At 43.9% G+C, this 72,089-nt stretch overlaps 1 protein-coding gene across 1 annotated transcript; it reads left to right on the top strand.

Annotated features, from left to right (window-relative positions):
- The first annotated feature begins 13,995 nt into the window (after positions 1 to 13,995).
- DCAF17 (DDB1 and CUL4 associated factor 17) lies at positions 13,996 to 69,262 on the top strand. The gene is made up of 15 exons (XM_040357765.1): positions 13,996 to 14,096; positions 16,647 to 16,945; positions 17,132 to 17,235; positions 20,511 to 20,601; positions 21,556 to 21,692; positions 24,440 to 24,518; positions 29,954 to 30,031; positions 35,751 to 35,858; positions 40,977 to 41,082; positions 44,827 to 44,969; positions 58,479 to 58,588; positions 59,500 to 59,587; positions 62,480 to 62,563; positions 63,251 to 63,406; positions 68,935 to 69,262. The coding sequence occupies exons 2-15, from the start codon at positions 16,757 to 16,759 to the stop codon at positions 69,046 to 69,048; spliced, it is 1,587 nt and encodes a 528-aa protein (XP_040213699.1). The 5' UTR covers positions 13,996 to 14,096; positions 16,647 to 16,756; the 3' UTR covers positions 69,049 to 69,262.
- The last annotated feature ends 2,827 nt before the right edge of the window (positions 69,263 to 72,089 follow it).

Raw genomic sequence — 72,089 nt, 5'->3', positions numbered from 1 at the left:
CTCATGGATAGCCATGCGCAACCATCTAGCCAGCGTACTTTTGGAAGCCCCATGCCCCTTGCGGGATCCTGAAAACAGAACGAAAAGCGAATTCGCCTTTCTGAACTCGCTAGAGACCTCTAGATAGCGTCTAATGCATCTCCTGACATCTAAGGAATGGAATTCCCTCTCCTTCGGACAAGAAGGAGTTGGACAAAAGGTAGGTAACACTATTTCCTGCGTCCTATGAAATAATGACACTACCTTCGGAAGAAAACTCGGATCAGTTCTTAATACTACCCTATCAGGGAAGATTGACAAAAAAGGCTCCAAAACGGAAAGCGCCTGAAGCTCGCTAACCCTCCTCGCTGAGGTGACCGCTACCAAAAGCACCAATTTTAAAGTCAGAAACTTTACAGAGGCGTCTACCAGTGGTTCGAAGGGCTTTTTAGTCAAACCCCCCAGGACCACTGATAAATCCCACTTGGGAAAAAATTTAAACGGGGAAGGCCTAGCCCTGGCTAAGGCCTTAAAAAATCTGATGACGTAGGGCTCTAGAGATAAACGTCTCTCTAGAAACACTGACAAAGCCGCCACCTGTGCTTTCAAGGTGCTGGCTGCCAGACCCTTATCCATACCGTCTTGTAAAAACTCCAAGACGGAACAAGTATTCAAAGGAGAATAATTTTTACCTTCACACCAAGAATTGAAAACCTTCCAAGTCTTGAAATAGATGGCCCTTGTGACCTCTTTCCTGCTACTAAGTAGCGTATCTACCAAACGTTTGGACAAACCCTTCCTGCTAAGAATTAGCTCTTCAGTAACCAGGCCGTGAGTCTTAACCGACTCACGTCTGGATGAAGTAGAGGACCCTGAAAAAGTAAATCTCTTCTGACTGGCAGAACCCAGGGATCTTCTACCGTCAGTTCCAACAGACTCGAAAACCAAGGCCTCTTGGGCCAGTACGGGGCTATCAGGATCAGAGTCGTCTTCTCCTCCTGAAGCTTCCGTAACACTAAGGGAATGATCTGAACTGGGGGGAAGGCATAGCACAGGCGGAAGGGCCAGCGTTGAACTAACGCATCTAGACCCTCTGCCTGGTCCATTCTGTTTAGAGAGAAATAAGCCGGAACCTTGGCATTGGACTGGGCCGCGAACAGGTCTATCTGAGGGGTTCCCCACTTGTTTACTAGCTCTTGGAAGACCTCCGGGCATAAACACCACTCCGATTCCAGAACCCTAGTCCGACTTAAAAAGTCTGCCAGCAGGTTTAGGCTGCCTTTCAGGTGTACTGCCGATAGGGAAGCCAAGTTCACCTCTGCCCAGGACAGAGTCTGTAAGGCCAGACTGAGGAGTACCTTGCTTCTCGTGCCCCCCTGTCTGGATACATACGCCACCGCTGTGGCGTTGTCTGACAGAATCTGGACATGTTGGTCCAGAATCAGCTCCTGGAAGGCCCTTAGCCCTAACCAAATGGCCCTGAGTTCCCTCCAATTGGACTCTTCCCTCGTCCAGGATCCTTGTGCCATCTGCCCGTTCAGGTGAGCACCCCATCCCCACGAACTCGCGTCCGTAGTTAGGACCCTTGTAGTGAGGAAGGACCAAGACAGACCTAGGCGCAGATTTGCCTGGCCTCTCCACCACCAAAGTTTCCTCTTCACTGAAGACGGAACTCTGAATCTCTTCTCCAGGGATTCCCCATGGGTCCAATTCTGAAGGATCACCTGTTGTAGATCCCTTGAATGGAGACGAGCCCACTGCACCGCCGGAATGGCGGCCGTGAGTAAGCCCATTGTGGACATGGCTGAGCGCACAGAAATCGGCACATTCGTCTGAATTGTCTTCACCGCAGCCTGAACTTTCTCTATCTTTTCTTCTGGTAGAAAGATTTTCCCCTGAACAGAGTCTATAACGTATCCTAGAAAGACTATCCTCTGGGAGGGCACTAGATTTGATTTTTCTTGGTTCAGGATCCAACCGAGCCCTTCCAAATGAGCCTGGGTCCTCCTCAGGTCCAGGAGAAGCTGCTCCTCCGACTTGGCGAACACCAGGAGGTCGTCCAAGTATGGAATTATAGAAATCCCCCTGAGCCTTAGGGGTGCTAAGGCCCCTGCCACCACCTTTGAAAAGACTCTGGGAGAGGAGGAAAGGCCGAATGGGAGGGCTCTGAATTGAAAATGTCTCACTCCGCTCTCTGTTCTGATGGCTAGGCGCAGATAGCGCTGGGAGGAAGTCCTGATCGGGACGTGCAAATATGCATCCCTTAAATCTATTGATGCTAGAAAGCACCCCAAGGGAAGAAGCTTTCTCACCGAGTATATAGAGTCCATGCGGAATCTCTTGTACCGGATAGCTAGATTCAGGACTTTTAGGTTTAAAATTAACCTGAATTTGCCCGACGGCTTCCTTACTAGAAAAATATGGGAGTAACAGCCCTCCCCCTGTTCTCTCTGGGGTACTGGCGTAATCACCCTCTGTTGGAGAAAATCCTCCACTAAAGTCAGCATAGCCCGAGACTTCTCTTGTTCCCTGGGCAATTGGGTCACATAAAACCGCGACGGTGGTTTTACCGAGAACTCCAGTGCGTATCCCTCTGCAATCAGTTTGAGTACATACGGACTGGACGTCGCCTCTGCCCACTGTGGAAGGAAGGCTTGGAGCCGACCACCCACAGCTGGGAGACCGTCACTGGGGCTTAGCAGGCTGGCTGGGGGAGCGAAATAACACCCCAGGCTTCCCGCGGCCCCTCTGGGACCGCCAAGGTCTACCACCCTGGCCTCTTTGTGCCTCCTTAGGACCCTTGGCTTGGAAAAAAGGACGAAAATTTTTCTTGGGCCCCGAATCTACCTTTTTTAAAGGAAGAGCCTTCTTTCTATCTGCCGTCCTATCCAGGACGGTGTCTAGTCCTGTGCCAAAAACCAAGTCTCCTTCAAAAGGTAACCCACACAGTTTCAGCTTAGAGGCTGTGTCCCCCTGCCAGGTCTTAACCCATAAGGCCCTTCTGGTTGAATTTATCAACGCCGAGGATCTGGCGGAGAGCTTCACGGATTCAGCCGAAGCATCCGCTATATAGCCTACCGCTTTCATAAGGACTGGAAAGGACTCCAAAAGCTCTCTACGAGAGGTACCAGCCTCGATGTGACCTTTAAGCTGATCCAGCCAATGCTCAAGGTTTCTGGCCACCACAGTGGATGCCATAGCTGGTTTAAGATTAATCAAGGAGGTATCCCAGGCTTTTTTGAGCAGGCTATCTGCTCTTTTATCCAGGGGATCCTTAAGGGCACCTGTATCCTCAAAAGCTAGGTCCGTATTGCGCGAAACTTTTGAGAATGCTGCATCCAGTTTAGGCCTTTTATTCCAGGCCTGCGTTGGATCCTCATCGAAAGGAAATCTCCTTTTCAGAGATTTAGAAAATAAGGGTGCCTTCTCTGGGTCCTTCCATTCTCTTTTAATTGTCTCAGACAATACTTTATGTACCGGGAAGGTACGATGTTTTACCTCATCCAAACCCTGGTACATCCTGTCATGCAAGGACAGCTGAGTCGCATCTTCTTTAATGTTTAGGGTAGAATGAATTGTCCTTAATAGGTCATCAACCTCCTCTAAGGACAGTTTATAGCGTGAGGAAGAAGTATCCCTTTCTTCTTCATCCTCCGCCTCTGATCCTGAAATAACATTTTCAGGTTCCTCCTCCTCGGACTCACTGTCTAACCTTCTAGATGTGGAGGGGGTACTGGCCCTGGCCTTAGATCCTTTAGTCGGACCCTTGTCCAGGAAGGAGCGAAAAGACTGGAAAGTCTGGTGCAACTCCTCCCTAAATGAAGAGAGCAACTCCCCCGTTCCCTTGACGGTGGGCTGCTCAGAGGCCGAACTAGTAGAGGCTTCCCCCCTGACAATCTCCGCAATACAAGTTTTGCATAAAGGTTTGGTCCAGTTCCCTTTAAGGGAAGCTTTACAAGTAGCACACCGCTTCTTGGAAGGAGGAGGTTCTACCACTTTAAGTTTTTCTTTAACTTTCTGAAACGACACAAAGGACAACAACGCTATGTTTAACCTTTGTACGCCAGCCAACAAAACACACAAGTGCACACAGCTAGTGAACAAATAAAAACCAGCACCCATCACCGCTGTACCAGAAAACTACACGCACCCACAGAAGTGACTAGGGTGAGTGAGGCAGGCTCCCCTCCCCCGAAGGGGCAGAAAAGAGGGACATAACAACACCCTGGTATATTGACCCTCGCTGGGTCTCCTACCTGGGCCGGGCTGGTGCTTGTGGCTCCTGCTCCCGCCACCTCCGCTGCGTCTTCTGGCTCCATGGTCCCAGAACGCTGCGGGCGTGCGACAGCTCTTTTAAATCTCCCGGGTTCCTCTCGCCGCTGCGAGACCCGGAAATAGCACCGCCGAGGCTCACTCCCCCTCCTGCGTTCCAGGCGGCCGGAACCGGAAGCCGCCACGCGCCGCCGGAAGTCCCGCCTCCACCCGGAAAGGACGTCACTACGCCCTCCGCTCCGGAGCCTCGTATGCCGGAAGGACGGCACCTGACCGCCCCCCCGCAAGCTACGATGCCCGGACTAAGGGAGCGGGACCTCCAGCAGCCTCTGTCCTCGCCGGACCGAAGAGGAGAAGCACCCGACCTTCACCCGCGCGTCAGGGGAGAAGTCGAGTCCGCCTCTGGAGGATCACCTCCTAATACCTAAAACACCGGTATGCTCAAACAAAATCCACCTTCCCCGCCTGGGGAGAGAACAGCACACCCCTGGTTCCCTGCAGCGCTTCCACCATGGCCGGAGGAAACACTACAACTGAGGCCATGGTGGAAGGGGGCGGAATTTATAGCATTGACTGCAGTGTTTCCTGGGAAGTGGGTGGAGCTGCGCTCTCTCCAGGTGCTGTCCAGGTGCTGTCCTGAAAGACGAGGTGAGAAAATATTAAAGAATGGACACTATATATGAAGAAAACTTTGACGGCACAGAAAAAAGATACGCTATCACCTATTTTGATGTATACAAGCCTCAAAATTAGAATATGTTTGGGGGTTGTACACTTTATATTTTAGATCTTAGATTCTACATTTTCTGTGTAGCGCCTGTGTACTTTCGTACAGGTGCTATATTCAAATTTAGTGGGAGAATGAGAGAGTTATGTTGTCGCAAAATCTGGATTGTCCTGTGGGTCAGTCTGTGCCCCAGAGATGCAGTCTCATCTCTGGGCGGCAGGTGGCACCAGAGGGGTCCAGGCGGAGCCGCTTCTTCCCTCGCGGGGTATTTCTGTGGCGGAGGCCATTGTTCGGGGTTCTCCGCGGGTTCCTGGTTCCAGGTGCGGCACCCACCTTTAGGGTGACCAGACATCCCCAGTTTCAGGGGACAGTCCCTGGATTGAGGACACTGTCCCCGGACCAAGTCTGTCCCCGGTTTTGTCCCCAGATTGGATTTGAACAGGGGCTGGGGCAATTTCAAAGACAGTCAGTGCAAAATAAAAAATAAAAAAAATCTGAATTGCACTCCCCCCGCTAGCTTAGGGGGGTGTATTTTTTCCATTATTTGTGCCCCTTTCTGATTATCATGTGCTGTTTGAAGCGGAGGGAATTTTTCTTCATTTTCGGGTGCATGCCCATTCAGCTCCGCTCGCATGTTCTTCTGCCTTGGCTCAAGTCCCGGCCAACCGCCTGCCTGCTTATCTCCTTGGCTTTCCTTTGTGATCTTCCTCCGCTCCCCACCCAGTAGTAGCCTGGACCCGGAGAGTAAGACTTGACAGGCTGTGAGGTGGTGCAGCAGTGGCGACGGGGATTGAGTCACTTATTGCCGCCATTACTAGTAAAAAAAATGTCCCCGGTTTTCATTTTAAAAATCTGGTCACCTTACTATAGGGGGTTTAATACTGAACGAGTGGAAGGGACTAGGAGTGCTTAAAGCGGGAGTTCACCCGAATTTTTTTTTTTAACATTGGATTGAGGCTAATTGTGGGAAGCACAATCGGGTGTTTTTTTTTAAATCAATGCAGTACATACCTTTTTAGAGATCGATGTTCTCCGCGGCTTCCGGGTATGATCTGCGGGACTGGGCGTTCCTATTTGATTGACAGCCTTCCGATCATCGCATACAGCGTGTCACGAGTTGCCGAAAGAAACCGAACGTCGGTGCGGCTCTATACGGCGCCTGTGCACCGACATTCGGCTACTTTCGGCAAATCGTGACGCGCTGTATGTGACGGTCGGAAGGCTGTCAATCAAATAGGAACGCCCAGTCCCGCAGCCCATACCCGGAAGCCACGGAGAACATCTATCTCTAAAAAGGTATGTACTGCATTGATTTAAAAAAAAACACCTGATTGTACTTCCCACAATTAGCCTCATTCTAATGTTAAAAAAAATTTTTTCGGGTGAACCCCCGCTTTAATGTCCGCGGGTTAGGGGCACAAATTACTTGCCTTGGGTGCTGACAACCCACGCTACGTCACTGGTGCTGCTCTGGAATTATTTCCAGGGATGGTTTTTATGCTCAGCCCGGCCCTGTCAAGCATGGTATATTTCTTCTGCAATAAAGGGACGGCATTCTTTTTTTTAATTATTATTCAGACTTTATAAGAAAGGTTATTCATTGGTTGGATCATGCTCGCATAGCTGCCCACCTCTGTGTGTCTGTAGGTACCTATCATTACATTTTATTAAAGGTTCACTTTCACAAATTAGATCATAGACAGCAGTAGAAAAGCACAAGCACCATGCTTTAGCTATGCAGTAAACTGTAATACAAATCCTGCTAGCAGAAAACAATAACTCTTCAGAAAAAGAACGTCAAAGCAAATAATAATGAATGACACAAACACATGGGAGCTCTTGTCTTTTATTGAGCAACAAAAACCACAAAAAAATAATCAGGTTTCAAAGTAATAATTTAGCCTAACTAACTTGGCATCTGCACAAATTCTAATATGGAACTCCTAATAAATAATGAAGAAACAGGCTGCTGTGTGACTTCCATTTAAATATCAGGTCAGAAATTTTGGGCACTGTTTATGTTTTTTGTATTCTTTCCATAATTTTATGGGTTTTATTTAGTACCTGCTGCAGAAGACACACAGCGGCCATGAATCTGTATTTCAAGCAGGAGAGAAGTCGGGGAATGTCCTTGAGAGATGTGGACAGAACAATGGGCAGCAGCTACTTCTGGATTCTATTTGCATCCTTTGTCTGCACTAGACATGTATTAACCATTATTTATTTTGACTAAGTAGACGTTATTCAGTGCTAGCTCAGCGCCCCTCACTAATTCCCTGTGGCTCCCTGCACTGCCTCCCATATTACAAGCACACAGCAATTTCTATTTGCAATAAAAGTGCCGTATGTTTTCCCAGGAAGGTACACAGACAGATATATTATTTTAACTGCACTGGCACATAGAGATACACGCTTCATTCTCCTGTGAATTATGCTGCAAGGGAAAAGTTCCAAACCTTAGCACACAGAATGCATTCTGGTTCTAGGCCATATATACACAAGTGATGGCTCATAGAAGACACGTCTGAAAAAATAAAAAAAGAGTGTCACAGAGTTCTTGAGCCCTCTCCTGGCAGGTGCAGAGCCATGACGCAGCATAGTTAGGCCTCTTGCGTATGGGAGTTAAAAAAAAAAAACACCACATTTTTTATTGATCTAAACACAGGTCCATTGTTGTCTATGTAACAATGAACACAGCTGCGAAAAAAGATCAGTAACACAGAGATGAGTACAGAGCCCTAAAAAAAAAAATATTTTACATTTCAGTGCAGTAATTTAAGTGCATATGCGTGTATATGGATGTGTACGTGCGTATATTACAATACTGGTAATTAGAAAAAGGACGAAGAAGAATTTTACACATGTATACACATTGACATATTTACTTGCCTTTATGCTTGTATATGTACTGAAAGTGTTGTATTTAAATCATTAAAAAAACTTTATCACACTATCCATGCCTCTCTGTGGCTTTTCATGTGGAGCATAAGTTTGCGGATAATTGGTTTGTTTGATAAAATTATGAACTTTAATTATTATTAACCACTTGCTTACTGGGCACATATACCCCTCTCCTGCCCAGGTGAAATTTCAGCTTCCGGCACTGCGTCGCTTTAACTAACAATTGCGAAGTTGTGCCACGTGGCTCCCAAACAATATGTTTTACTTGTTGCTACAATAAGTAGCCCAATTTTTTAAAAAAAAAAAAATGTTTTCCTCAGTCTAGGCCGATACGTATTCTTCTACATATTTTTGGTAAAAAAAAAAAAAAAATCGCAATAAGCAACTGGTTTGCGCAAAAGTTATAGCTTTATTTTTACAAAATATTGGACGGAATTATTATTATTTTTACTAGTAATGGTGGCGATCTGTGATTTTTATTGGGACTGCGACATTATGGCGGACACATCGGACACTTTTGTTACATTTTTGGCACCATTCACATTTATACTGCGATCAGTGCTATAAATATGCACCAATTACTGTATAAATGTGACTGGCAGGGAAGGGGTTAACACTAGGGGGTGAGGAAGGGGTTAAATGTGTACCCTGCATAGTGTTTCCAACTGTGGGGACTGTACTACACACACAGATCCACGTCCTTGTCTGTGTAACCGCGGGTGCTTGGTGGACATCGTGGCCGCCAGGCACGCGCATCGCTTCTCAGTGATGCGGCGGGCACGTGCGCACCGCCGTCGGCGGCGCTCGCGCGCCCCCAGTGGCTGGAGGCCGAAAGCCGTATATAGACTGCCTCCCGGCAATTGGCATCCACACTGCGGCCGTGCAAAGTCGTACGGCCGGCAGGAAGTGGTTAATTTACTCATATTCACATATTCGTTTTTTTTATATATACTCTGTTTTTTAGTACACTTTTGATGCGCCCTTTACTGTTTCACACTACACCCTGACCCAGATTCATAGCTCAGGCTTAACAACAAACCAATTTACATCTAGCACTCTAAAGGGTGCTACATACTGTACATGCAAAGTCTTTACAGAACATTTTACTCAGGAGATTTCTCTGAACATGATATTACATATAGGGCCAGTTAACACCAGAACGTGGTGCGAGAATCCTGCGTTTCAAGCGCCTTTCCTGCACTGCATTCAAAACGCACTGTTGTGATTTGCAGCGGGTATTAATGTTAACTTAAAGCGGGATTCCACCCGCAATTATTATTTTTTTTAAAGTCAGCAGCTACTAACAGTGTAGCTGCTGACATTTACTAAGGACACTTACCTTGTCCTACGTGCCCGCGCTGATGGCCCCCCCCGATGCCGATCCCACGATCGATGCAGGTCCCGCGCCGCCATTCACACTAGGGGAAACAGGCAGTGAAGCCTTACGGCTTCACTGCCCATTTCCTACTACGCCTGTGTGAGTCTCGTGCCGGCTTGTGAATGGGCGGCTGCTCTCTGAGAACACACACAGTTCCCAGAAAGCAGCGCGCCCCATTCACTAGGAGAAGAAGAAGAAGAAAACATTCCGCGGTGCCGAAGAGGCAGATTACGGACTTCCGCATAGCAACAGGTATTTCGGGTGAGTATAATTTTTTTTTTTTTTTCACTTTTATTTTATTTTATTTTTTTAATACTTTTGGCCAAATGTTGTTTTCCTGGGTGGAACTCCGCTTTAATGACACCCCAAACACAGGTAGCAAATGCAGTGCATTTGCCTGCACTGGATTGCACGATACAGGTGTACCATGTATCTGGATGCTGTGCGTTTTTTAAAGTAGTGCATGCACTACTTTTGGTGTGGTCTAGCGCGATTTCAGTCCATTGAAATGAATGAGCTGAAATCACACTGCACCCGGATCGCATGTGAATCACATAAGAACATAAAGCGATTTTCTGTGCGATTCATGGTGTGAACCGGCCCAGACATCAAAAAATGTTTGCATCCGTGTGCAAGAAGCCTAAACATCAGTAAATTATTAGGTCTGGCACATAATACTAACGTATGATTGCTGGATCGATCTAGCAGAAAATTCCTGACCAAAAATGAAAATATGGTCCTTATAGTTTGCACGTTTGCACAAATATATGCATTTATAAAAGTGATTATGCTCGTAAAGTTCTTCTACCTTTTACAATGCTAAATAATATAATGGAGGTGTGATTTACATGTGTATGTGCACATATTCAAATGTAAATTACTAACCAGTAATGCAGTTATTTTTTACTGACCTAAACATGGTGCCATTTTACTGATATTAGGTGCCTGTGTCTCGATCCGTTGGCTCTCTCTCCAATTACGCGGTCGTGCGACCTGGCTCCCAAACAAAATTTACGTCCTTTTTTTCCCACAAATAGAGCTTTCTTTTGGTGGTATTTGATCACCTCTGTAGTTTTTATTTTTTGCGCTATAAACAAAAATAGAGCGACAATTTAAAAAAAAATGCAATATTTTTAACTTTTTGCTATAATAAATATCCCCCAAAAATATGTAAAGAAAAGTTTTTTTCTCAGTTTAGGCTGATACGTATTGATTGGTTTGCGCGAAAGTTATAGCGTTTACAAAATAGGGGATAGTTTTATGGCATTTTTATTAATATATTTTTTTTAATACTAATGGCAGCGATCAGTGATTTTTTTCGTGACTGCGACATTATGGTGGACACATCGGACACTTTTGACACATTTTTGGGACCATTGTCATTTTCACAGCAAAAAGTGCTATAAAAATGCACTGATTACTGTGAAAATTACAGTGAAGGGGTTAACCAGGATGGGGCGCTGTAGGGGTTAAGTGTGCCATAAGGGAGTGTTCTTACTGTGGGGGGGTGTGGCTGTGCGTGTGACGTCACTGATCGTCGTCCCCTAACACAGGGAACAGACGATCAGTGACAGCCACAGTAGGAAGCATGGGGAGAGGTTTGTTTACACTTACCTCTCCCCGTTCTTCCTCTCTGTGACCCGATCGCAGGACACCGGCGGCGATCGGGTCCGCGGGTCCCGTGGGCACGGTCACGAAGGACAGGACCGTGTCGCGATGTGCTCGCGACCCACGACTGGGCATCTTAAAGGGGACATACCTGTACGTCCATATGCCCAGCTGTGCCATTCTGCCAACGTAAATAGTCGTGCGGCGGTCCTTAAGGGGTTAAACGTCAAAGCAATTACATATATATACTGTGGGTAGTCGGCAAGTTGTCGTTCAAAAATACAATACGAATACACTACAACACATTACTTCACTTCCAAAATGTTATTCTGTCGTAGGCGTAAACTCTTTATTTTTTATATGAGATTAGCATGCAAAAAAAAGACGATCGTTCTTCAGATAATCTCATCGTGTGTACCAGGCAGTGAACTGAACGCTTTGTCAGGTTGTAGTAATCTTCCATACTTTATTGCTGGTCTGTTCATAGATGCAGTCACAATGTTTTATATGGAAAACGTTTAAAACGAGAGTGACTGTCCCTGGAAAAGTGCACTCCGTGCAATCAGGTGATCACACCTGTATATAACAATCATAGGGGCAAATCCACAAAAACGTAGCCTAACTTAACTTTTACCATTTAAGTTACACTGGCGGAAAATTTCTACCTAAGTGCCCGATCCACAAAGCACTTACCTAGAAATTTTCGGCCGTGTAACTTAAATGTCTCCGGCGCAAGGCGGTCCTCTTCTGCAGGGGGCGATGACAATTTAAATGAGGCGCGCTCCCGCACCGGCCGTACTGCGCATGCTCGTGACGTCATTTTCCCGACGGGCAGCGTGCGAAATTACGTTACGCCGGGCTTTGTGGATTGCGACGGGACAATAAAGTTGCGTCGGGTAAAAAAAAAGTTACGCGCCGAAAAATAAAATTCAAAATTTTAAAAAAATAGCGGCGATCGAAAAAAAGGTCTGTTTTTACAAGGTGTAACTAGTTTACACTTTGTAAAAGCATCCCTAATTTTACGTATGCAAACGTAAACTTACGCAGAAAAAACAAAGCTGAAAAGCTTTGTGGATCTCCGTAAGTCCTCATTTGCATACGCAAAGCGGCATTTCAACGCGAGATGCCCCCAGCGGCGGATGCGGTACTGCATCCTAAGATCTGACAGTGTAAGTGTCTTACAGATGTCGGATCTTCTGCCTATCTTTGGAAAACTGCTTCTGAGGATCAGTTCCAAAGATAGGCACAGGGATACGCAGGCTGAACAGCAGTTCCGCCTGCGTATCCCTTTTGAGGATTTGGCCCATACCTCCCAACTTTTTGAGATGGGAATAAGGCTGCATTCACACCTTGGCATATTTACGCCCGACGCTCGTGCCGCTGGAGGGGTGAGTTAACATTCATGTCTATGGAGATGGTTCACATCTCCACGCCGAACGCCGAAACGCCGTACGCCTGAAGCTCAAAACAAATCCCGTACCCTTTTTTTCAGGCAGCTTTCGGCGTTCGGCATAGACAACAATGTTAAAACAATGTTTTGTAAAAAAAAAAAAAAAGGTTAAAACGACTTGTTTGCCGCGGTTCAATACGCCGCAATTTGTCGTGGCAAAATACGCTGCGTTATAGTGTGAATGCAGCCTAAGGGACACCTATCAGCAAAAGTATGCAGGCATAGGACACAACCCTTGCCACGCCCCCTTAACCACTTGAGCCCCGAGTCATTGTAAAATGACGGCTTCACGGTGGCTCTGAAAATCCAACAGGACGTCTATTGACGTCCTGGATTCCTCCGGCCACTGGGGGGCGCGCGAGCGCGCCCGACGCGTCCCCGAGATGCCGATGCGCGTGCCTGGCGGTCGCGATGTCCGCCAGGTACCCGCGATCGGTAATGACAGAGCAGGGACGTGGAGCCCTTGTACATAGGGACACAGCATCGGTCACCTCCCCCAGTCACCCCCCTCCCCCCACAGTTAGAACACAATACAGGTATATGTTTAACCCCTTCCTCACCCCCTAGTGTTAACCCCTTCAATGCCAGTCATTTATACAGTAATTAGTGCATATATATAGCACTGATCGCTGTATAAATGTGAATGGCGCCAAAAATGTGTCAAAAGTGTCCGATGTGTCCGCCATAATGTCGCAGTCCCAATAAAAAAAACGCAGATCGCCGCAATTACTAGTAAAAAAAATAAAAAATAATAATAATAATAATAATAATTCTGTCCCATATTTTGTAAGCGCTTATTGCGATTTTTTTTTTATTTTTTACCAAAAATATGTAGAAGAATACATATCGACCTAAACGGAGAAAAAAAAATTTGGGAAAAAAAATTGGGCTATTTATTATAGCAACAAGTAAAAAATATTGATTTTTTTTTCAAAATTGTTGCTTTTTTTTGTTTATAGCGCAAAAAATAAAAACCGCAGAGGTGATCAAATACCACCAAAAGAAAGCTATATTTGTGGGGGAAAAAAAGGGCATTAATTTTGTTTGGGAGCCACGTCGCACGACCGCGCAATTGTCAGTTAAAGCGACGCAGTGCCGGAAGCTGAAATTTCACCTGGGCAGGAGGGGGGTATATGTGCCCGGTAAGCAAGTGGTTAAAGGAGAATTGTACAAAAGAAAAAGATTGGTTAAACCCACAAGTGCTTTTTTTTACTACCATTCCTTTATATTGGCTTTTGGAATTTACAAATGCAGCAATTTAGAAATCAGATTAAAGGTTTATCTCTGGGAAACACTTTTTTAAGATAAAAAGTGAATTTTTTATACAACTTTATAGATCAGACCAAAATGAAGGACAAATGAGGAGGAAAGAGGGACAGAGGGACATTGCTCCAAATCAGGGACAGTCCCTCGAAATCAGGGACATTTGGGAGCAATGTAAACAATCACTTCCATAGCAGAGGCGTGAAGTACAGAGTGTATGGCTACCGTATACAGTTTATCACACTGAACCCACACTAGGAATATAGAGAGTCAACAGAACTTCGTCAAACTGACAGCAAAACAATCAAACCGGAAACGTGCTTTTCTCTAACACTCAGAGGTTAAAGTAGTCCGCAATGCATGCCGGGTGTTGTAGTTTTTCAGTCCGCTCATTCAGTGTGGGACTCTATCAGAAGACTTCATTTCCCATGAGCAGCAGGGGCTCAACCCGGAAGTGGAGGATTGTTGTGTGTTTTTAGTGCTGCTGCTGGAATCATTCACTGTGCTGTGTATAGGAGGTGAGTGAGACTGCATGAGTTCTGTGTACAGCAGGCTCTGTATTAGTATGTCTAGTGTTATTTAATACATTGTTGCAGAATGGGGCTGAGACCTCAGCCTGTTTATCCTGACATATAATACAATGTTACAGCATCATGTATCATCTGTGCAACCAGCCAGATTGTATGGTTTTCCCTATACTTCTGAATGGCTATTCCACCCTGAGCTGTACCTTCAGGCCTTTTGTTATTGCCCTCTGTTTACTTATGTCTCTTATTTACAAGGTGTCAATATTTTCTGAAATACTTTACAGAGAGTAAGGCCTCATGTACACCAGACGTTTTGCTATCTCTCCTAGACGCCTTTCCTCCTGGCAGCGGTCTTTTGGCAGAAAAAACGCCTGTTGCTTGTAAATGTGTTTAGGTGCATCAAGCGCTTGGGCGTTAATTATCTTTTTTGGCCTGAATATTAAACTGTTCTGGACATTAAAATGAATTAATGCTCAAATGCTAATTGCACCTAGCATTATTGCGTGTTTAGACATGTTTACAAGTGCATGTGTGTGTGCGCGCACGCGTCAGCGCAGGCATCTTCCCTACATGGGGCTGTAGTCTTATGGCATGCACAAAAGAGATTTCAATGGAAGCCTGCTAGGCAAAGATGCCACCCTAAGCCCAGGTTCACACTGGGCTGCGGGAATGAAGCCTTGCGTGTTCAGTCGAAATCGCACAATTTCACTCCCGCTGGCGGTCCCGATTTCTGCTGCGATTACAAAGACATCTGTGCAGGTCTCTGCACAGATGTCAATGTAAATCGCAGGCCGCAAATCGCAAAAAGTAGTACAGAAACGACTTTTTGAAATCGGTGCAGCGTCACACTAATTAGGATGGTGCCATTGCTGTCGATTTGAAATGCGATTTGACATGTCAAATCGCACCAGTGTGAACCAGGGCTAAAACGGGAAGATGGGGGCAGCAATTTTGGGACCAGCCAAAAGAAGGAGAAAATAAAGTTTTAAAGGGGTAAGAAGCAGTATGCCGTGTAAATGTAGACCTGCACTGCTTAAGTCTTTAAAAAAGAATTCATGTTTAAAATAACTTCAACCTTTCCTTAATTTTTTCCTTTCCTATACATGGCAGCATACATGTGGTTGGTGCTCTCCCCTAACTTATATGCTGCTATTAACGCAAATCTCCACCCATAAGGAGAAGCGTCGCTTGGTCGCACCCTCCACTGCCTCATTTGGCACTTTGGGGGGGGAAGAGCGTCCCTGGTTTTGAAAGGATCCCGCTCCCACTTCCGGGTAAGATCGCCACATAGCGATCTAAGACATTTCCAGCTCCTCCTCCCACTGCATTCTGGGACACACAGAGGTCCTAGAAGACGGCGGGACAATTCAGAAAGCACAACACAGCTTGCGCGTGCACAGTAGGAAACAGGCTGTGAAGCTGCAAAGCTTCACTTCCTGTTTCCCTTACTACAGATGCCACTACCTGCAACTGAAGCCGAAAGACGAATCGGCTAGGGTACCAACATCACGGCATCCCAGGACAGGTAAGTGTCTTTATATTAATATTCAGCAGCTATGGTTTTTGTAGCTGCTGTTTTTTTTTTTTATAGACTGGAACTCCTCTTTAACCAATTTTATTGGCCATTAAAATGAATAATTAACATAATTACCGCTACATGTGTGTGCGCATGTCGGCGCAGGCATTTTCCCCACATGGGGCTGTAGTCTTATGACATGCACACATGAGTGGCTCAATGGACCCCTGCTAGGCAAAGGAGCTAAGCCTGGGGGCAGCAATAATGGGACCAGCCAAACAAAGAAGAAAATAAAGTTTTAAAACGGTTAGAAGCAGCATCCCATGTAAATGTAGACATGTATTGCTGAAATCTTGAAAAAAGAATTAAGGTTTAAAATACTGTAACTTCAATCTTTCAATAGTTTTCCTTTCCTGGTGCCTATACATGGCAGCATACATGTGGTTGACACTCTGCCCTTACTTGTATGCTGCTATTAAGACGCACACATGCGCACACACACAGCAGTAATCTGGTCTTTACACTTACCAGTTTTAAGATTCTGGGATGAAACCCATACCACCCAGAATAAACTTCAGAGGACCAAATCTTGCTCTCCAGTTTCTGTAAACTACTCCAGCATATACTGGGATCATGTAAATGACAACAAATAAATAAACAAAGAGCAATGATGCAGAGATCAATAGTAGGCGTAATAAAATGGAAAGTGAAAAATAGCAGTGCACTTCATGTGCCTAGGCACTCCCGTGTATTGAGATTGAGGCACTGCTACCTTTGACTGCTAATCTCTTGAGATTTGGTGATGTCACTACACACTGTTCTCCTTGCTGGAGAGATAGTGTACCAGAGGTCTTGTAGTGGCAGAATCTCACTACTTCTGCTTGCTTCATTCTTTTGAGCTGTGCTTTCTGAACTTCTCTTGCTACTTGTTGAATATTACCTAATTTATCGCCATATCACCAGCCATTAGGGGGAGATTCTGACATGTATGCTGCTAACGTGATTATTCTTGATATTTATTACAGGTCATGTGAAGATTTGGCATAGCGTGGAGCAAATGGCAACGTGGATCCACATAGGATTGTGAAGTGCCTGCCTAGTCTGCATTTGCAGGATATCGGTGATGTGACCAGAAATGAATTCTGGTATAGGCCTAAAGCCACCCACATCCCTTCAAATTACCAGTAGAAGACTTTCTTCAAGAGCTGATAGTGTGAAAAATGTCTGCGTCCTTGTCACCAGAAAGACTTTGGGCTCCTTCCCAAAGGGTGCCTACAATAACCACAGGATTAATATGAACATTTTAAGAAAAATTGTATGTCAGGTAATGTGAAAGAAACAAAGGAAATTAAAACTCTAATAAGGCTTACCTGTAGGTACAGTGAATATCTCCTAAACCTGCACGGTTTAGGAAATATTCACACTGCATGCGCTCTGAAGGTCTGGCATAGATTCTAAAGCACTTAAAAATATAGTTGATATTTACAAATTGTCTTATATCTTCCTTTAGAAAACCACACAGTTTCGCAAAGTTTGGACAAAACATTCAAAGTCTGCTATCAACTATGTCAATGGAAGAATTTACTTTGCCAACTTTGGGTGCTGTTTCAGCAGGTAATGAGTTAATTTATATGTGTGTAATCAGATTGTACTTACTATGCAAGTCTCCGCATTACAGTATGGCTGGGTGAGCAAAGGTGCTCAAAAGGTGTTGGTTTTTTTTTTTTTGGTTGTTTTTTATTTAGCATAGAAAATAATTCGCATACAAATGGCAGGTAAGTGAAATGTGTATTAAATTATAAATCAACAAGACCGTTTACCCCAACAGTAGGAAATTAGCAGAATGGCCGTTCCCTTCCACACAAACCTCCGTTCCCCTAAAAAGACCAAGGCACTTACTAACCTCCCCCCTCAGGTGACATAAATATACATGAAACCATGGGCAATTGCAGATGGAGTATATTACTCTAAAACCCCGTCTTTTATAACAGTGTACTGTACTTGTCCCCCCAACTTCAGTTGGGGCTTATCAAAAAACAGTGATCTTGCAGCGTCTCCTCACCCCTTAACCATTCAGTGATGCATATCCTCCTGCAACGTATCCTTTGAGTCCACCCACCAAAACCACACCTTTATAAACTTCTTGGGGGATCCCCGGGCCTCATACGGTATAGAAGAATGTCAGCATTTACTACCTTCAACCGCATCCCTAATGTTGGTTGTTTTCTATGGATCCACCTCCTTGCGATGAGCTTCCGGACCCCAAAATACAGAATCCTAAGAAATTATTTGATTTTACACTGTTCAACTCCTCTTGGTCAAAAATTCCCAATAGGCAACGCAAGGGGGAGCATATATATTGGGGAGATCAAATTTGTCGGCTATAAATTCAGTCACCATAGACCATAATGCCTTTATTTTGGTACACTCCCACACCATGTGAATAAAAGTCCCTTCCGCCCCAAGCATTTGTGACAAGTTGCAGAGTCTCTCTTACGCACAAAATAATCTAACCGATGTATAATACATCTGATAGGAGGTACCTAAGCTGAATGTCGAACAGAGCCCTGAATTTTTTTACTGTGGTATCTGTCTGATGGTCGTAATAGAGAAGTGCATCACATACATACCACGAGGGATCTGAGAAATATTCAATCAAGCTCAGAAATTACATGTTTATTCATTCGGTTCTAGAATTTTTATTTTTTCCCAAGGGTAGGCACTGCACTCCTATTTTTTTTTTTTTTTTATTATTTATATATTGTTTTCTTCAGTACAAAAAATCTAGTTAAAATACATACATCTTTATACATAAAACACATTGTATGAATTTTAAAGTACACACTATACCCATATCCCACCCTCCTCTCCCCCTTACACCCCACCATCTTATGTGTATCTCACACACAAACTCTTTCCCTACTGCAGTATAAGCTTTTTCCTCTTCTCTCTTTCTCTCCTTTTTCTTTTTCCTTTTTCCCCCTACACTGCACTATATAGTTGAAGTAAATGCCCAGATGCTCACCTATGAACAAATCCATATATATCCAATACTGGTTTAGCGGCATTCACGGGTCTTGCCGAGGAGGCAAATTAAAACAGTAGTGTGTTTTTTGTTTTTTTTGTTTTTTTTTGTCTGTTTGTGATTTAGCTCAGTCCATCTTTCTCAAGGGAGATGGACATCGAAATGTTGACAATAAAAACACTGCTGTTTTTGATCCCTTTCCTCTGCAAGACCCGTGAGTGCCTCCAAACCAGTATTGGAGATATATTATGTATGTATATAAACTTGCTGCTTTATATAACACAGGTTTTTCTTAGCCTGACCCTACTTTCCTTACTGCAGTTAAAGGGTTAGTAAAGGAAAAAATGTTTGTCCTTTAAAATAACAAACATGTTATACTTGCCTCCACTGTGCAGTTCGTTTTGCACAGAGTGGCCCAGATCCACGTCTTCTGTGGTCCCTCGGCGGCTGTCCCTGGTCCTCCCCGCAAGTACTGACCACAGTCATGTGAGAGAGCTCGCATGGTGGTGAGCAATTGCGGGCGCGCTCCCGTGATACAGCGAGCTGCCATAGCCGCTCACTGTATCACTCGGCCCCGCCCCTCGGCGCGCCGCGTCACTGGATGTGATTGACAGCAGTGCCAGCCAATGGCTGCGCTGCTCGCAATCCATCCGCTCTAGCCAATCAGCGGCCAGGCTGAGCGGCGAAGAGGATGTCTGGACCGGGCACGGGACTTTCGAGGGGTCAGGTAAGTATAACGGAGGTTCGGGGGGGGGGGCTTTATCAGATGTGTTTTCACCGTAATGCATAGATTTCATTAAGGTGAATTTTTTTTTTTTTTCTTTACAATTCCTTTAAGGAGTAAAAACAATGATGAAGCAACTGCAAAATGATGATGTGAAAAACCAAAGCAATAGACCTCTGACTTGCCTTTGTATTATGCAGGGAGTTACAGGAAATAAAAATAGATACATTCTGGTAACAAGTCTTATCATTAAAAATTTATCAAGTCTGTCAGTTTTTCAGGCAGATCTGATCGGACCTTTCACTCTAGGCTATGGAGCAGTGGATGTCAGTGGTGACGTATCTGCCGCTATCTGATCCAATCCTGTCTGCAAAATACAGAGGGATGGTGGTCCTATTTAGCATCCGTCAGGTGGATAGGATCGGATGAAAACACAGGCGGTCCGTTTTCACCTGACCGACCTGTCATCCACCTGCTGAGCAAGCAGAATCCGTCAGGTGGAGGCGCCCGTGTGAAAGGGGCCTTGAATGTTTTTTTTTAACACATATTTGAAGATGGTGAAGTTCATCCTTTTAACTGTGGGTTAGTTTACCTAGAAAAAAAGTTAAACTAACACCATTCACCTTTCCCATCCCCCCCCTGGTTTGCATGGTACTTGGTGCTCAGTGTGTGCTGAGCTGTCAGTGCCCACACAGCCAGTGTAGCGGTCCAGGGATTTGAAATCCCAGCTCTTCTGCCTCTTCTTTTTAAAGTGCTTCCAGGATGGATCACAGATTCTCTGTGCTGTTACTGACCCATCAGAATCTCTTTGATACGTCCAGGTAGTGCTGCAGAGAGAAATATGAGTAAAGCAGGGTTTTCAAATCCCCGAACTGCTACACCAGCTGCATGGGCACTGACAGATCATCATCCACTGAGGTAAGTAGAGGAGGGGACTGGTGGAGGGTGTTCTGAAAAGGTGAAATTAAACTTTAAAGAAACCAATCAAATTTTACCCTAGCAAAGTAAAAAGTAGTTTCTGATTGTTTTTTATTGCTCACTTTGGCTATTGTTTGCTTTTTGGGGTTAATAAATAAGACCTGCTTGAGTAAAAAAAATCAAAATGGAGTGGTAATTAAGTATTTTTATCGTTTTGTGCAGTATTTCTTCAAAACCACAGCAACTGTATGAAATGCCCAGATGTCTAAAATCAGAAAAGATTGAAGATGCAATGTTATGTGAAGGTGCATTGGTAAGTACCTTGTAGTAGCAAGGAGGAGGTTCACTTTAAGGCCCCTTTCACACTGGGGCGGGAGCCGCGGTGGCGGTATAGCACCGCTAAAAATAGCGGCACTATAACGTCGGATTTGCCGCGGGATTCGGCCACTAGCGGTGCGGTATTAATCCCCGCTAGCGGCCGATAAAGGGTTAATACCGCCCACAATGCGCCTCTGCAGAGCCGTATTGCGGGCGGTATTGCCACGGTTTTCCATTGTTTTAAATGGGAAGGAGCGGTATACACGCCGCTCCTCTCACCGCTCCAAAGATGCTGCTGGTGGGAGATTTGTTTTCTCTCCTGCCAGCGCATCGCCTCAGTGTGAAAGCCCTCGGGATTTCGCATTGAGTATGCAGTGCAGGAGTTTTTCAGGCGGTAAAGCATCGCTATTTTTAGCGCTGTACCGCCTGAAAAACTCCTCAGTGTGAAAGGGGTCTAAGGCTGGGTTCACACTGATGCAAATTGGATGCAGGTTTTCCCACATCAAATTTGCATGACAAGAGGGTGTGACCGGCTCTCAATAGAGCCAGTTCACACACCTCAGGGGAAGCTGCAGAGCAGATTGCACAAGGGTCCTGTGCATCTTTGGCTCAGTTTCAGGTCTGAATTCAGGCAACAATTTTGGGCCTGATTCGTCCCTGAAACGGAGAACAGGGACATTCCGTACCCCTGCTGTGTGCGGAGAACAAGGACATTCCGTACCCCTGCTGTGTGCGGAGAACAAGGACACTCCATACCCCTGCTATGAGCGGAATCCGCACACGGTGTGAACCTAGCCTCAAATAACAATGTGCACTTCTAGGTTTGGTTCTACTGTGAGTCTACACCTACATGATGATTTCTGCTTTGGTTTGTGATTTTCATGTCAACTATGTTACTCTGATCACTTAAAAAATCTGGATGACTATATAAATATTTTTTATTGCTCAGGGGGAGGCTCTTCCTCAGCCATCGGACTATACCTCCTCGTTGCTTGCCATAACTGGTCACAACTGGCTGTTGCGTATTGCTGCTGACACTGGGGAGACATTGCAGAAGGTCTACCTCGGGTCATACAGAAAATTCAGGTAATGTCTGCTAAAATCTGATGCATGATCCAGTAACTAAACTATCAACTGGGAAATTCCTTTTCCAAACATGTAGTCTGATTCCAGCTGTTGTTTGGCATATTAGGCTACCAAGTACAAAATCCTCAATCCGACTGGTCATTACTGGCCATGCCACAATTTGCAATTTTCGGCAAATAGAGGTCAGCAGTGTTTTTGTTTTAATTTTAGGTATGTATAGAAAAGCTTCTTCTCCTGAGGTGTATTCTATTGCCCAATGGCTGCATTTATTTTTTGTATAATTACATTTTTTAATGACTGGTAATTACAGTTCCTGCTGTAGTTTTGGCATGCTAATATGAGAGCTGCGGCTTTTATGTCGGCTTTTTTAGAGTCGGCACTACAGCAGAATGCAGTGTCGTATGATACAACATGATCTGAATCTTAAAAGTACCCACAGCCTCCCTTCTTCCTTGGAACACTTTCCTTGCCTGCACACAACTACCCTTTGCCTACTTCTCCTACAGTCTATTGCAAAACAACTAGGGATCGACCGATTATCGGGAAGGCCGATATATGCATTTTCAGAAAAATCACTGTGGCTTTGACTATTCACATAACGCCTTGTGTTTAGTAAATGGTTCACAGAATACAAGGTGTGCAAGGTGCAATTTTGCAATAGATTGCATAGCGACATCTGGGCAATAGAGTGCACCTCAGGAGAGCTAACTTTTCTCTTTACACACCTAAAATTAAATATGCCTGGCATAAATGCATTGAAAAGTCCTCACTTCAGGTTTTTTTTTGTTTTCAGGCAAACTTAAATGTAATGGAGATGTCGGGCCAGATTCAGAAAGAGTTATGCCGGTGTATCAGTGATACGCCGGCATAACTCACACTTTGCGCCGGCTTATCTGTTTTTCTGTATGCCGAAAACAAGATAAGCCGGTTTGCAGCAAAGATCTGACAGGCGTAATTGTATTACACCGTCGGATCTTAACTGCAATTTTAAAATGGCCGCTGGGGGCGTTCTCGCTGATTTACGCCGAGAATATGTAAATCAGCGAGATACACCAATTCACGAACGTACGCGGGCCCGACTCAGTCACTTTACGCCATTTACGTAAGGGTTTTCCCGGCGTAAAGATAAAGCTGCCCAAAGCAGGCGCATCCTATGTAAGTATGGACGTCGTGACCGCGAGAAATTTGAAATTTTTTACGTAGTTTGCGTAACTCGTCCGTGAATGGGGATTTACGTAGATTACGTTCACGTCGAAAACACCGTCATAATTCGCAGCATGCGCACTGGGATTTTTCTAAGGCCGGCGCATACGCAGTACGTTTGGCGCGTGGACGCGCCTAATTTAAATAGGAGATGCCCCCTACCCGCCTATTTTGAATTAGGCCGCCCAATTTACGATACGCCGCCGCAACTTAACACGCAAGTGCTTTGTGAATACAGCACTTGCGTGTTAAGTTGCGGCGGCTTAACGTAAATAAGAAAAGTTACGCCGCCACAACTTTGTGCGCGGCTTTCTGAATCTGGCCCGTCATCTGTTCCTGTGACAGCTCTCTGAGATGGGAAATCTACCGAACTATGGTAGATTTCCTCTTAACTTATTGACGTGTTACTGGGGCAGGAAGTGAAGGGAAGTTTCTTTAAAGCGGATGTGCCATGGGAACAAAATATTAAAAGCCAGCAGCTACAAATACTGCAGCTGCTGACTTTTAATATTAGGACACTTACCTGTCCTGGAGTCCAGCGCCGATCGCAGCAGAGCACGAGCGATCGCTCGTCTCTCTGCTGCTCCCCCTGCCATCCACGCTGAGGGAACCAGGAAGTGAACCGCTGCGGCTTCACTGCCCGGTTCCCTATGGCGCATGCGCGAGTCGCGCTGCGCCCGCCGATTGGCTCACACGCTGTGTGCTGGGAGCCGAGTGTTCCCAGCACACAACGGGCGACAGACGGGATGTGACGGAATGCCCGTCTTTCGCCCGTAGCGTGTGGCCGGAAGTGGGTGCAAATACCTGTCTTTAGACAGGTGTCTGCACCCCCCTCCCCCCTGAAAGGTGTCAAATGTGACACCAGAGGGGGGGAGGGTTCCGATCAGCGGGACTCCACTTTAGGGTGGAGAACCGCTTTAATGGTACAGAACAGCAAAAAATAAACTCTACACTATTCACACCAAAAAAGTTTTGGCTATACTTACACTTTGAGTAATCCAATGAGCAGGATGTAAACCGCAAGGTACAAAGGAGCTGCATTGCTGCAGGGGAGAAAAAAAAAGTGTCACCTACTGCGGCATATATTTGTACATCATAATACTGGTTAAAAAGAATGATAAATCTTTGGCAGCTAGAACAAAAATTGTAGGTATGTCAAATATTTTTTTAGGGGAATTCAAAATATAAAGGTGCTATTTAGGCCATTGTTGCTAACCGAAGTTTCTAAAACAGCTGATTTTTGGGAGATATAAAGGGGGTGAACATTGCTTGGCACTGGTTGTGTATCTCATGAGTTTTATCTGTGCAATAAGCTTGGGCGTCTTCTGAACTACACATATGTTGTACTCCAATGAGCTGTAGGTGGGACATTTCCTGCCTGCATTTTAAATGAGCTGTGGAGTGGGGAATGGTCCATCCCGCTGCTCATTGGGGTACAAAATAGCAGAAGTTTGGAGGACAATCAAGCTCATCTCTACTTTCAAAAAGCTATACACATACATCTTATAGCGGAAAATTGAAAATCTTCAAATTTTTTACAATAGGTATGTTACCTGGGATGTTCCACAGGAGACTCTAGTGGTCAAATCTATCCAAAAGAGTGCTGTATCTGAAAACCAACAGGTATGTGTTTTACCAAAAATGTTGTGTACAACACAAGAGAGAAACAAAAATGCTTGTAGGGGTAGAGGGAAACTACGGTAGTTTTAAAGTGACTTAAAAATATATTTTTATATTATTGGACTTTTTTTTTAAACTTCCCTAAATGACAACCATTTTGCACTCCCTAAATTCTCCGTAGTCACAGTATGCGCCCTTTTTCAAAGCCTACACTAACGCAGTGTCTTATGCTACAACATGGTCTGAATCTTACAAGTACTAAAGCCTTGGAACACTTTCCTTGCCTGCACACAACTACCCACTGCCTCCCCTGCAGTCTATTGCAAAACAACTAGGGATCGACCGATTATCGGCGGACAATATCGGCATTTTCAGAAAAATCGGTATCGATCTCAAACTAGATATTACAGATTATTGCTTCAAGGGGTTTTACAGCGCAGCATCACCCCAGTAGTGTTGTTTAGAGCGGACAGTCGAGTTTATTGTAATAACAGCCGATACGTCTCGGCAGCCGCTTGGCTGTTATTACAAGCAACGGGAGGGGACTCTCCAATCCCACAGGGAGGCCCGAGCAACCAGCCAATGCTTCGTTCGTGTTTCGGATCTAGTAATCCGGGAAGTCATGACGGATTACTGCCATTTTAAAGGCGCCAGTTTTAAAAAATGTAAGTATTCAAAAATGCAATTCTTGACGTTTTTGAATACTTTAAAGTGCAGAGGAGGGGTTTGGGGTCTTATAGACACCCAATCGCTCCTATCAATGCCTATTACTGTCACAAGGGATGTTCACATTCCTTGTGACAGCAACAACAGTGATTAAAAACGTAGAAATGTAAAATGACAGTGTAAATTTTTTTTTATTTTTTTTTTAAATGTGCAGACTATCAGCTAAAAATTTCGGCTATCGGCAGGAGAGGTGGTCGAAATATCGGTATCGTATCGGCACCAAAAAAACGATATCTGTCGATCCCTCAAACCAACCCACCCAAACTTGCTTCTTACTGACCCTCCCACGTAAAACACCCATGTTTCGGGAAAGAAAAGCGTGCTGGGAAATATAGTTTCCTAATTTCGTTTTCATGTGTTCCGGAACACAAGATGAATTGCAAGATATATTCCTATCTCTACAGCATGCCCTTTTTAAAGGACCATGGTTAGGTGGTGGTGACATAGCAGTTTTGTTCATTCATTGCTGCATTTTGTAAAAGCAGGTAATGTTCAAGAGAATCATAGGGAAATATTTTAAAAATTGCAAACACATATATTAAATTTTTTTTTTATTTTTTTTTTATTATTTTAATAATCAGTTAAAGTTCCTCCTGACTTCTAGTGATCTTAAAGTTCAGACAAGCAATCGTCTAGGGGTGTAGTTTAGCAGATCACATGCTTTACATATTAGCAGGTCTTTAGGTGTATTTTCACCTTGGCAGGCAAATTTTGAGAGACCCTCACTATGTGCTTATTTGTTTCCGGTCACTAACCATACCGTAAAAATAGTTTAAAAAAAAATGTCTTACTTTCTAGTTGTTTCTATAGAGCAGGTGTATACATTGTATTCTATAGGCAGCTCAAATTGTTTAATATAACTTGCTTTACAATACACTATAGGAAGACTTTAGGGACTTTAAAGCGGAGTTCCGGCCACAATTTCACTTTTTAAATATAAATACCCCTGTAATACACAAGCTTAATGTATTCTAGTAAAGTTAGTCTGTAAACTAAGGTCCGTTTTGTTAGGTTGTTACAGCATTTAGACAAATAGAAATTGACTGGGGCCATCTTAAGTGTGTGCATCATGAAGCCAAACTGTATGACTTCCTGGATTTCAGCCTTGCAGATCTCGCACATGCTCAGTGCTGCACAAGCAGTGTCAGATCAGGTTTCAGCACCTGTGCTGTCCAAGTCACATGATTCTTTGAGACTGGGGAGTGCACAGACTCCTGGAAAGTTACACCCACTACATTCCCAGAAGTCTGTGCAGTGTAGGTTAGGAAGCATTAAGCACCTAGGTGCAGGAAGTGGGAAGATTAACTATTCTGCCTAGCAACAACACTTTAAAGGCATCTAAAAAAAAAAAAAAAATTTTCGTAAAGGACTAATGACATTTTTTTAAAACTACTGATGTAATGTTATATTTATGGGTGGAACTCCACTTTAAGTGAATCAATGTACATAATACCACCCAGGCCTTGAGGTCTTTAAAAGTAGTACTATAGGGACTTTTTTTTTTTTTTTTCCATTTTGGAAGAGTAAGAAGGCAGGGTTAAAACCCCTGACAGTTCCCAGAATTTGGGATTTTCTTTTATTTTCACTTTCAACAATAATGTTGTAATAAACAACTTTTAACCACTTCAGTCCCGGACCATATTGCTGGTCAAAGACCAGGCCACTTTTTGTGATTCGGCACTGCGTCGCTTTAACTGACAATTGCGCGGTCGTGCGACGTGGCTCCCAAACAAAATTGATGTTTTTTCAAAATTGATGTTCTTTTTTTTTTCCCACAAATAGAGCTTTCTTTTGGTGGTATTTGATCACCTATGCGGTTTTTATTTTTTGCGTTATAAACAAAAATAGAGCGAAAACTTTTAAAAAAATTCAATATTTTTTACTTTTTGATATAATAAATATTCCCCCAAAAAATATATAAAAAAACATATTTTTTCCTCAGTTTAGGCCGATTCGTATCCTTCTACATATTTTTGGATATAAAAATCGCAATAAGCATTTATTGATCGGTTTGCGCAAAAGTTTTAGCGTCTACAAAATAGGGGATAGTTTTCTGGCATTTTTATTAACTTTTTTTTTTTTTTTTACTAGTATTGTGGCGATCAGCTTTTTTTTTTTTTTTTTTTTTTTTTTTTTCGTGACTGCGACATTATGGGACCATTGTCATTTTTACAGAGATCAGTGCTATAAAAATGCACCGATTGCTGTGAAAATGACACTGGCAGTGAAGAGGTTGACTACTAGGTGGCGCTGTAGGGGTTAAGTGTGCCCTAGTGAGTGATTCTTACTGTAGGGGGGATGTGCTGTGTGTGACAAGACGGTGATCACCGCTTCTGATTACAGGAAGTGGTAATCACTGTCACTAGGCAGAGCGGGTGATGCTTGTTTACATCAGCATCTCCCCATTCTTCCTCGCCGGGTATCCCCTGCGGCGATCAAGTCCACAGGACCCGAGGTCGGGCTCACGGAGCTTGCACGTCCACAATGCTGTGATCTTAAAGGGGACGTATATATACATCCTTCTGCCTGTCCGTGCCATGCTGTCGACGTATATAGTCCTGCGCTGGTCGGCAAGCAGTTAAATCTTGTCTATATTGTACTCCCTGTTACACTGCAATACATTTTCAAATAAGTTTTAATATACATTTTTTGATTGATTTTTATTTCTGTGTGGCCATGTGGCTCCTGAGCACTAGCTTTCACTCCTCTCTGGGCAACTGTACCAACTTCAGCAGCTGCTGGGTGCAGGGATGGACTGGCCATTGGGACTACAGGGAGTTTCCCGGTGGGCCGATGGCTCAGTGGGCCGGCTTCAGTGACAGCGGACCGCTGCCCTCCTCCGCTCCTCTGTCTCTCCCTTTCTGCAGCGCTCACCTCCTCTCCCTCCCCGCAGCGCTCACCTGGGGGGAACAAAGAAGCAGGGGGAGGACCAAAGGAGCAGGGGGGACAACAGATGAGCATGGGGGAGGGGACAGACAGCTGACTCAACAGCTATGGCCTGGGAGTTTCTCACTTCTGCCTAATCTTGTCCCATAGGGGGGGCACCAAACTGATTCATTGCCCCGGGTAAAATAATGTCTAGCTTCCCCACTGGTACTGCCTATAAGAGTACCAGTACCAATAATATAGTATAACAGCTAGTGGCTAGTGAAGGGGGAGAGGGGGCTTGGTTGGCCGGGGGGGGGGGGGGGGGGGGGGGGAGTTGTCCAGCCGCCATGGGAGAGACCTGTCAAAGTGGGCCAGTCTGGATGAAGTCCAGGGCCAAATTTTTGTCCCAGTCCAGCCCTGGCTGGGTGTCAACTCTCTCAGCTGATAGTGGCTTTCAGCAATGGACGCTGACAGGTGACATTACCGCTCTATGAAATTCAGCCCTGTTGTTCGATCTTCACATTACACATATGAGTTTGAGCTTTGCAGTCATATGACCACATAGAAAAACATTAAAAAAGGTATGGGTTATTAGAACAATTATGTGGCGCAATGGGGAGCACTATGAAGGCAACTTTTTAAAAATTGGTTTATAGTTTTAGCCTTTGTTTTTTCTTTAAAAACTTGCTTCCGTAGCCAGCTCATTAACACTACATAGAAAAAAGTATGATTTTAATATGATTTTATAGCAAATAAAAAGATAAGCCGCAGCTATGAATACCGTGTTTCCCCGAAAATAAGCCCGGGTCTTATATTAATTTTGGCAACCTAAAACACACTAGGGCTTATTTTCGGGGGATGTCTTATTTAATGATCTTAAAGTGGTTGTTACCCTAAAGAAAAAAAAAAGAAAAAATCCTTTTCATTTAAAGCATGATGGATCTCCTGTGTCCCCTGTCTTCTCCCCTCCCCCTCCCTGTCAGGTCAGGAGTCAGTATTTTGATGTAAATAGCATCTTAAAATCAAATCCAATTCAATACAATTTGTAGGAATGGGGTGCAGCGTGTGATTGTGATTGTTTTTTGGGCAATACGGTACCTCTCTTGCAGCTTCCTGGCTGTCACATGGTCTGCCTGGGATCTTCTCTGCTCTGGGATCCCCGCTGGCGTCGGCCTTCTCCGTGCATGGGGGAGGGAGCCGCGGGGATGAGGAGAGCGGAGGAGGGGGAAGCCGTTGTCCCGCTGGCGTCTGCCCGCTCCATGCGCTGAGGAGGGAGGGGCTGCGGGCATCGAGCGGGAGGAGAGAGGAGAGGGGGAGCCGCTGTCCAGCTGACGTCAGCCCGCTCCTTGTTGTGATACAATAAAGATCACTGATTTTATATCCAGCAGTGCCGGCTGTGCGCTGGGGAGGGGGGGCTGCGGGCGTCAGCCAGGAGGAGAGGAGAGGAGAAGACCTCTGATGAGTCTGCAAATAGGGTGTAATCATTCTGAAAGATGGATTTAAAAAAAAATGTTAAACTAATTTTACTAGGGCTTATTTTCGGGGTAGTGCTTATATTGCAGCCCTCCCCAAGAATCATGCTAGGTCTTATTATCGGGGTAGGTCTTATTTTCGGAGAAACAGGGTATGTATTTTTACAGGTGTGCTAAGTGAATGGAAACGCATAACAAATATAAAGAAAATTTCATCCCAATGAGGCTGCAAAAGTGGAACAGAAAACAAAAAAGAAATCACTTTTATTTAGCCCTAAATTCTTTTTTAAAAACTGCTACCTAATGTTAGTTTCTGTAAACCATTTAATCGATAATCAGTTGACTTTTAAAATCTTTCTTTTTGTATTTCAGAGCACAGTGCTGTTTTATTTTGCAATTTTCAATGTTTTTCCTCTGAAATTAGTAGGCGTAATGGAGATTGATAAAAAAGTATGTATATTTTGTCCTTTTTCACAATTTTATTTATTTTTTTTCTTTATGGACCGTACTCAAAAAATTTACAAAAAACTATAAAAAGTACTGTGCACATACAGTATATAAATATAGCATAGAAACAGTGCCAACTAGACTAGAGAAAGGTCCTGCGAGCCTCCACTCACCAGATGCTTAGAAAACTGTAATGAGGGTAGCTGCTAGCGTGGAATACGTCTCACAAATCATGCAAATATGAATGAATTAAATATATATATAATGCACACTCAATCAGTCTGAATACCGAAGTGCATACATCAATACATAAATGGAATAAAAAAAAAACAAATTAATATATATATTTATTTATTTTATTTATTGATATATGTATGTATGTATGTATGTATGTGTGTGTGTGTGTGTGTGTGTGTGTGTGTGTGTGTGTGTGTAATATATGGTGATCAATGTGTGATGTGACGGCTTAAAATAAACAATGTGAAGATTCATATAAAAAGTCCATATATCATAAATGTGTGAACTGATCAAAAAACAAAGTGCTCATGTGCATATATGTGGTGTCCAGCTGCGACACTGACGAAGGCGCTAAATAGTTCAAACAACTTGGTAGGTGATCAAAACATGCCAGGGTGTCCTCACTCTAGTGCTCCCCTTGTCACATCACGCATTGATCACCATATATCCCGTACATATATTTATATATATATTTTTTTTATTTATGTATTGATATATGTAGTCAGACTGAGTGTGCATTATATATATTTTTTTAGCGCAGTGTATATATTTAATTCAGTTCAGCGCCCAAAACAATTATTATTGGTGTGTGTGTGTGTGTGTGTGTGTGTGTGTGTGTGTGTGTGTGTGTGTGTGCTGATTATTTATTTTCTTCTTCATTTTATTTTTATTAGCAGGCTGAGCGCTCGCTCTTGTTTCCTTTTTTCACAGTATATAAATATAGACTGTGTTTGAGTGTGTGTGTGTGTGTGAGTGTGTGTGTATATAATAAAATATATATAGCCATGTCAGGATCCTTAATCAGGTATAACAACCATGCCTTTTATACCGGATGAAGGATCCTGACCGATCTGAAACAATTGTAAATTTATGAGTTTGTAGACTTAAGAGAGTTACAAGGTGCTGCAGATTGGACTTTTTTTATTTTTCTATACATTACAGTTTGGGTGACCTCCGTTACCTGCTTTGCACCTGAAGGATGTGTTTTTTGCTGGATGTGTGCTGCCGTGACCAGCTTATACATTTTTTTTTGTAATAAATTTTATATATATATATAATATATATATATATATATATATATATATATATATATATATATATATATATTTTCACAAAACTAAGTGCATTACTTACATTTTTGGCAATATTTTATTATCTTTTTTTACATGTGACAACACTAAATGATACTTTGCTACAATGTAAAGTAGTGAGTGTACAGCTTGTATAACTTGTGTAAATTTGCTGTCCCCTCAAAATAACTCAACACACAGCCATTCTTGTCTAAACCGCTGGCAACAAAGGTGAGTACTCCCCTAAGTGAAAATGTCCAGATTGGGCCCAATTAGCCATTTTCCCTCCCTGGTGTCATGTGACTTGTTAGTGTTACAAGGTCTCGGGTGTGAATGAGGAGCAGGTGTGTTAAAGTTGGTGTCATCGCTCTCACTTTCTCATACTGGTCACTATAAGAAGATTACTAAAATCTGTGGTCTCATCAGACCATGATAAACTTATTTGGTTCAGATGGTGTCAAGCGTGTGTGGCAGCAACCTGGTGAGGAGTACAAAGACAAATGTGTCTTGTCTACAGTCAAGCATGGTGGTGGGAGTGTCATGGTCTGGGGCTGCATGAGTGCTGCGGGCACTGGGGAGCTACAATTCATTGAGGGAACCATGAATGCCAACATGTACTGTGACATACTGAAGCAGAGCATGATCCCCTCCTCCTTCGAAGACTGGGTCGCAGGGCAGTATTTCAACATAACGACCCCAAACACACCTCCAAGATGACCACTGCCTTGCTAAAGAAGCTGAGGGTAAAGGTGATGGACTGGCCAAGCATGTCTCCAGACCTAAACCCTATTGAGCATCTGTGGGGCATCCTCAAATGGAAGGTGGAGGAGCGCAAGGTCTCTAACATCCACCAGCTGCGTCGTCGGGAAGGAGTGGAAGAGGACTCCAGTGACAACCTGTAAAGCTCTGGTGAACTCCATGCCCATGGGGGTTTAAGCAGTGGCCACACAAAATTTGGACATTTTCACTTAAGAGTGTATTCACTTTTGTTGCCAGCGGTTTAGATATTAATGGCTGTGTGTTGTTATTTTGAGGGGGACAGCAAATTTACACTGTTATACAATCTGTACAACTCGCTATACTGTGAGTTACTGTGTGTGTAAAATATATATATATTACAAACACATAATGTCTTGAACCTCAGCAAAGTTTCCACTGAATTACTGCCGTTTTTGTGGTTTGTTTTCTTTTCTGCCAAATGGCTGCCTCAACTATGTCTGTAATGTCATTTTGTGGGTTTGTTATTTTTGTTTTTCGTGAAGATGACCACTAGAGGGCAGGTTTCAAACGTGTTCATTTTTCTTCATGATTCTAACATTTTGCTTGTTTTTTTTTTTTTTAGCAATTCTAATTGTAGTAAAAATATTGAATGTCCATAGGGAGAAAAAAAAAACAAGAGTATAGGTGTAAAGGGCATGTTAAGCCATAATCTTGCAGGGAAATAAAAATATATACTGTGTGTGTGTCATTAATGCTTTAGTAATTTTTTTAAAATTGTCGTTTAAAACCTAAATTGCAAGTTACTTTATGTAAGAACGTGGCTGATTGGCTAAGCCTAAAGACAGATAACTTTTCATGCTCAGATCAGCTTTCCCTATTTTACAAAGAACATCCTTTTTTATTTTACTGGTTCTTACCCAACTTAGAACATTAGGAGCATGTGTAAATAAACTTTCCTCAGGTGACCGTCTTTAAATTTTGTCAGTGATACTAACAATTGTGTGACCCTTATCTAAACATCAAAGTCACTTATTTTCTGTTGCTACCTATAGTCACAGGCCCAAAGCTTCTTAACGTACCATTGCTCTACAAAATGCATATGTAGAACATCTCCACACCTGTACACACAGAGATTGAAACAGCTTGTAGAGTAAAATGACTTTGCAGTTGAACCCAAAGTGCAGGATAACAAGACTTTTCTTTCCAACTCCAAGAAACCTAAAAAGGATCCATTGCTGTAAGACTGTGCTTTACGTATCAGATGTCCCACTCCACTGGTCCCTGTAGCATCTTCTCCTTTTATGTTCCAGCGGTTTAAGGTCCTGACCTCATCCAGACCAATGCAGGCACATAGCCCTGCATTGGGTGTGAGGAATCGTTCACCACCGGAGCGTGGGGGAGCACCGTCTGCTGGAGGGAGTGGCACTTCTCGGGTCCCCCTTTGCTGCTCCTGACTCCTCCATCTTGACGAGTGCTGCCCATAGCAAGCCGAGTCACAGCTCCCTGTGTCCATTCAGACACGGAGCCCTGACCCAGCCTCACCCCTCTATCCCCTGATTTAGCTAACTGACTTTGACAGCCTTGGGAGCCAATGGCACTGCTGCTGTGTTTCAGCCAATCGGGAGGAGAAACTTGTGGACATTGCTGGAGAGAGATGGGGTTCGGGTAAGTAATTAGGGGGTGCTGGGGAGGCTGCTGCACACAGGCAGCTTTTTATCTCAATGCATAGAATGCATTAAGCTAAAAAAAACTTATGTCTTTACAACTCCTTTTAAGTGCAAAAGCTCTCCTCCTAAATTAAATGTGCAGGTAACCCTTGCAGTGCATGCGCAACCCACTGCAAGGGATGATTCCTAAAGTATAACTAAAAGTTATTTGTTTTGGATAAAGTGGAGAGGAATTTAAAATAACTATCAGGTTTCTATTGCATATGTTTTCCTGTTAGGGAGATTCGCCCTCTCTATATGTCCTGATGATGACTGTTTTTTAAACAGATTGCAAATGAAATAAAATCCCACATTTTGGGCTGTCACCAGAACAGAAATAGAGGGGAAATCTTCCAGTGGAGGGATTTACTCTCACTTCCTGTTTTGGCTTTGAAGGGAGATCTCCCCAATGGGACAAAGATGGCAAAAATAAACTGGCAGGGTTATATCCTTTCCTTATGCCATCCTAAATGAAAAATATGTTTTGTTCTACTTTTAAAGTGGTTGTTAAGCCACTCTAACATGTATGCACCATCAGCACTGCCTCCTATTCTGTGTGTGATTTATAAAAATAAATGCTGTAAATGCCTAATTTCAGAGCCAAGATTGCGATCACATGACCGGCCGGCTTTCTCCCTTCCCTCCTCTGACAGATGCAGTGGGAGGGGCCAAAATTCCCCTGCTGACGTTCGTCAAAAGGGGAGGAGGAGAGAGCCGGCTGGTCATGATCTTGGCTCTGAAATGAGGTGTTTGCAGCATTTATTTTTATAAATCGCACACAGAGGGGGACACTAGAATAGGAGGCAGTGCTGATGGTGTATACAGGTTGGTGTTATGCAAGCAGCAGGAAGAGGGGAAGGGGCGGCACTGTCACAAGCTGGCGGGGGGGGGGGACACAGGAGCAGAGAAGAGACGGAGAGCAGGGCTACGGATGGCGGAAGCACGTGAACTGACCTCGGTGTCAGGGCTCAGCGGCCATGATAACTGTGGTCAGTTTACATAGGGGAGTGCAGAAACTGTCAGGATCAGACAGGTTTTTTTTTTTTAAATGTTACAGGGGGCCGAATGACACATAAGCACTGTGCTGTATAACATGCTTTAAAGGAGCAGGATCAATTTTTATTTATTTTTTGGTTAACAAACAGTTTAACTTTCCTGGAGCTTAACTTTAACCCTTCCCTTTTTTTTCTAGTACCTATGCAAAATTATAATTGTTGGATGGAGTTGTCCATAAACTGGTATTAGCCGGCAGAGCCACACGATCCAGTATAAGTCGTCCCCTAATGAACTACCTGCAGGCTGAGGAGCCCCCAAAAGATTAGATAGCCTTCTTATCCCAGTCATCATTAGGTGCAGGCTACTAAAGAAGACTATTTTAATATAGTGATAGCAGTACATTTATCATAATTATTTCAATTTTTTTTAATGCAATGACCGTTTTTGTGAAATTATTATTATACAGGATTTCTATAGTGCCAACAGTTTGCACAGCGCTTTGCAATGTTAGGGCAAACAATACAGTTACTATACAATTCAATACAGGAGGAATCAGAGGGCTCTGCTCATTAGAGATTACAATCTAAAAGGAAGGGTCAAGTGATACAAAAGGTAATAACTGTAGGGGTTGAGCTGATGGAGAAAATAAAAATAGTTGTTAGGTGGGGGCAGGATAGGCTTCTCTGCAAATAAGTTTTCAGGAATCGCCTAAAAGTAGACAGGAGATGGTCAGACAGATTGGTGTAGGGAGTTCCATAGGATTGAAGAAGCTTGGGGGAAGTCTTGGAGGCGAGCATGGGAGGTGGTGACGAGGAAGCTAGAAAGCAGGAGGTCTTGGGAGGAACGAAGAGAGCAATTTGGTTGGTATTTTCAGACCAAGTTGGTGATGTAGCTGGGGGCCAAGTTTTGAATGGCTTTGTAAGGTATTGTTAATATTTTGAATTTGATAAACTATGAAATTAAAATGTTTTATTGTTGATTATTTCCTCACAGGTGTTTGGCTCGAATGTAGCTGATGCCATGATTTCTAATGGGATGCTGATTGTAATGCACAGTGCTGGACTTGTCCGCCTCTACAGCTTTGAGAGAATAGCTGAACAGGTGTGTAAAAATAAATATACATAATAAACAAAATAAAAGTAGATTTGAATCCTAAATGAATGACCGCAAGTATGCTAAAGAACTATATATCATAAACATTTGCCATTTTCTTTTTAACTGCTTGCAAATCACACTATATACTGCTAAAGGGCGGCAGCTCTGCGCAGGATTTTATATACACACATACACATGATCCTGCACTTCCGCCTGCAGGGGGCGGACACGCTCTTTGCCGACGGGCCGCTTCTGCTGTGATAATTCACAGCAGAAGCCAATCTGTGGGCACTTGATGTCCTCCGGCACCCACCGTTCATTGGTAAACTACACGGAACAGGAAACTGCCAATGTAACAGTGGCGGTGCATCCATAGAGGGCGCAGGAGCGCCGCCCTCTCTCTCCTGCATCGTCACTGAATACAATACACAGATTCATGCATTGCATGCAATCTATGTATTGTTGCTGCTGCCCACTATTTAGATGGCGTCATCGAGGGCGGGAGAAGACATCGAGGGACCGTGGAAGGAGGATGGCTGACCCCAGAAAGGTAAGTGCCGGCCGGACGGGGGGGGGGGGGGGGGGGCAATCTGACTGGCAGCATTTTAAAGGGCACAGTGGGGACAATTGATGTGGGCACAGTGGCGACAATTGATAGCATGGCACAGTGGCTGCGTTTGATGGCACAGTGGCTGCGTTTGGCATGGCACAGTGGCGACAATTGATGGGCACAGTGGCGATGTTTGATGGCATGGCACAGTGGCTGCGTTTTGATGGCACAGTGGCGACAATTTATGGCACAGTGGCGACAATTGATTGCTTGGTACACACTGCAGCGACCTGAAAATCGCGATTATGCCAGCTGACTTCCCATCAAGTTGCTAGCGAGTGTGACTTTCAGGAAATGCCTGAAATTTTCCTGTAATGTAAAATATGTGCAAGGGTGGAGTGACCTCCATTGATTAATAATTTAAACGTGCAGATGTTGGTTGTAATGTCGGATCCAAATCGCATCACTATAGATGAGGCTTTGACTTGGAGGCGACTCCATTAAAGTCTTTGGGTCCAAGTCTCATAGAAGTCGCCTTGAAGTAGTACAGGAACCTTTTGTAAAATTGGAGCAACTTTAGTAGTGCTAATTAAGACAGCTTTCATTGACTGACATGGGATTTCACATGTCACGCGACTTGGGGTCTTGCATATCGGATCCCAAGTCGCGGCAGTGTGAACCAAGTCTGAGGCTGATAGCACAGGAGTGTCTCGGCACAGGAAGTGTACTGCTATTTTTCAGGAAAATTTCAATATTTTGAGGTATTGCTTAGGCACCTGTCACTCATTTTGAGGTGTGAAGTATAATACAAGAGCCCTCTATAATGTAACGTTTTTTTTAATAACATTATCCTTTGTGTTTACTGTATTTTTGAATTTTGGCTACAATATGTAGAGCAGTGTTGTCCTGTAACCTTAGTTTTTTTGTAGCAATGATTACAACAGACATTCCATAGCTGTGAGTTTCCTAGAAAAACAAGGTACAGCTGCCATATGTTGCTGAAATGACTTACTGAAACAATTGATGCCAGATTTCTGGGTACTGTATGTTTATGATTTTATTTTAAGTAACACGAGATCATCATATGATTTTCATATAGTTGTTGATGGCCTAAGGCAGCAGCAGGCAAATGCAAGCACTGATGGCACCCACTCACTTCTAATCACTTCTAAATGGAATGTTAAAGCGGAGTTCCGGCCACAATTTCACTTTTTAAATATAAATACCCCTGTAATACACAAGCTTAATGTATTCTAGTAAAGTTGGCCTGTAAACCAAGGTCCGTTTTGTTAGGTTGTTACAGCATTTAGACACTTTATAAAATAGAAATTGACTGGGGCCATCTTAAGTGTGGGCATCATGAAGCCAGACTGTATGACTTCCTGGATTTCAGCCTTGCAGATCTCACACATGTTCAGTGCTGCACAAGCAGTGTCAGATCAGGTTTCAGCGCCTGTGCTGTCCAAGTCACATGATTCTTTGAGACTGGGGAGTGCACAGACTCCTGGAAAGTTCCACCCACTACATTCCCAGGAGTCTGTGCGGTGTAGGTTAGGAAGCATTAAGCACCTAGGTGCAGGAAGTGGGAAGATTAACTATTCTGCCTAGCAACAACACTTTGAAGGCATCTAAAAAAATAAAACATTTCGTAAAGGACTAATGACATTTTTTTAAAACTACTGATGTAATGTTATATTTATGGGTAGAACTCCACTTTAACATAATTTTAGTTTTTGAAGATAAACATATAAAATGGAACTGATTCATGTTAACCACTAGCTGCCAATTCTGACACTGCACTGAAACATGTAAAAACCAACATTATTTATTATTTAGTTTTATTGAATTTTAGTATAATACCCAGTTTTTCTGGTAAAATATAAAAGACGATGTGCTGAGTAAATGGATACCCAAGATGTTGCATGACAATAATTTATGGTACATTCAATTTTCCATAGGTGACATTTTAGAGTTGAAAATATATTTATTGGTATTTTAACAAATGAAACAAATAACATGAAGTGTTACAATCGAAGAACAGTCATAAATGTGCAGGGGTAAAGAGTCAGCCCAATGGCTATCGCCCACAGCAGGACTCCTACCAACGTGTAACATAATAAACACAATAATGACTTCAACATAAGACTATAACTAGATGTAACCACACGGGCCCCATCGTAATAGGTATAATTGCAACCAGGATTTCTAGTAGAACAAAAAAACAAAAAAAAAACATAAAAAAAAAAAAAAAAATGACAAACGGGACAAAAACCGAAACAAAATTGGGGAATCAAGGATCTAGGAAACGAAAGGGGTAGAGAGACGAGAGAAGAGGAGGGAGAGGGAGGAAGAAGGAGAAAGGAAAAGAAGAAAAAAAAAAGGGAAAGGCTAGGGAGTGATCAGAGTAAAGCGTTCGAGTTGCTGACAGTACAATCGGAGGAGATAATATAGGGAGAGCGGAGAAAGAGAGACCCAACCTGACCCAGGGCACTGAAATATACAGAAGCGATCATGTCTGGGATGACAACATGTTCATCAGCATGTCAGAGGATGAGAAGCGGAGCCAGATGAGCCACAGCAGTTTATAATTATTAAAGGTGTCGTTATCAAGAGCCAACATCTCCTCCATTCTCATAGTGTCGTTCATAATTGAGACCCAATGTGACAGGGGCGGAATTGTGGTTGACTTCCAATAGGAAGGTATGAGCTGTCTCGCTGAGGACATGAAAAAACGGAGGAGATTTCGCTTCTCTGACGGAACTGAGCCTGGTAGTATAGAGAGAAGAGCAATCTTAGAGAAGGGGACCAGTAATTCATCGTACATTTTGTTGTAACACTCAAATACCTGAGTCCAGAAGGGGCGGATCCTCTCACATTCCCACCAGACATGAAGGTAGGTCCCCTCAGCAGCAGAACATCGCCAGCAGGTTGCCGGGGTGGACGGAAATATTTTGTACAACGCGGAGGGGACCCTGTACCACCTTGACAGAATCTTGTAGTTCTTTTCCTGTGAGTAGCAGGAAATTGTGGACTTGTGAGTAAAATAAAAAGAAGTCTGCCAATCCGGTCACAGGATGTCCTCACCCAAGTCTGCAGACCACGTCCTGGTGTAAGAGGGTAGCTCGGTATGCGTGAGTGCTTGTAAGAGGCCGTATACGGCCGAGAGAAGATGTCTGGGGGTCTCCGAAAGGGAACACAACCGTTCAAGCTCTGTATTGGGGCGGTTTATTTGAGAGGAGGAATGTAGGTGCTTTGTGAATGTGGATAAATGAAGTGTGGTGAGCCAATCGTGCGATCCTGTCGGTGTCACCGGTGACCCCTGTGTAGGATGCACGAAAGACATAGGTGACATTTTAAGCACAGGAGGTCTGTTGCTAGAATTATTGCTTTCATTCGCGTTGATACTCCACATATGTAGTGCAATCACTGTTTACAAATGTGGGCGTGACCTAGGCATGCGTTGGCATTTGTGTGAGCACAGGGGGATGGGGGTGCTTTAAAACTTTTTTTTTTTTTTTTTTTTTTTTTTACACTGTCCCCTTTTTTTTTTTTTTTTTTTTTTTTTTTTTTTTTATATTTGGTCACCTTTCTAGCTATCACAAGGCATGAACATCATCCCTCTTGATAAAATGGGCAGTGACACGTCCTCTTTATGGAGAAAGCTGGGGTCTTTTGGACAGACTATGGACATTACTGTATTTAGATGTTCCGAATAAGTGACAAAAGCACTTTAAAACACACACTCACCCCTGTACCTATAGGTATTGTGGAGAAATTATGCAACAGAGGCACTGAAAGTTTAGCTTTTTTTTTTTCTTCTTCTGTGAGAGCAGATCTTTGAAGCAACAAGCAGCTGTTTTTAAGCTGTTAGAAACCAACTGAAACCCAGCTTCAGTTTTTGTTATCAGAATATTTGAGAATTAATTGGTCCCTATTACAAGCAGCTATGGAGATAAGTGAGCACTTGTTTTAAGGCTGTTTTGTATTTTTTTATTTTATATACAGTGCTGTATATATTTAATTTTAAGTTCATAGTTTGGCAACAGGTACACTTAAATATTGCAGTAAACTCACTTTACATGCTCTATATTTTGAATTTAAAGAGGATTTGTTCCCCAAAAATATGTCTTGCACATGCATTAGTGTTGCATTCCCTCAGGTAGCCATGCTGACAGCAAGGTAACCCATTTGGAAAATGAATGGTAATATGCATTTGGATTTTTTTTTATGAGCTCCAGAACTTTCTATGGTGCAGATACAAATCTTCTCCCAGAAAGAGCACATGGTTTATGGTGGGTTTGTGTGAATGTAGGGAGAGCCTGCTGGCGGAGCAGACTGTATTGCACGATTGATAGTTTGTCTACAATACAGATGAACATTCACATTTAGTAAGGCAGTACAGTGAGCTGATATGCTGTACAGATTGCAGTCAGATTACATTTTTCCCAGGTCTGAACAATCAAATTGGTGCTCTGGGTTTATGCTATGTACATATTTCTGGTTCCCTATAAAATAATCCCATCCTCATGGTCTGGGTGAAAACACTGTAACTCTGTTTCATTTATCACTTTCAGTATATGCAGCAGATGTGTGTCTTGGGGGAGACATGCACTTGGAAAGGTGAAGATGGCACCGTTGGAGACTTTCCATTTGGCGTTCCTTGTAACATCACATTGACAGGTATTGTTTATACTGTGTGGTATTTTGCATGTGGAACCTGAACTGCTGGTGCATTTAAAAGAAATGGAAATGCCACCATGAGGCCTAATTACTGATGGGTGCAATGTGATTATCGAGAACTTGGAAGCTACACTACTTTAATCCTCAAGGAAAGGATAGAAATTTAGAGTACACCTTTTATGGATCACCTTCTTATAGTCTTGCTGACCCCCTGGCTTCAGTTCTCTCTTAGTGACTAACCTGAACATTTTATACATATGAGTTTGCGTGTAATTTCTTCATGTTTGCCCCTGGCCAATATATCAATATATATATAGAAGCCGGAGACAGCCATGCAACTAGCATTTTGTGATGGTGGTCAGCAGTGACAACCAATATACAGTATTTCCACCATGACAGGTTGAACAACTACAACGGTCTATGGCAGCCCACAAAGTTTCTCCATTGTTTGTCTTGAAGGCCATCTTCCTGCCCTCCCCAACACCCCGGGTTAGTGTGATCTGTATGCAAATCCAACAATCCTGGGTTAAAGTAGGAAATATTACTAGACAGAAATAAAATGTGTAGGTCCTTGTCATGGCTTTTATAAGCCTGTTGTGTTGGGTATCCATAGATGTAAATTTAGAGTTTCCAATCCAACTATTTTGAGCTGAAAGGGAAATTTTATGTCAGCAAGTGCCCACAGAAATTAATGGGCAACATTTCTTTGGGGAACACACAAATGAACAGATTAGGAAATGTCTGTATGCTATTGTCACTATAGTGTTATGAGCCAGCAGTGGAGGTGTCAGAACACTCAACCTACTATTCATGTTTAGGAAATTCTAATGATTATGCAAATCAAATCTGACTTCTGATGTCCTGGAATGTCTATGATTAGGTTAAATTTAAATCCTCAGGCCCGGATTCTCGTACAAGTTACGCCGGCATATCTCCAGATACGCTGTCATAACTCTGAGTCCGAGCCGTCGTATTTTGGCGCCTGATTCAAAGAATCAGATACGCCAAAATTTCACTAAGATACGACCAGCGTAAGTCTCTTACGCCGTCGTATCTTAACTGCATATTTACGCTGGCCGCTAGGGGCGTGTACGCTGATTTATGCCTAGAAATATGTAAATCGGCTAGATACGCCAATTCACGAACGTGCGCCCGGCCGACGCAGTACAGATACACCGTTTACGTTAGGCTTTTCCCGGCGTAAAGTTACCGCTGCTATATGAGGCGTAGATGAGGCATACCATTGTTAAGTATGGACGTCGTTCCCGCGTAGATTTTTGAAAATTTTACGTTGTTTGCGTAAGTTGTTCGCGAATAGGACTGGGCGTCATTTACGTTCACGTCGAAAGCATTGGCTTCTTGCGGGTTAATTTGGAGCATGCGCACTGGGATACTTTCACGGACGGCGCATGCGCCGTTCGTAAAAAGCGTCATTTACGTGGGGTCAAACTAAATTTACATAACACACGCCCACATCTACCACATTTGAATTAGACGGGCTTACGCCGGCCTATTTACGCTACGCCGCCGCAACTTTGGTTTGAGAATACGGCACTTGCCTGTCAAAGTTGCGGAGGCATAAAGTAAATGGGATACATTACGCCCGCACAAAGATACGCGCTTCTACGTGAATCCGGGCCAAAGTGTTTTTTTTTTTTTTGCTGGAGGGTGGGGTGTAGAGGTAAAATTCATAAAAAAAACAAGCTTGCAGGCCTATTAAGACATCATGGAGAAACATTTAGTGAATGCAGCCTACTCTTGAGTTCTGGCCTTATGGAAACCAATTACTCCGCCATCATTGAGGCAATGGTTCATGAGATAGAAGACATCAGACAAATGACAAGCTTTCTGAGAAGTATATTTGAGAGGTTCCATAAGACATAAAGGAGGCAGTGAAGTCATGCTGTCTTATATGCTGTTCTTGAAGGACACTTGGGCTTTATATTAATGCTGGCCATAAACATTACAGGACACCTGAAGTCAGAATTGGAAGCGCTATCTTTAAAAATGTGCATGACCTGCATTAATACATTTGGTTGGTAACGTCTTGATATTTAAAGTGGTTGCCACTCTAACCTGTATACACCATTAGCACTGATTTCCTATTGTAGTGTCCCCCTCTGTGTGTGATTTCTACAAATGAATGCTGCAAATACCTAATTTCACTACCGAGATTGCGATCACATGACTGGCCAGCTTTCTCCTTCCCTCCTCTGAGAGATGTAGTGGGCAGGGCTAAAATTCCCCTGCTGATGTCAGTCTGGAGGGGAGGAGGCGAGGGGGAGAGAGCTGGCTGGTCATGTGATCGCAATCTCACTCTTAAATTGTGTATTTACAGCATTTATATTTATAAATCATTCACAGAGGGGGACACTGCAATAGGAGGCAGTGATGTTGGTGTTATGAGAGCAGCAGGAGGGGGAGGGGCGGTTCGCACACAGACAGAGACGGGAGGGAGGAGAAGGACACAGGAGCATAGGAGAGCAGATAGCAGGCTGCTAATGACGGAGGCATGTAAACTGATCACAGGGCTCAGCAGCCATGATTCACCGGGGTCAGTTTACAGAGGGGTGAGGAGAAACTGTCAGGATCAGCCAGGTTGTTTAGGTGTTACAGGGGGCCAAATGACACAGGACAAGCACTATGTCATATAACATGCTTTAAAGGAGCAGGATCCATTTTTTTTTTTTGGGGGTTAACAAACGCTTTAAGGGGTTAACTCAAGCTCACTGCTACTGCAGCCATGAAGTTGTTATGGATTCTTAGAGCCAGCAATGTGCTTTCATGTAAAAGTGATCTGGGCAGCTTTTGAGCCACCTAATCACTTTTATGGGGCTCTGAAGGTGCAGAACTTTCCCTAATTCCCCTTGTGACTAATAAACCACAAAGCAAATGTGCATTATGTTGCTTCTGGGTCTAGAGCGGTCATTAAAATACTGAGATGGCAATAAAGTTAAAAGATGAGAAAAAAAAATGGTAATAAATACAATTTAAATGTAAAAGCACTCCCAATGCAAACGCACAGCGTAAGACATATATGTGCATGTAAACACAACTTGCACCACACGTGAGGTATAGTCAGAGTGAAAGCAATAATTCTAGGACCATAATTCATGGTTACGGTAACTCTAAACTGATAACCTGTGAAGGCTTTTTTAAAGCATCACCTATAGAAAATTTTGGTACCATAGTTTTTTCACAGGTATGAGTAATTTTAAGGCTTGACATGTTTTTATATCTTTTTACTTAACCCCATTTTATTTTGTTGCAAAAACTCAGGGATAATATTGTTAATATGGACTTTAAATTAATTTTAGTGTAATTTTTTTTTGTTGCTGAAAATAGTTTGATAAATAGCTGCGCAAATTATTTTGCATAATAAACATTTGCCACACCCACTTTTTTTATTACATTTTATTTTATTTTTATTTTTTCATTTAGTTTCCTTCTTTTAGTAAATATGCAAGTTTTGGGGGATTTAAAGTATGTTCTAGCAAAAAACATTACGTTTTTTGTTTTCATATGTATGAACATTTTAATTGCCCTGATATAGTGGTTAATGTCATTGTCATCATACAAAACCTGTATTTTCTACTTCCTTCTGGCCCCTTCTTGTAATGTTACTCTCCTTTGTACTATCAGACTGAAGCTGTAATCTGGCTGCTATGGGTTACTGCACATCACTGCTCTCTTAAATCACGTCATGAAATGAAGCTTGATTTTTTATTTTTATTTTTTCTGTAGAAAGACCTCCAATTCTCTTTGAAGTACCTTGCCTAGAAAATGCTTTCCAGGTGGGTGGCTATCCCTGGCATTATATAATTACACCCAACAAGAAAACACAGAAAGGAATCTATCACATCTGCTCCTTGGATGATCACATCCTTGTAAGTACTTTTTATTATCATTAACCAGTGTTATTATCAGTGTTTGGTCATATCAACCCTCTGCTTTGGTTACGTTTTAAGCAACCACAATACTGCCTCAAGCATTATCTGGTCCTGAACTGAAAGCTTATATCAGGATCTCTGTATGTGCACAGACCTAATAACTAGAGTTGCACTGATATTGGTATCGGTGCTAATGCCGACTATTTGCTCCAGATACCTTTGCCTGCGATTTGAGTCCATACAAAATGAATGGGTTCAGATCGCAAAGCAAAGAATTGCATGTGATTTTGAACAGGAATGTGGTGTGATTCCTGTCTGAATCGCATGCGTTTTCCCCCACACCGCTCCTGTGTGTATGAACCTGGTATAGAAAGGGAAGCGACATCTAGTGCAGCAATGGGCAGTTTATTAAAAATGTTATAACAACTCGCATTAAAGTACAAATCTCATTAAATCCAAATCGGCATAGTGTCCCTGTCCCACCTATGATAGAAAACCATGGTCGCTGGAGGTGCTCACAGGGCTGGAGGAGATGTATAGGCAGTCCACCCCCAAGCTGACATCACTTCCGCCCTATACCCACAGGTGTTCCGAAACTTCTTCTCCAGCCTGACAAGGGAATCCTTCCTGCAGAGCAATTGTCTGTTCCGGGGGGGGGCGGGGGAAGAAGACAGTGATTATTGCCAGTGACTATAGCAGCTGCTAGCGATAATCGTATGTGAATCCGGCAGGGATTTTTGGTACACATACATTGTAATGCATGTCTAAGCTGGTCAACTGCGTCAAAGTAATCCCTTTCTGGCCAGGCACTACACTACACTACTTTTACTTTACTGTAAACTACTGTATACTACTCTACATGACACAACAATACACTACAGCACTCTACTTTACACTATATATATATATACTGTACTACACTACCCTACAGTACTCTACACAACACTACAATACACGACACAACACTACAGTAATCTACTTTACTTTAAACTAAATATCACTTCAGTACTCTACACATCACTACAGTACATGACTCTACTCTACACAATATTACGCTATAGAACACATTATACTATTCTGCACTACACTACTCCACACAACACTTCACTTCTCTACACTACTCTATACAACACTACTTTGCATGATGCTATACAACACTAAACTACTCTACACTGTTAAAGGTTAAACTTAGAGAACCAGATGTTCAATAACATTTTTATTTATCTCCAAAGGAAAGCTGAAGGGTCATAAATTCTGCAAGGCTTGGGTTAAGGTATCTCCCATTAAGGGATCCTTCGATGATTGGGCTGAGGAATAATGGCCTGGCAAAGGGGACAAGTGGAGCTCTGCTCCATCTATCCTTGGGATGTTTAAAGCTTGGGAAATCTTTTTGTATCCAAATTTGGCTTTAAACTTCTCCACAACAGTATCTCGGACCTGTCTGGTGTGTTCCTTGTTCTTCATGATGCTCTCTGCGCTTTAAACGGACATCTGAGACTATCACAGTGCAGGTGCATTTATACGGAGACTTGATTACACACAGGTGGATTCTATTTATCATCATTAGTCTTTTAGGTCAACATTGGATCATTCAGAGATCCTCACTGAACTTCTGCAGAGAGTTTGCTGCACTGAAAGTAAAGGGGCTGAATAATTTTGCACGCCCAATTTTTTAGTTTTTTATTTGTTAAAAAAGTTTGAAATATCCAATAAATTTCGTTCCACTTCATGATTGTGTCCCATTTGTTGTTGATTTTTCAAAAAAAATTACAGTTTCATATCTTTATGTTTGAAGCCTGAAATTTGGCAAAAGGTTGCAAAGTTCAAGGGGGCCGAATACTTCTGCAAGGCACTGTGTGTATGTGTATGTGTATGTGTATGTATGTGTATGTATCAGTGGCGGAATTATAGGGGTCGCTGAGGTCGCCATGGCGACCGGGCCCCTTGCTGTAGGGGGCCCTCGAGGGCCCCCTGTATACAGTGCTTTGATACACGAGAATCGGAGACGAGCTCCCGTTCCCAGGCCGAGCTGTAATCGGCACTGTGCGGGGAGCTCGTCACATTCATTACAAAGTGAAAGCACATTGAGTGCTCTTTGTCTCCCCCTACAGTGCAGTACCCGGCAGGAAGAGCTGCTAAGGTAAGACTGCCATTGTTTATCTACTGTGTGTGTGTGTGACTTCCTTTATATAAAAACTTCCACTTTATGTGTTGCATAGCATGGTTAGAGGCAGCAACTTCTTGTCAAGAACAATGCAAGTTACAAACCCAGCAGTGTTTGTGAAGCCAGCCAGACCTGCTGCCAGTGTTAAATGTGCACCCTGGTAACTTCATAAACAAGCAGTCATTTCCAGGACAAGTGAAACTGGCCAAATCTCCTGGATCAAGCTCCCTTTTCTGGAATAAAACATACCACCATATAAAAAGAGTAGCATTATCAAGTTCCACTATTTGCAAGGCTGTACATCCATGGTCCAATGCATTCTGCTTAGTGTGACCGTTTCCAAAAAGGTACACAGGGAGCCTGTGTGTAAACTATAGGTAGGACATTGGAAAGCATAAAATATAGAACATTTTGTGTGTTCATGTGTGTGTGTGTGTGTTCATGCGTGTGTGTGTTCATGCGTGTGTGTGTTCATGTGTGTGTGTGTGTTCATGCGTGTGTGTGTGTTCATGCGTGTGTGTGTGTTCATGCGTGTGTGTGTGTTCATGCGTGTGTGTGTGTTCATGCGTGTGTGTGTGTTCATGTGTGTGTGTGTTCATGTGTGTGTGTGTTCATGTGTGTGTGTGTGTGTGTGTGTGTTCATGTGTGTGTGTTCGCGTGTGTGTGTGTGTGTTCGCGTGTGTGTGTGTGTGTTCGCGTGTGTGTGTGTGTTCGCGTGTGTGTGTGTGTTCGCGTGTGTGTTCATGCGTGTGTGTGTTCGTGTGTGTATGTGCATATGTATGTATGCGAGTGTGCATGCCATATGTGTATGAATGTGTGTGTGCATGTGAACATGTATGTATGTGAGTGTGCATGTATGTGTTAGTGGTGGTGCGTCCATAAGAGCGCAGGGCATCGCCCCCCTCTCTCCAGCCACCCCCTGGCTGCGTTTGATGGCACAGTGGCTGCGTTTGATGGCACATTGGTTGCATTTGATGGGCACAATGACTGCATTTGATGGGCACAGTGGCTGCATTTGATGGGCACAGTGGCTGCATTTGATGGGCACAGTGGCTGCGTTTGATGGGCACAGTGGCTGCGTTTGATGGGCACAGTGGCTGCGTTTGATGGGCACAGTGGCTGGATTTGATGGGAACAGTGGCTGGATTTGATGGGAACAGTGGCTGGATTTGATGGGAACAGTGGCTGGATTTGATGGGAACAGTGGCTGGATTTGATGGGAACAGTGGCTGGATTTGATGGCACAGTGGCTGGATTTGATGGCACAGTGGCTGGATTTGATGGCACAGTGGCTGGATTTGATGGCACAGTGGCTGCATTTGATGGCACAGTGGCTGCGTTTGATGGGCACAGTGGCTGCGTTTGATGGGCACAGTGGCTGCGTTTGATGGGCACAGTGGCTGCGTTTGATGGGCACAGTGGCTGGATTTGATGGCACAGTGGCTGGATTTGATGGCACAGTGGCTGGATTTGATGGCACAGTGGCTGCATTTGATGGCACAGTGGCTGCATTTGATGGCACAGTGGCTGCATTTGATGGCACAGTGGCTGCATTTGATGGGCATAGTGGCTGCGTTTGATGGCACAGTGGCTGCGTTTGATGGCACAGTGGCTGCGTTTGATGGCACAGTGGCTGCGTTTGATGGCACAGTGGCTGCGTTTGATGGCACAGTGGCTGCGTTTGATGGCACAGTGGCTGCGTTTGATGGCACAGTGGCTGCGTTTGATGGCACAGTGGCTGCGTTTGATGGCACAGTGGCTGCGTTTGATGGCACAGTGGCTGGATTTGATGGGCACAGTGGCTGCTTTTGATGGGCACAGTGAGACTGCAATTTTTTTTTTTTTTAAGAATTTTTCAGTTTGCTTGCACCCCCCCACTCCCAAAATGTTGAGCACCAGCCACCACTGGTTTATATATGTGTGCATATGTGCATTTATATATATGTATTTAAACAGTGTATGTATGTGTGTTTACATGACCCCCTATACTGTATGTGTACAATCAGAACCGGTTTTTTATTTATTTTTTGCTTGTTCATAGTACCAGCAAAAAAATGCTCTTCCACTGAAAAGCAATCCATGTTCAAATCGCTTTTCAGAGGCATTTGACAGCTGGTAAAGAGGCAATGTGTTGCCTCCTGACTGCCTGTTTTAACCCCTTAGGCCGTGTACAGACGTTTTCACCGTACATGTCTGCCCGGGGATTTCTGTACGATGGCTGTACTCACCATCATACAGACATCCGCGCGTAAACAATACGCGGGGCGTGGCCGCGCCGTCGCCGTGACGTGGGCGGCCCTGCCAGTTCAATGCTTCCACGCATGCGTCAAAGTCATTCGACGCATGCGAGGGATGGCGGGCGCTCGGACATGTACGGTAAGTCTGTACAGACGACCGTACATGTCCGAGCGGGCAGGATTCCAGCGGACTGTTTTAAAACAAGTCCAGAAATATTTGCCCGCTGGGAAAAGGCCCGGCGGGCAAATGTTTGCTGGAATCCTGTCCGCTCGGGCCTACACACGACCGAACATGTCTGCTGAAACTGATCCGCGGACCAGTTTCAGCAGACATGTTCGGTCGTGTGTACGGTGCCTTAAATGCATCATCGCTAAGCTGCAATGCACACAGTTGCAGGGTGGTTGCATTGCAGCCCCATTCACCTAGGGCAGTGATGGCAAACCTCGGCAACCCAGATGTTTTGGAACTACATTTCCCATGATGCTCATGCACTCTGCAGTGTAGGTGAGCATCATGGGAAATGTAGTTCCAAAACATCTGGGTTGCCAAGGTTCACCTTCACTGACCTAAGAGTATACTTCAAGTGTGCCCTGGCTGGAAAAATATTGAGAAACACTGGCATAGAGGAACCAATCTCTCCATTTTCCTCCTGCAGCCGCTCAATGCCTGCGGGAGGGAGAGGAGGAGAAGCAGGGGGAATGGAGAAATCGGTTCCTTTATATGCAACCACCCACTAGCAACCGGGTCCTGTTGTTCCGCCACCGAGCTCGGAGAAAAGAGCCCTGTCCAGGGGGGTCAGGGGGGCCCTTCATGGTTTCTTGCATCGGGGCCCTGAAGGTTCTAGTTACGCCACTGGTATGTATAATATATATATATATATATATGCATGCATATATGCATTCAGGCTGATGACCAGCATCTTTCCACTTGCTTCATCTGGGCCCAGGTTGTCCTGGATCAGTCCCAGCCTGTATCTAATTAGTAAGTGCTGAAACAATTCATATGTCCAAATAATTATAATAAATTCATAAAATAAATAGTCCATTGGCTTTCTGGTTCGTATTACTGGGGGCACGCATTCTCTATTACTCTACCTGGAATTTCTATATACCGTGTTTCCCCGAAAATAAGACCGGGTCTTATATTAATTCTGGCTACAAAAAACACACTAGGGCTTATTTTCAGGGGATGTCTTATTTATTTATGGTATGTACAAAAAAGTTTCTCCCCCTGTCAGCTCTGGAGTCAGCATTGTGAAATTCTGTAATCCCAAAAATAAACCTTTGTTTAAAGACCTTATAAAATTATGTAATCCGTTCTGTAAAAAGATAATATCATGTGCAGTGTGTCTCCTTGTGTAACATTATTGTGGAAAATACCTTATTTACAGTGCCGCTTGCCGCTCACGTGACCCGCTGGAGCTCTTCTTCCCTACTCCAAATACTGCAGATGGAGGGGCCAAAATCCCCAATGATGTCAGCCCCACTCTGAGTACTGCAGTGGGTAGGGGTTTAATAAAGTTTTATTGGAAAAAAAAAAAAAACAGCTGAAATCAGCCGGGAGGAGAGGAGAAGAGCTCCGGCGGGTCACGTGAGCACCCAGCAGTGCTGTAAATAAGGTATTTTCCACAATAAAGTTACAAAAGGGAGACACACTGCACATTATATAATCTTTTTACAGAACGGATTACATGTTTTTTCACGGACTTTAACTAGGGCTTATTTTTGAGGTAGGGCTTATATTGCAGTCACCCCAGAAACTCGCGCTTGGTCTTATTTACGGGGTAGGGCTTTATTTCCCCTTCGCGTCACCCCCCCCCCCCCGTTGTGTTCTGGGAAACACTCGGCTCCCAGAACACAACCGGGACCAGTGGGAACGGCGCAGCGTGACTCGCGCATGCGTAGTAGGGAACCGGGCAGTGAAGCCGCAGCGCTTCACTTTCCGATTCCTTTACTGAGGATGGCAGCGGGGGGAGCCGAAAGCCGAGCTACTGCTCGGCTTCGGCTGCCGACGTCGCGAGCGACCTGGACAGGTGAGTGTCCATTTTTTAATAGTCAGCAGCTGCTGTATTTGTAGCTGCTGGCTTTTAAATTATTTTTCAGGTGAACCCCCGCTTTAATCATTACAGAGCTGCATTAATTTGTGTTTATCTGCCTAAAGTTTGGCTTTAACAGTGAGAGTTGATTGGATACTATAGGGTTACTGCTTATTGCTGTTCACCTGATCAACTCGACTAGCCTTAGCATACTAAGAGACTTGTAAGCTCCAGCAACATTGTAGTGTTTGTAGCTGAGAGGTGTTTATTTTCAACTATGCCAGAACAAAGTATAATTTGCTGCCGGATGTATAACACAAAGCAAACAGAAAAACAGTTGATTCATTTATTGTAATTAAAAAACAATGTTGGGGACAGTGCCAGTTATGACAAGGCAAACCTTTTTCTTACTAGGTCATTTTTTTTTTAACAGGACATTAATCTTGTTTGTTTACAATGTCGCATGACCGTGCAATTGTCAGTTAAAGCGACGCAATGCCATATCTCAAAAAAATGGCCTGGTCGTTAAGGGGGTAAATTCTTCCAGGACTGAAGTGGTTAAACATTGCAGCACAATTTTTTGCGCACTAAACGCTCCCAATCTTGCCTGCATCCCCGGGGGAACGAGCGGTGCATGCCGTCCTCCAGATTTCGTTGCGGAAACCGGCGCAAAAGACCCTCACAAACTACCTCCTTAGAGTCCGTGAGATGGCTGGGAAACCTCAAGATGGCGCCAGGTCACAACGTGCTCAGACTACTGCACACAGCCCGGCGGCCTCCCCTGCACACTCGTCCGTGGAAAGTGAGTATAATCTACAGCTCACTAAGGCAGACCTTGATGAAAGCCTAGCAGCTATGTACACAAAGTTGGCTGAAAAATTCCAATCTGAACTTCACAAATCAACTAACGCTCTGCAGCATGAGATGGCTGTACTGGGAGGCAGGACGGATCTTTTAGAAACTAAGCACGATAAACTGCAACTAGCTTATTCTGACCTCCATAGGGAACATGAATCCCTCACTGAATCTGTGTCCCAGCTCCAGTCCCATTTAGAGGATTTGGACAACAGAAACAGGAGGAGCAATTTGAGGATCAGGGGGGTCCCAGAGGTGGTCATGGAACTGATCCCTGCCATACACAAGCTATTCCAGTCCCTGCTTCCTGCTTCTCCTGCAGATGCTTTTGCTTGTGATAGGATCCATACAGCCCTTCGCCCCAAACCTCCAGAGGATAAACCACCCAGGGACATAGTCCTATGCCTTAAGGACTACCTGGTGAAGGAAGAGATCCTTAGGGCCTCCCGCAATACCCCCAACATTGTGCTGGACGGTACAAAGATCCAAATTTTCGCGGATATTTCCTCGGCCACTTTGGATAAACATCGCAGGTTTAAGGAGATCACTGCAGCTCTCCAAGAGGCTAGAATCAGATACAGATGGGGATTTCCTTTCAAACTCCAGGTCCCACACCAGGGGACCACCTACACGGTTGTCACCATCCAAGAGGGGAAGGAACTCCTTGTCAAGTTCGGGCTTCTGGCTAAAGAGGATCTTCCTAGGCTGCCTTCCACCCCCCGTCCGTCTGCCATCTGGTCCACCATATCCCCGCAGAGAGACTGCAGGAGACAGAGGCAGGACCTCAGGGAGTGCATGAACTGATCTGGTTCTTCTTTCCACATATCCCGGTCCCACCAAGTGTTTTCCCTCCTTAAGAAGAGGATCTTTCCCCGACGGCTGAGGAGAACCGCCATTATTTACGGAGGAGGTGCTAACGGCTTGGACTCCTTTCTGCACCCGGTTTTCCACCCTCCCCCCTGGCATTCTTCTTTCTCCTCTATGCACCATTTTACCCTCGATTGTTCCCCACTGTGCTGCCGTACAGCGGTGCCCGTTTGGTTGTCCCCCCACTCTTGTAGATATCCTCGAACGAGGAGGAGAGGATTGAAGATACTCTAAGTTTGCCCTATATTTTTTTATTTTTTTTATCCTTTTTCTAATTTTTGCACTTCAACAGGTTGACAAGAGTGTTTGGACAGTTTAGTCCTATTGGTCAGGGTGTTTTACGCCTGACAGGTTACAGCTTTCACCTATTGTCGGGATGGTCTTTCCCCTCCCGACTCCATTACTTTATATGTGTTTTGTTTTCTTTCACGGTTTTATTGTTTTAGGTTACGCGACTTTTTGCAGATTTCATAATTCTTGATGTGTTTGGTATGTTTTGCCTTTAAGGCTTGTGCTAGACCCTTTTACTTGTGGGTATTTGCTCAACTACAGAACTTCCCGTTAGTCCCGGCCGTGCTGTGACGAGGGACACCGTTCGCCTACTCCTTGGGACTCCCCCCAAATTGTGTAGGTATATTTGTATTACAAATTCAAAATGGGCATTAGATTAATCTCCCATAACGTTAGGGGATTTAACTCCTCTACAGGAGACACACTTCTCCGAAAATAATCACCCATCATACTTTGATAGATCTTATGGCCCAGGGTGTATTACAACATTTGGGGCTAGGTCCTGAGGAGTGGCAATATTTGTTAAAAGAAGTCTGATGTTTAATATTGAAAATATCTATAAAGATCCAGCTATTAGATTTATTATCTTGCAGGGCTCCTTGCAGGGGAAGATGGTTACGATGGCTAATGTTTATGCCCCCAATGACTCCCAAGCTACTTTAGGATTTTTTTTTCAGATCCTGGACAAATATAGCTCTCCGCACTTGTTACTGGGAGGGGACTTCAATTTGGTGGCGCACTCTGCTCTGAATAGAAGCAGGGTTGGCTGCGCCTCCAATGCGTTCCCTAAAACTTCCACCTCTGCAGCCATTCATCCCTGCTCCTGGTCGGACCACCAGGTGGTCTCCTTGGACATTTCCCACATAGGCCTTAGACCTTCCGTAGCGGGTTGGAGGTTAAATGAGTCTCTACTCTCTGACCCCATTATAGTCTCGCAGCTTACAAAACATATGGCAGAATATTTTGCCACCAACAACACGGACAATGTTTCTCCTGCAGTCCTTTGGGCTGCCCACAAGGCGGTAATGAGGGGGCACCTTATCCATATAGCGGCGGAGAGAAAGAAGCAAAGATTGATTATTACTAGACTCACTTCTGAACTAGATAAGTTATACCATTTGCATACATACTCCCATGCCCCTGAACTTCTTCTACAAATTAATAACACTAGATTGGAGCTAGATAAAATTCTCTCCAAACAGACCGAAAGGTCTCTGAGATGGTCTAAAGCTAGGTTCCTGTTGCACAGTAATTGGGCTTCGACCATGTTCGCCAGAAAGCTTAACCAATCACTTCAACCCCCTCACTACAAATTAAGAAATCCTAGTGGTAACTTGGTCTCCCATCCAGCGGAGGTTCTACAAATTTTTTCAAAGTTTTATAAAAAGCTTCTTTCCCCTCCTTCCTCTCTTCCCGGCCCTCAAATCTTGGTTAGATGATTTGCCTCTTCCCGCCCTTACACAAGAACGCCTATTAGAGCTGAATGCTGATTGCTCAGAATCCGAGATACTTGAGGTTATCAAGTCATTGAAACCCTCTAAAACCCCTGGCCCTGATGGGTACTCAGCCCCATACTATAAGAAATTCAAGAATAATATAATTCCACATCTGAAATCCCTCTTTAACCATGTTCTGAAGGGCAACCATTTCCTGGGTGACTTGCTTCTAGCTAACATGTCCCTGATCCCAAAACCCAACAAGGATCACTCCCTTCCTCAAAACTATAGACCGATTTCGGTCATCAATACGGATCTAAAGATCTTTGGCCGTATTCTAGCAGACAGACTCTCAAATATAATTTCCTCTCTAATTTCCCCTGATCAGACTGGCTTTATCCCGACCCGACAGATCACTGACATTAGACTTGCCTCCAACGTAATTTCAGATGCTGACTTGCATGCCCGCAGGTTACTGCTCCTTAGCCTGGATATCCATAAGGCTTTTGATAGCGTTCTGTGGCCGTACCTTGAACTAACCCTAGCTAAATTTGGCTTTTCTGGGGCTTTTGTCCATGGTTTCAGGGCTCTTTACAATCACCCACACACCCGGATTAAACTCCCAGGCTGTAATTCTGATTATTTCGCGCTGGGTAGGGGAACGAGACAGGGGTGCCCCTTTTATTCGCCATGGCTATCGAACCTCTGGCTCGTTCAATCAGCCTGAACCCCAACATTAAGGGATACACTAAAGGTGATCAGGAATTTAAACTTAGCCTATATGCCGATGATGTCCTCTTATTCTTAGCTGACCCAATAGTCTTGATTCCTAATCTCATCTCCACCTTGCGCATCTTTCAGTACATCTCTGGCTTAGGGGTTAATCTCTCTAAGTGTTCCGTCCTCCCGATAAACCTCCTTCATCACACTATTACCTCTCTCCAATTTAACTTTAATTTCTCCATTGAACCACAGACATTATCATATTTAGGGATCAAGTTGGCTTCTTCGCTTCACAAAATGTATCTGGCCAATTACCCGCCTGCTTTTACTCACATTAGACAGTTGCTACATACTTGGAGCACATATCGTATCTCCTTCTTAGGCAGGATCCAAGCTGTAAAAATGTCTGTTCTCCCCAAGCTTCTTTTTTTATTTAGAGCTCTCCCCAACTATGTGTCGCACCGAACGATTGAGCTACTACAACGTGATGTGAACAAATTTGTTTGGCACAATAAAAAACCCTGACTAGGTAAGCTAATGGTATATAGACCTAGGGCCTCGGGTGGTCTCGGTTTGCCTAACCTCTGGCTTTATTATATCTCCGCCAGACTGCTGCAGTCAGCACAATGGCATTACTCCCCGGGAGGCATTCCCTGGCTCCGCTTGGAACAAATTTCTATAGCCCCCTATTATCTCCCGGGTCTGCTGTGGTCCAAAACAATTGGCCCCAAAGATATCTCCTCTTTAAACGTGGTAGTGAGCCATTCCCTGTATCTCTGGTCATTATATAAGAATAAGTTATCCTTACTTCCTATTAACCCCAGGCTTGCCTCTTATTTGTGCGACCCCCTCATTTCCAATGGCTTTCCCCAATCCAGGGGTTTTTGCCCTTTGGATCTCAAAGAACCTAGTGACCCTGGACTCTATGCAGAAGGATTTGGTAATTCACTCCTTCCAGTCCTTAAAATCCTCCCACTCCCTCCCCAGGTCAGAATTTTTAAAATATCTGCAAATCAGACTTTTTTCTAATTCTCAGTACTCTGGGGCCACGGATAATCCTGTTGCTACATTTGAGGGTCTCTGTGGCCCTTCCTCCAGAGACAGAGAAGCCATCTCCCGCCTTTATGGTTTTCTTGGTGGTCTCGGCCTACCAGAGAAATCCTCAGCAATGCTCGGGTGGGAGTTGGAGATGGGGGTGGTTGTTTGCCCGGATGAGTGGGCTGATAGGATCTCCAACATGCATAAATGCACAAAATCTGCAGCGGTGAAGGAAACGGTGGTGAAGTTACACACCAGGTGGTATTTTACCCCTGCTAAATTGCATAGAATCTTTCCCGCGGTTTCCGAGCTTTGCTTCAGAGGTTGTCCTGAGAAAGGCACCCACTTACACATTTTTTTTGGAGCTGTACAGCCCTGAGGGACCTTTGGCAAAGAGTAACGGATGGGGTGGTAGCGATCACAGGGATTTAAACTACTCTAACACATCAGATGTGCTTATTATTTGCTGAGATACCCGGTTCCACTCCCTCTGAACAGAAGCTAGTGCACACACTCTTCAGTGCGCTCCATTGGTCCATTGCCCTGTTTTGGTGAACCCCTGGAGTTCCTTGGGATCAGGTACTTAAACGTATGGCGGCCATTCAGATCATGGAGAGGGTCTTCCATACCATTATGGATACTATGCAAGTTTATGATTTGAAATGAAGGCCCTGGTCTCCCTAATCACTCGTTCAGTACCATGGCCACGTCACCCTTGTACCTTCTCATTAAATTACTTTAAGGCTAGCATCTTTGTAAGTGGTTTCCCGTAACCTGTTCTGTTTTCCTTTTTGGCTTGTGAAACTTTTTTTTTTTTTTGTTTCTTTGTTTTCTTTTATCTTATTTCTTTGTATTTTACTGAATTTTCCTTATCTTTGAGCAGTAGTGTCACGATATTGTGGAGAGGCCTAATACACCCTCTGTTTGGATGCTGTTTTCCCTGCTTTGGCTGTCTCCACTCGTTTTCTAAAGATATGTAGCTCCAGTCATGTTAGTGGACCTAAATGGTCCCTTCTCTGGTATCACATATTGTTACATGTTCTATGTCCGTGTATTTATGGTATTGGATGCTTTTTGTTCATGCTATTATTTTCTCAATAAAAACGTTTGTATTAAAAAAAAAATAGTTTCTCACCCAAACTCTGCTCCACTTCACTGTCCACCCACTGTTTTGTTTTCTGCCTGTAAAGTGCTGATCCTGGAAAACACCCACTGGGGATGCTGGAATACTTCTCCTCCCTGCCTCTCACTTAGACAGCTAGATGTTTTCACAGGTTGCCAAGAATCTGCTCCTTCTTTTTTTTTTTGTCTTTTAATTAAAGCGGTTGTAAACCTTAAATTTGCACTTTTACCTACAGGTAAGCCTATAACAAGGCTTACCTGTAGGTAAAAAGAATATCTCCTAAACCTGTACGGTTTAGGAGATATTCCCCTCGCAATGCGGGCGGCGCATGCGCAGGGGGGATCCACGGCGGAAGATCCGGCAGCCGCCGGACCTTGCCGATTTTTAAATCTCCCGCGCGCATGCGCGGGAGTGACGTCATCGCCGCTCCAGCCAATCACAGCGCTGGAGCGGCGCCGCTCCAGCCAATCACAGCGCTGGAGCGGCGATACCCGGAAGACACGCCGGAGCAAGATGACATCTCGCTCGGCGTGAACCAGGTAAGTGTTGTTCACCTCGTTTTTAGGTAAGTATTTCATAATCAGCTATTATGCGGTGCATACTAGCTGATTATGCATTTTGCCTTGCAGGTAAAAAAAAAAAAAAAATTATATATGCGGTTTACAACCGCTTTAACAAGTCTCTTTTCCTGTTTATGCTCTGATCTTATTGTGTGGTATATTTATATTTACTGCAGGCAAAGAATGGCATACGTGACCTGAAATACTGTTCGCTGGAACCAGATTGGATTCACTTCCATCCAGATGCATCTGAAAGAATAATCCATGTTGGACCGGATCAGATTAGGTGAGGAAAGGTGTTTGGAATTTTCATGGGGTATGGACACTGAATATTTTTCCGTCTGGCTATTGCACAATCACGCTGTAGATTTGTGATAGCTGATTGAAAGCAGCATTTATGGTGAAGCGTTTTAGCTAGCCACGACTAAGACCCCTTTCACACTGGGGGGGGGGGGGGGTAAAGTGGCCATTTGTAGTCCCTCTGCAGCCACCGTCGTGAGTAGACTTGGTCAATGTCAAGCAGGTTAACATATCACACAGTGTTGCATGACCAAGCAATTTACAGTTAAAGCAGCGCAGTGCTGAATAGCAAAAAATGGCCTGATCACGAAGGGGGTTATACCTTCCGGAGGTCAAGTGGTTAAACGTATGGGACAATTTCACAGTTGGTCCTGATGTGTGCAACATTTTTTTTGTAACATCTTTACTGTCTGGTGCTTGTGTTGTGACAGACATAATACAATCTTGCCATATCAGTAATGAGAAAAATGGAGGTAAACAAGACCGCTTCCATTTTGGGGTAAATTGTGTTACATATGTATTGTATTGGCAATTTTGCAACACATTCTTGTACACCTTACCAACATGTACATTAATCTGTCATACTTTGTACCATTTACTGGACTACCATGAGACAGATTTCTAATGCTATTGTATATACTTCTAATGAATTTAATTATTTTAAGTGGTTTGGCAGTTGGACACACGTGGAATAGCATGCATATGAATGTATTTGAGTTTAATCTGACAACTTGCACAAGGGTATATCACCATGTACTGTAGATATAGACATAGACCATATGTGATCAGTCGGTTGTGACAATCCGTTCCCCTTTTTTTCTTTTTCAGGATTGGCTGTTGCCAGTACTGTCCTTGTGTTGCATAACTTTGTGTTTACTTCTTGGTATTTTACTGCAGTGTTTTACGGCTTAAGGAGCTGGAAAATGATTCATGCCAATATGGTGTCATAGAAGAATTCAACATTCTAGCCATTCGAGACCGTACGGTAAGCACAATTTGTACATACCACCTGTACCAGTCTGAACACGATTTTCACTTGCCAGTGGTGCAGAGAACAATACTGTGCTGTTATTCAGGGGAGCCGGCCAGTCTATTACTTTCAGCTTCTTTATGTTAGGCAGTCAGTCTATTGAAATCCACCCATGAGGATCTATCCTGGATAAGTTCACCTTGTAGGAAAAAAATTCTAAATGCACATATTTTTACAGGAATAAATGTGCTTTTATTATTATTTTTCTCTAAGGAGCCGGGAAAGCAATTGCACCCATGATCATTGGATTAGGGATGCAATGCCAGACTCCCTACAGACAGCCCCGACACCTTTCAGCTTGTTCTGTCTAGGAAATTTTAAGCTTCTCCTATAAGCAAATAATTTCCCTGCCCTTAAAAGCACAATTATAGCTCTATTGTATAATGCAGAGAAAAGCACACTTTTTTATCTCCAAGTAACACACACACACAGATGCTGGTATCAAGTTAAAGGGTATGTAAAGGTAATTTTTTTATTTTTTTAAAATAACAAACATGTTATACTTACCTCCACTGTGCAGCTCATTTTGCACAGAGTGGCCCCGAACCTGGTCTTCTGGTGTCCCTCTGTGGCTGTCTCGGCTCCCCCTCGCAAGAACTCATCACCTTCATGCGAGCGGGTGAGCATGATAATGAGTTGTTGTGGGCGCGCTCCTGTGATGCAGCCGGCGCCCAAAGCCGCTCACTGTATCACTTGGCTCGCCCCCCCGCACGCCACGTCATTGATGGCTGCGCCAATGGCTGCGCTGCTTTCAATCAACCGATGAATTAACCGAGAAGCTGACCGAGAAGCCTGCCAGTTCACTGTGCGGGACTTTCGAAAGGGTCAGGTAAGTAAATGGGGGCTCGGGGGGGCGCTATTCCTCTGATATTTTTTCACCTTAATGCATAGAATGAGTATGTCCGAAAGAGCTTTTACCATACTTCTCTTTAACTGCTTCCGGACCGCCTACCACATATATACTATGGCAGGGTGGCCCGGCTGCACAAATTCATGTACCTAATACGTGATTTAGTGCACAAGGTCTGGGCCTATGTAAACAAAGCAGACTTTTTTGTGACAATGTAAAAAAAAAAAAAAATACATTTTAAAGCACCCCGTCCCCGCGAGCTCGCACAGGAAAAAAAAAACGCACACTTTAGTCATTTTAAATATGGATTATAACTGGTAAACAACAAATGTCAGAAATAGGTTTAGGCATGAAAGGGATAAGTGCATCTGCACTTAGATGTTCTTAGTCAAAGTTCCATAAACACTTGTTGATCCTTCCAGTGAAGTCTTCAGCTTTCTGTGATGGTGTGGCAACAATGCTGCACTGCTCATGATTTCAGAGCAGAATTGTCACTGTATGCTTGCACTACAATGGAATGAACAAAATATTGCAGTGGGCGTGGCTATCAGCATTGGTACTACTGATTGACAAGCTTGTGAATCAGCATCCGGCCACACCTTTCTGGATTGATAGAGCTTCTTCTGATCCTTGACACCCCTCATGTGATCTGCCTTGTCTGGAAGTTGGACATGTATGATTTATGAGACATGGAGGATTTAGCTCAGTCAGGGAAAGTCAATTTTTAAAGTTTTTGGTTACTTATATGAAGCTTGTGCATTACATTGTAACTGGATTTGGTACTTCAGACTGTCGGTCAGAAGCCTTTAGTTGTACTTTGGGTTATTTATTTTTTGGTTTCAATGGTGTTTATTAAAGAATTTTCAAGTTTACAAGATTATACGTTACATTCACAGAATTTGTTTAACAATATGACAGTAACCTCGCAGGAGCTGCATACTGCGGTCCAAGTGGCAAAAACAGACATTATAAGGCACAACCTCAGGGTTAGGGGTTATTTATTTTTAAACGAATACCATATATACTCGCGTATAAGCCAAGTTTTTCAGCACATTTATTTTTTAATTTTTTTTATTTTAATGCTGTAAAAGCCCCGCTCAGCTTATACTTGAGTGAGGGTGGATTGCGGGTGTTCTCCGGTCTCTCTGAGCGCTGGCAATTTGCCTCTAACAGCGGCCTGCAGTGTTTTGGAGTCGCTGTCATTTTGTTGTAGCCACTTGTTACAGTGGACGGCCACCGAACAGTTGCATGAGAGACCGTAAACAAGGTGAGGCTGCCGATGGGCACAGTGAGGCTGCTGATGGGCATGGTTTACCAGTAGCTGCTGCATTTCCCACTCTAGGCTTATACTCCAGTCAATACGCTTTCCCAGTTTTTTTGTGGTAAAATTGGGTGCCTCGGCTTATATTTGGGTCGGCTTATACTCGAATATTTATAGTAGGTAGTTCATTTTCTTTTTTTGAGTAAGTAGTTCATTCTTTAAGCAAGTTTGATGTAATGAAAGAACACAAAATTGTTTTAGATGTTTAAATATTATCAAAAGAGCAGTTAATTTGCAATCGGCAACCTGACGCCAAAAAACTCCATGTTTCAGTGAACGGCGGCTGCAGGGGAGAAGAGGGAGTGCAGACAACAGTTGGAACATGGGAGCCTATGGGTGATGTTGCGGCTCCTTTTAATTTCTATCCGTTATCAGCGCTCCCTCCTCTCCCCTGTAGCCACCACTCACGTACACAGATGAGGTTGCCAGGCCAAAGTGTACTAAAAATAGGGAATTATATATATACATATGATTTTTTTTTTTGTGTGTGTGTTTTACACAGGATAGGACAGGCAGTATATGGTGTACATTTTTTTAGCATAGTTACTGTTGGTCTGCAATTCCACTTTAATGCCTCCTGGCAACTAGCATTTTCAAAAGGAAAGTACGGCAATGAGACCCTATCCATCTTCAAATATAAAAATAATACACATTTCAATTTTTTTTTTTTTTGTAGTTGAACAAAAAGGTTACCGTGACTGCATCTGGGAGGTTGGTGAAAAGGCGTTATGATCAGCTGGATGATGATCCAGAACAAGAGGTAAATATTACTACAATAAACTCTAATGTAAATGGAGGATTTAAAAAAAAAGTTATTAGTACACATGGCTGTAACTCCTTGTATTTTATATGGGCTTCTACTGGTTGCTCTGGTTTCTCTGGATTGCCAAAGACATCCTGTTAGATTCATTATCTTTTTTTCCTCATTTGACCAAAAAGTGATTGAGTTTAAAAAGGATTTTAGAGTTTTATGCTCCACCGGCCAGAACAGAGCCTACTGTAACTTCTACAGTGTACTTGTTTCAAGCACCAAGCAGCACATCAAGTATACACGAATAGGTGAATATAAAACGTATTTTCTACAATAACTGAAATGACTCTCAATAATTCACACAACGTTCTCCCTAAAATTCATTAATTTTACAGAGTTATGGTAGTTACAAAATTTGGTGAACATTGAGTGAGTGAGAAACTTGTATAGCGCAACAAATGCTAACTTAATCGCCTCAAGGCGCATTCTGATGAATAGATCCCTGAGTATTATATAAAATGGCCAGTCAGTATAAAAAGTACATTTTTATTTCATATATGTGAAAATGTACATATTACACATGAGATCTTTACATGGAATAAAGCAAAACATTTTGACTCTTCAAAAAATGGCCGATGCCCATAGCATGGTATACAGTTAACCTCTTCCGGTGCCTTTTGTTCCTGGCCACACCAGACATTCGAGGCTGTAGTATATGAAGATGAGCTGGACTTGCTGACGGCGGTGGCTGTGACCCAAACAGACTCTGAAGGAAGAGCACATGTTAATCTACACTGCAATGAAACGGGCAGAGTACTGAAGAAGATCATACTCCAAGAATCCTGGGATGTGGTAAGATTCGCATCTGCATCCATGTTTTATTTCCTGTTATTTTGTACTTCTGTAAGCAGTTTGAGTTAAGAGAGGTATCTACATACTTCTATATTATATTACTGGACTTCTGTTATGCGCTGTCCTCTTTCAATTGGAGCGTCATTAATGGTTGCTGGATCACTCTGATTAGTGAGGCGATGGGGTTCAGCACTAAAGTGGGAACTCAACTTTGGCTTTAGGACACAAAATAAAGACTCAAAAGTACAAAACTAAACCTAGGTTATCCTCTGTGCTACCAGTAATGTGTGTGTGTGTGTGTGTGTGTGTGTGTGTGTGTGTGTGTGTGTGTATAAGCAAGCAACAATATACAGTAACACCTTGGTTTGAGAGCGTTTTTGCAAAACTAGCAATTTTTTTTTATCCATTTAGACTTGCTATACAAGCGAAGTCTTGATATACAAGTAGCGTCATGTCACAACGTTGTATAAAACATAAGAACTGTGCCTCTATGGTTATATTTTAATGAAGGTACAACATTTAGCAACTCACATGGTTGATGTTCAAAACAGGGACATCTAAGTATGCAGGCAGGTAAAGCTATCCACATGGACCGTCCTCTGCACCACCATCGATGTCATCCCTGCCACACTGCGCTCCATGAGTGCTTGGAGCCACGCTTTACTTAGATGTGCCAGTTTTAATAATCAACCATGTGAGTTGCTAAATGTTGTACCTTCATTAAATGTAACCATATTGCTACACTTGGAGGAACCTCTCTTCACTTTTATACTCTGAAGCTCCTGCTGGATTTTGCTTCTAATCCCCTTGTAGAGGCTGCCATCACATTGCTATAATCTTTTTATATGGACTATAAACTGAAGGACTTATGAATAAATGGTTGTGGAACGAATCATCTGAGTTTCCTTTATTTCTTATGGGGAAATTTGCTTTGATATACAAGTGCTTTGGATTACAAGCATGTTTCCGGAATGAATTCTGCTCACAATCCAAGGTTTTACTGTATCATGCTTGTTGCAGCTAGGACACTGACATTCCTGCACCAACCAGATTTTATACACGTAAATAAGTGCAGTGTAACACTATACCATCAAAAATAGTCACAAAAACAGTGAAAACTTGTATCTTCATATATACATTTCAATATATGCAATAATCCTAAATCATTGCTCAAGTGGCATAGGACTGTGGTGCAATATAAACAGATGTTATTACACTGAAGACACAGATTCAATCACAGTGGTCATATATGCACAATTATTTATGCAATTCGAGCATTGATATTTATGATTATTGCATATATCTGAGTGTGTATACAGTAGGTGTTTGTGATATTGTGCTTTTAGCACGACAGCGTCACGCTGATACTCGGCGACAGGGTGCCGAGATCTCGCCGACATCTCACACTCACTGGAATAGTGACAGCACATCCCAGCAAGCGCGTCATAGAAGCGACGGGAGATCCGACTTGGATTCCCGCCAATTCTACACGTGTGCGGCGTTTGTTATGAATCCTGAGGGGGAAGTCCCCGCCGGATTTTAAATAAAAATCCGGCATGGGTCCCCCACTCAGGAGCATACCGGGCCCTTAGGTCTGTTATGGGTTGTAAGGAGAGCCCCCCTACGCCGGAAAAAACGGCGTAGGGGGTCCCCCTACAATCCATACCAGACCCGTATCCAAAGCACGCTACCCGGCCAGCCAGGAAGGGAGTGGGGACGAGCGAGCGCCCCCCCCCCCCTCCTGAGCCGTACCAGGCTGCATGCCCTCAACATGGGGGGGTTGGGTGCTCTGGGGCAGGGGGGCGCACTGCGGCCCCCCCCACCTCAGAGCACCCTGTCCCCATGTTGATGAGGACAGGGCCCCTTCCCGACAACCCTGGCCGTTGGTTGTCGGGGTATGCGGGCGGGAGGCTTATCGGAATCTGGGAGCCCCCTTTAATAAGGGGGCCCCCAGATACCGGCCCCCCACCCTAAGTGAATGAGTATGGGGTACATCGTACCCCTACCCATTCACCTGCAAGAAAAGTGGTAAAAACACAAATAAACCACACAGTGTATTAAAATATTTTATTTTTCTGCTCCGGAGGCCGCCCCCTGTCTTCTTTATTAGCTCTTTTACCAGGGGGGGCTTCTTCTTTGACGTCTTCGGGTGGGTGGGGGCCGCCGTCTGGTTCTCTTCCACCGCCGGGGGGGGTGGCTTTTAAAAAAGCCCCCACCCCCCCGGCGGGTTTCCTCCGGCGTCTTCGGCGGGGCTCTTCTTCTTCCGCTATCCCGACGGGTCTTCTCAACTCTCCGGGGTTCTCCTTCTGTCTTCGCCGCTCTCCGTTGTTGACTCGTCGCACCCCGGTTCTTCGTATCGCTGTCCGGTCCCTTCTTCCGTGCTGTACGTCTTCTCCTTCCGTGCTGTGATGAGTTCTTCTTCCGTGCTGTGACGTCATGTTCTTCACTTCTCTCCTTCTCCCGATGTTGACACGCCGGTCCTCCTCGCTGAAATGACGGATGCGCGCCTTGCATCGGACCTATATAGGCCTCACAGTCCCATCATGCTCTGTACCTACCCATGTGATACCTACCACGTGGTAGGTATCACATGGGTAGGTACAGAGCATGATGGGACTGTGAGGCCTATATAGGTCCGATGCAAGGCGCGCATCCGTCATTTCAGCGAGGAGGACCGGCGAGTCAACATCGGGAGAAGGAGAGAAGTGAAGAACATGACGTCACAGCACGGAAGAAGAACTCATCACAGCACGGAAGGAGAAGACGTACAGCACGGAAGAAGGGACCGGACAGCGATACGAAGAACCGGGGTGCGACGAGTCAACAACGGAGAGCGGCGAAGACAGAAGGAGAACCCCGGAGAGTTGAGAAGACCCGTCGGGATAGCGGAAGAAGAAGAGCCCCGCCGAAGACGCCGGAGGAAACCCGCCGGGGGGGTGGGGGCTTTTTTAAAAGCCACCCCCCCCCGGCGGTGGAAGAGAACCAGACGGCGGCCCCCACCCACCCGAAGACGTCAAAGAAGAAGCCCCCCCTGGTAAAAGAGCTAATAAAGAAGACGGGGCGGCCTCCGGAGCAGAAAAATAAAATATTTTAATACACTGTGTGGTTTATTTGTGTTTTTACCACTTTTCTTGCAGGTGAATGGGTAGGGGTACGATGTACCCCATACTCATTCACTTAGGGTGGGGGGCCGGTATCTGGGGGCCCCCTTATTAAAGGGGGCTCCCAGATTCCGATAAGCCTCCCGCCCGCATACCCCGACAACCAACGGCCAGGGTTGTCGGGAAGGGGCCCTGTCCTCATCAACATGGGGACAGGGTGCTCTGAGGTGGGGGGGGCCGCAGTGCGCCCCCCTGCCCCAGAGCACCCAACCCCCCCATGTTGAGGGCATGCAGCCTGGTACGGCTCAGGAGGGGGGGGCGCTCGCTCGTCCCCACTCCCTTCCTGGCTGGCCGGGTAGCGTGCTTTGGATACGGGTCTGGTATGGTACAACCCATAACAGACCTAAGGGCCCGGTATGCTCCTGAGGGGGGACCCATGCCGGATTTTTATTTAAAATCCGGCGGGGACTTCCCCTTCAGGATTCATAACAAACGCCGCACACGTGTAGAATTGGCGGGAATCCAAGTCGGATCTCCCGTCGCTTCTATGACGGCTCTGTCTCCATCGCGGCAAGCCAGCTCGGCGCTGGCTCCCGCGATGGGGCTCGTAGGTGCTCAATCTCGCTGAGAAAGAGAGCGAGATTGACACAAAATCGGGTTCACCTACTGTATATGAAGATGCACATGTATTCACTGTGTGTGTGTGTGACTATTTTTACTTCACTAATTTGAGGATCCTCAAAATTCATTGAGTGTTTATTGATATAAAATTATTACACAGCAGTCATCATAGAAGCACTTTTAACGTATTTTGCACTAACATACCTACTCATAATCATCCTGCACTTAAAGCGGGAGTTCACCCGAAGAAAAACATTTTTAACATTAGATTGAGGCTCGTTTTGTCAAAGGGAATCGGGTGTTTTTTTTTTAAATCGAAGCAGTACTTGCCGTTTTAGAGAGAGATCTTCCGACGGTCGCATACATCGCATCAAGAGTAGCCGAAAGAAGCCGAACGTTGGTGCGGCTCTATACGGCGCCTGCGCACCAATGCTCGGCTACTTTCGGAAAATCGTGACGCGATGTATGCGACCGTCGGAAGCCTGTCGGAAGACTGTCAATCAAATAGGAACGCCCAGTCCCGCAGCCCATACCCGGAAGCGGCGGAGAAGATGTATCTCTAAAACGCTAAGTACGGCTTTGATTGTAAAAAAAACACCCGATTCCCCTTGACAAAACGAGCCTCAATCTAATGTTAAAAAAAAAAGGGTTTTGGGATGAACCTCCACTTTAACACGTCTCGTAGTAACGCATTTACTCATAAGGTCTCCCCAAAACACATTGGTTCAAAATGTGTTAAGACCCCTCTGAGATGACTGCTATGTATTATTTTATACCAATAAACACTCACTGGATTCTTCTTTTTTTTTTTTATCAAAAGTACACGGATACAAAATATAAGTTTGCATAGATAAAAAACCGTACACCCTCTTACAATCCTTGTATCCTATTCACTTCTGAACTGTCCAGCCAGAGGTCCTCACCTCTCCATCCCTCCACCCGTCCCCTTGCCCTATCCCTCCCCCTTTTCCCACCCCTCCTCTACCTCTTAACTCTATAAAATCTTTTTTTTTAAATTTGTTTATATTTAAACTTTTTTTTATTATTATTAACCAGTGGGTTAAACAAAAAAAATGATCCGGTTCCCCATTCACACATTTGATGTGGATGGGGGAATCCTTCCCGCCTTCGGAAAACAATGATCAGTGTTGCTGGCTATAGCCAGCAGCACTGATCTATTGGGAAAAACCCAACAAGCTGATCGATCGACTTGTGTACAACCAGTCTCTCCATACATGGATCAAAATTCAGAAGGTCCCTGCTCAATCGGATGAATTTCTTTCCATGTATGACCAGCTTTACTGGACTACAGCAGTAAAAAGTGTAGCTCCTGAACGAATGCTGTTTTGTGTGCTTTCACAAAATGAGTGTCGTACTTGGAGTAAAGTTATTTGTTAATTGCACCTCGAACGCACCAAAAAAGGAGAGCTTTTTTCCATGCACAACAAATGCATGGTTAGAAAACGCGCAAAGCTCGAAGCTCAAAAAGGTTCAGGAGCTTCTTTGTCATGTGTAAGACAGCCCATTGAAATGAATGAGCTGCCCTATGTGTAAAGCATAACAATATGCGAAAAACAAGTTTATATGCGATTTTGCCTGGTGACGCACTACAGTAGTTTGAGGGCTTACGGATAGTAGGTGGAGGGATGGAAGTCAGTTATGGTTTACTTTATGGTCCACTTAGATCAGTTCTAACTTGTACTATTTTTGTTTTCCTCTTCTGTATAGAGCCTGGATTAGATTTACTAGTGACAGATTATCAAGTCTTATTTGAAGTGTAATTTTGGCATTTTTTTTCTCTTTTAGACTCACAGCCACGCCTTGGTGTTTGATCGTGACACTCTAATACACATAGAGGAAAGACCCAACCACAACTTTTCATGCTATGTTTACAAAATGCAATGCAACTTGGAGGATTAATGTCGGATATGAAAGACTTTTTAAACGAATGTGTGATCATGTTTGGTTTAGTATTTCGGTTCATAAAAGCAATAAATGTATATTTTTGGACAGCCAAGTTTTATCATTGAAATCCTTTATTTTTGTTCTTAAAATCTTCAGGGTGATGACTTTAGAGTACTAACTGTAAATACCAAATATGCTTTCTGCAATAATAAAAAGTATACTCCAGTCAGACATGGTATTCTTGCCTTAAAAATACAGCACAGCTTACTTGCATAATAACTATATTTTTATTCTTGCCAACATCCTCTGCCCCTAGATTACCTGTTAGATAAAACACTGTAGTTATCAATATCCTCATCTCATCTTCATATCCCTGGGTCTGACTTTGGGGAAGGCATAGAGACCATTGGAATTCTATGCTATAAGCATTGTCCTTTCTTGGAGTCAACCACAGACTCATGATGGTCTGATTTTCTAAAGCCTCGTACACATGATCGGACTTCTAGCAGACTCTTCTGTGGATTTTGGTCCAAAGGGCATTGGCTGTGAACTTGTTCTGCATACAGACAGCACAACATTTTCAGCCAACAAAACTTAAATATGTGTTTTTTTTTCTGCTCTTTAGTGCCACCCTTTGGGCAACGTCTGCTAATGTTGTCTTAATGTTTAACACTGGTTCTGAGAATGCGTGTTTGTACTTTGGATTTTAGTTGGACGGATTTGTATACACACGATTGGATAATCCGACGTAACAGATTTTTTGCCAGACAGTTGGTGAGCATGAACAGACAACTTTTGTTGTCATTAATTCAACCAATTGTCTGATGGAGCATACACGTGGTCGGATTATCCGACACAACACGTCCATCAGACAATTATGTCCATAAATCGGCTCGTGTGTACGGGCCTTTAGTGTTGGTTTCGGACCTCATACTGATTCCCAGATGGCTAGAAAAATAATTTCAGTAGAATTATGTGGACAAAATGTCACCAACAGTGACATTTGTCACCAAATGTCACCAACAGTGAAATCGTTAATTTTGCAACAAAATAAGTTTTGCCAAACTCACTCAATTTATCCTTAATTGTAGCTGGATCCTTTATTTTTTTTTTATTCATTTATTTATATTTTTACTCTTGTTCAGGCCTACTGGGCTATGCCATGGTGAGGAAGATGATTAACTGCACAAAAAAAGTTTGCATCTGCAAATGGCACTGGAGATGTGGATTCTGCAGAATAGCAATTTTATTTCCGAGTTGTAGCCATTTTATATTTAAAGTGGTTGTAAACCCATTCATGAAATCTGACCTAGGCACATATATTGCCTCTCTCTCTCCCTCTCCCTCTCTCTCCCTCTCCTCGTTTTAAAATGCTCGCCTTAGAACAAAGCCCTCTCAGCGGCGCCTGAACACCGCTGAGGCAGCTGACCTCTTCCCTGGTGTTTCTTTCGGGCTTCGCGCTGTGAGTGACCGGAGCTGAAATGACGTCACTCCTGCGCATGGGAGCCGCCGGTCACGGCACAGGGCCCTGAAGAAATGGCACAGGCAGCCAGCCGTTCCTTCAGACGCAATTGGCGCAGTATACAGTAAATATCTCCTAAACGGTGCAAGTTTAGGAGATATTTACAGTACCTATAGGTAAGCCTTATTAAAGGCTTACCTCTAGAAACAAACAAGAGGAGTTTATTTCCTCTTTAAGGCCCCTTTCACACTGACACGTTTTAAAAATAGCGCCTAAATACCACCTGAAAAAATCCTGCCCTGCAGTCTTCAGTGTTGAAGCGGTGCGCTAGCAGGACCGCTCCAAAAGTCCTGCTAGCCGCTTCTTTGGAGCGGTGTGTTTACCGCTCCTTCCCATTGAAAGCAATGGGAAACCGCAGTAATACTGCCGGCAATGCGCCTCTGCAGAGGCGCATTGCCGGTGGTATTATCCCTTTTTCGGCCACTAGCAGGGGTTAAAACCGCACCGCTAGTGGCTGAATATCGCAGTAAAAACTACGGTATGGCGGCGCTAAAAATTGTACCGCTTTACCGCCAGCGCACCTCCCGCGCCCAGTGTGAAAGGGGCCTAAGTGTTGTATTTTTCTGCTGCTCCGCTTCTCTGTTATCAGCTTGATAACTTCTGACAAGTTCTCTGACACATGAGATAAAAGCAGCTGGAAATCTTTGTTGGGGAGGGAGCTTTGGAGGTAGAGTAGCAGAGCTGCAAGTTCTTCGTTCCTCTGCCTATGTGGAGGGGAGGGCGGTGCCTTTCCTCCAATCACCTCTCACACGGTGTTAGCCAAGACACCATACCCACTGCTGGAAGAGGACAAGATTTCTAACAGATCTGCCCTTTCTAAAGAGTATAGAAAGCAGACGATATCCAAGTAAAACCTTATGTATGGAGATTTGTCTCATCTCTGTGTATCTACTGAGGCTGTTCACTTCACTGGGTATATGGAAGGGTTTACATCCACTTTAAATATTGTATTGAAGAACTTTTATTTTAATGGCATTAGAAATAAAAAGTATTTGGTGATTAGTGCATACCTCCCAACTCTCTGACATGGGATAGAAACAGTTTAGGCAAAATGTACTTTCTTGACAGACGTTGGGTCATATATTGGAGTATACACCCCCCGGCAAAACACAAGACCATCAATACATCATGTACAGATTACACAAATGTATGCATTTACTGACACCTACAAATGTCACTGCCATCAAAAAACTGACACTACAGGGGAGATGGCAGCAACACTTCACTGGGTGGACTGTAACCTGAAAGAGAATACTAAAATGTACATTTTATGTCAATTTTAGTTTAATAGCTGTGTAAGTTGTGAAGGTAAGAGGGACAGGGTAAATCTGGGTCCAGTGGAGGGTTGAGAGCTGTTATTGATCATCGAATGTGTGGGCAGTTTTAGAGGCTGCTCAATGCTGATGTTCCAGCATTTGAACTCCATTATGGTCTAATTTTTAAGACATAATTTGTATTTTTTTGTATAATATCACATATAATCTATATACGTAACTTGCTGAATCATGCACTTATGGTATTACCAAGTTTTTGT

This window comes from Rana temporaria, chromosome 6 (genome assembly GCF_905171775.1).
Source record: "Rana temporaria chromosome 6, aRanTem1.1, whole genome shotgun sequence".
Taxonomy (NCBI): domain Eukaryota; kingdom Metazoa; phylum Chordata; class Amphibia; order Anura; family Ranidae; genus Rana; species Rana temporaria.
The sequence above is the reverse complement of the archived record's forward strand: the minus strand, read 5'-3'. Positions and strand labels throughout refer to the sequence as shown.

Excerpts from the sequence above, each read along its gene's own strand:
- DCAF17 (XM_040357765.1), top strand. The coding sequence starts at position 16,757 with ATGAATTCTGGTATAGGCCTAAAGCCACCCACATCCCTTCAAATTACC. Across the intron at positions 16,946-17,131 it reads TAAGAAAAATTGTATGTCAG|AAAACCACACAGTTTCGCAA; the intron begins GTAATGTGAAAG and ends ATCTTCCTTTAG. Across the intron at positions 24,519-29,953 it reads CTGTATCTGAAAACCAACAG|AGCACAGTGCTGTTTTATTT; the intron begins GTATGTGTTTTA and ends TTTGTATTTCAG.